Raw genomic sequence first — 51,068 nt, forward strand, 5'->3', positions numbered from 1 at the left:
CTCCCCCCTTTTTCCTCCGTCTTTTCTTCACGCTGATGACGGGAATTTGGACCTTGTCTTGACAAAAAAAATCTTTGTCCAGTTCGAGGTGAGTAATCGCTGTTCTGATGTCCAGAAGCTCTTTTCGGTCATAAGAGATGGTAGCAGCAACATTATATACATAATGAGTTACAAACAATGCGAAAAAACAAACAAAATAGCACATTTGGTCAGGAGCCCTTAAAACTGCAGCCCTCCCCTCCGGGGCCCCAGCTATTCCGCTTAACGCTTGATCTGATTGAATCTAGGACTAATTGTGACACATAAAGGGATCATCCAACATCTCCCCCAGCAGGGCCAAAGGTCATAGCGCAGTAGGTGCTGATCCAATAGAAGGAAATGTCTCTGATGTCTGCCTGACTCTCATAAACCCCATGGAGACCAATTATCTAATTCACACTGAGCAGGCTGCTTTATTCTCAGGCATTTCTATCAAAGTGGGACAAATGCCATGTCACTAACTGGAATAACCTAAACCTGCTGTGGTCTCTTCTGAATTTCTCATGAATGTTCCATCAAACTACAAAAGAGATGTGATTAGAATGACTTAGTGATGAGGTGATCAACTCATGACCTGGTTAAGTAAATGAAAGCTACACTGTTTGAAAAAAGGGTTCCAAAAGGGTTCTTTAGCCATCCCCATAGGAGAAAACTTTTTGGTTCCATGTAGAACCCATTTTGGTTCCAGGTAGAAACCTTTCGGGTTCCATGTAGAACCCTCTGTGGAAAGGGTTCTACCTGGAACCAAAAGGGTTCTACCTGGAAGCAAGAAGGGTTCTTCAAAGGGTTCTCCTATGGGGACAGCCAAAGAACCCTCTAGATAGCACCTTTTTTCTAAGAGTGTATGCTTCAGGTAAGAGTATGAAAGGTAAAGAAATACATCTGTAAGACTTTATCTGACAGTACAGAAACTACCAAGCATAGACAGTATTAACATAATACAATAATATGATAACCAACCAATTTTCATATCCATTCATTCAAAAAGATACTACATTCTTTAAATTCTTAATTCATCACTTCACTGATATTTTTTTTCAAATAATTCCATATAATGTACCACGCAACATTGTAATTCATATTCCCCAGCATAAGCACTAAACAAAAAGGAAAGAAATTAGAGTCCAGAGTATTTGCTTATCAAAAAGTTCAACAATTTGAAGGTACATTTTTCCTCTCAAAGAATAATGAATTGATAGTTATGCTGAGAGAATTGAGGCATATATAGATTAATACACAGCATATGTCTATACATTATCCATACATCCCACATACATAGAACTGCAGTTGGCCAACAATGAACGGTTTTCCTCTCAGTCAATCAATATGGCCACCAGTCCAGTAGCAGCTTATTACCCTGAAACCACCAGTCCAGTAGCAGCTTATTACCCTGAAACCACCAGTCCAGTAGCAGCTTATTACCCTGAAACCACCAGTCCAGTAGCAGCTTATTACCCTGAAACCACCAGTCCAGTAGCAGCTTATTACCCTGAAACCACCAGTCCAGTAGCAGCTTATTACCCTGAAACCACCAGTCCAGTAGCAGCTTATTACCCTGAAACCACCAGTCCAGTAGCAGCTTATTACCCTGAAACCACCAGTCCAGTAGCAGCTTATTACCCTGAAACCACCAGTCCAGTAGTAGCTTATTACCCTGAAACCACCAGTCCAGTAGCAGCTTATTACCCTGAAACCACCAGTCCAGTAGTAGCTTATTACCCTGAAACCACCAGTCCAGTAGCAGCTTATTACCCTGAAACCGCCAGTCCAGTAGCAGCTTATTACCCTGAAACCACCAGTCCAGTAGTAGCTTATTACCCTGAAACCACCAGTCCAGTAGCAGCTTATTACCCTGAAACCACCAGTCCAGTAGCAGCTTATTACCCTGAAACCACCAGTCCAGTAGCAGCTTATTACCCTGAAACCGCCAGTCCAGTAGCAGCTTATTACCCTGAAACCGCCAGTCCAGTAGCAGCTTATTACCCTGAAACCACCAGTCCAGTAGCAGCTTATTACCCTGAAACCGCCAGTCCAGTAGCAGCTTATTACCCTGAAACCACCAGTCCAGTAGCAGCTTATTACCCTGAAACCGCCAGTCCAGTAGCAGCTTATTACCCTGAAACCGCCAGTCCAGTAGCAGCTTATTACCCTGAAACCACCAGTCCAGTAGCAGCTTATTACCCTGAAACCACCAGTCCAGTAGTAGCTTATTACCCTGAAACCGCCAGTCCAGTAGCAGCTTATTACCCTGAAACCGCCAGTCCAGTAGTAGCTTATTACCCTGAAACCACCAGTCCAGTAGGAGCTTATTACCCTGAAACCACCAGTCCAGTAGCAGCTTATTACCCTGAAACCACCAGTCCAGTAGTAGCTTATTACCCTGAAACCGCCAGTCCAGTAGCAGCTTATTACCCTGAAACCGCCAGTCCAGTAGTAGCTTATTACCCTGAAACCACCAGTCCAGTAGCAGCTTATTACCCTGAAACCGCCAGTCCAGTAGTAGCTTATTACCCTGAAACCGCCAGTCCAGTAGTAGCTTATTACCCTGAAACCGCCAGTCCAGTAGCAGCTTATTACCCTGAAACCGCCAGTCCAGTAGCAGCTTATTACCCTGAAACCGCCAGTCCAGTAGCAGCTTATTACCCTGAAACCGCCAGTCCTGTAGTAGCTTATTACCCTGAAACCACCAGTCCAGTAGCAGCTTATTACCCTGAAACCGCCAGTCCAGTAGCAGCTTATTACCCTGAAACCGCCAGTCCAGTAGCAGCTTATTACCCTGAAACCGCCAGTCCAGTAGCAGCTTATTACCCTGAAACCGCCAGTCCAGTAGCAGCTTATTACCCTGAAACCGCCAGTCCAGTAGCAGCTTATTACCCTGAAACCGCCAGTCCAGTAGCAGCTTATTACCCTGAAACTGCGCAATACATTTATGTGATTATGAAAATCACTGCAAAAATGTATCCTGCATTAGCTAAACATATGCATGATGGAGAGCCAAATTGGAGATCCACCCACTTCCATAGTATGATGTTTGAGGAGCTTTTCTGAAGAACATTCTTAATTAAGTGGCGAAGAGGAGGGGGTGAGACCTCACAATGTGTACGTGCGTATGTGCACAGTAGGAAACGTGGGCCATATCGGATGACACGTGGCGCTGTGCAGAGACCATAAGAGTGTCCAGAATTCTAAGCAGTATTCTTCCATTGATCCCTGGTGCTCAGTTACAGCGGGTGATGTCTCTCTCAGACCTGTCTGGCAGGGGGGAAAGAGGAGAGAAGGAGAGGAGACCCACTCCTCATCACAACGATAATTACTTAGGTATTACTCAGTGTGTGTGTGTGTGTGTGTTTGTGTATGATAAATAGTCTGGTCCCTCCAGCACTGTGATTAGACCCAGTGGACTATGCCCACAGCCACATGAGAACAGTATTACCATAGGTGTTAAAGGTCAGTGAAACCATGTGACCCACACAGCATCTTACATCAAAACACACTGACTAAGACCAGGATATGAAAACATCATAGTTGCATAATTGTATGGGATTTTTCTCTCTTCTATCCTTTTTTGGAAGACTTTTAGACACTGGTTGTTGTTGAAGAACAGCTTGTCCAAATATTATTTTAATGCTGAATAATAGTGGAAAGGCATATGAATGTAATGTTTGAAACCCACTTTTTGTTCTCGACTCAGACGGTGGCACCAGGTGTTTCATCACAAGACAAGGGACATGGTATTTTCACAGCAATTAATGCAGAAAGCGTCCGGTTCTCCCCATTTCAAAAGGAATGTTTTCCTCATCAAATGGAGATATCTCCAAGACATGATAATATCATTGAAATAGGATAATTGCTTCTGTTTCCTTCTGAGGTGACTAACTTTGTGAGTGAGTGTGTGTGTGCGTGCGTTCCAGGTGTGTTTTTTCTAGGAGTCCTCATACCTTGCCCCTATTTGACCCTCTTCTGAAACCTCTCTCCCACTCCTTCCTTTCTCTTCCCTTTCTTCTTTATGTCACCATCCTCCCTTTGATCCTCTTCTTAAATTCATTCCTCCACTTCCATGCCTCTCATCTGACCTGGCTCTGAGGTCATGATGGATCATGTTTCTCATGTGTGCATTTCTGGATGTATAGACATTAGCGTCTTACAGGATCATAATTCATTTCCTATGTCTTTCATTGTATTACTCTCCCCAGTTTGTCCTTGGAGTGATGTTAACATGTCCATGTTCAAGGACCGTGTGGTATCTGAATCACCTCCATTTTTGTATAATAACAGTAAATCAAATCTTGGTGGGTCAGTTGTCACCTTGCATGAGTGGGTTTGTTGCCAAATGCCAGAAAGTGAGCCTATTCAGAGCTGAGTCATTGTTTGTGATGTTTGTTTAACGTCTTGGTCGTATCATCCGTGCAAATTGGAAAGGACCAACAGTAAGGTGTGTATTTAACTTCTTTATTCAATTATTCAAGTAAACCCTCCTCTTACCTCTTCCACAACCTTGTTAGATGAAGGTTACAGATATTGAATTGATACACATGTGTAATCTGTAAATTGATACACGTGTAATCTGTAAATTGATACACTTGTAATCTGTAAATTGATACACGTGTAATCTGTAAATTGATACACATGTGTAATCTGTAAATTGATACACATGTGTAATCTGTAAATTGATACATGTGTAATCTGTAAATTGATACACGTGTAATCTTTAAATTGATACACATGTGTAATCTGTAAATTGATACACATGTGTAATCTGTAAATTGATACACGTGTAATCTGTAAATTGATACACGTGTAATCTGTAAATTGATACACGTGTAATCTGTAAATTGATACACATGTGTAATCTGTAAATTGATACACATGTGTAATCTGTAAATTGATACATGTGTAATCTGGAAATTGATACACGTGTAATTTGTAAATTGATACACATGTGTAATCTGTAAATTGATACACATGTGTAATCTGTAAATTGATACACAATGTCAACTCTGTTGGGGAGTACAGTATGGCATAGATGCACTTTTGCTATCAATGACAAAGCCAAGGTAAGTTGTAGTCGGAGAAATACGGTCATGCCTATCATGTATTCACTTTATGTGGATAGAGAAGTTAGTTTCTGTTCTAGTTGACATTTCTGCAGATTGTGTTGATGATTATGTAATAATCATAGAAATAGAACTAGTAGAATGGCACCCCACTCAACTCAATGTGCCATGATGAGTGAACTAGCATCCAGGAAGTAAAGGATGTTTGGTGCATCCAATAGGAAGAGATGAACACCTGATCCAAATGACAGCTGCTCCATGGCTTACATCTCCAGTGAAATTGATTCATTGTTGACACAACGTCTATGAATATTCATATACTGTAGTCCATGTACACACACCAAATTACATTTCCTGGAATTCCGTCCAATCATCACATGAAAAAAGACCTTGACCAAGTCTGCACATGTGATAAAAACTTTGGCAGAACCTTACTATAGGACGTTTGCTAAAATAGTGTTCAAACCGTATTTGACATCTGGTCACATCCTGACAGCAGTTCCTGATTGAATAAACATTGACTGAGTCTCTACAGTACATGTGATGACGTATACGCGTCACCACAATCATTACATAAAGCTGTACCATGATTGTTACATTGCTACCTCTAACCATAACCATATTCTTCCTGACACCTAAAGAGAACATGAAGACGCTCAAACTCTCAAACCCTATCTCAGACTATCAGATAGATCATCTTGAGTGTTGGAACCTGTCTGTTTAGAGTGGTGTGTTGTTGAGGCTCCGTACTGATTGAGTTGTCTCTGTGCTGTGTCTGTGTCTGTGTGCCATGATGCTGGCCTCATCATCTGTGTGTCGCCGAGGCAAGTGTGCGGAAACATGGGGATAGATGGAATGTCATGCCTCCTCAATGAGGTGTCACTCACAACGCTGACTCTATTCTCTCCGCTGCCTCTTCACATTAGCCTTCTGATTAGCAGCAGGAAGATACACTCTGCCCCCTGTCTCCTCTCCTCTCTCTGTGACGGGGTCAGTGTGTGTGTATGCGTGTGTGTTCATTCAGGGTGAGAAATTCTTCCTGTCTCTGTTTGGCCCAGCTTCTCTGCTGCTCTATCTGTGGCACAAACATGGTGACCTCACTGCAGCTTTGTTCTTTTGATCAGGGGGTCAGAGTATGTGTGCCGCCTATGCAGAGCCCACAGTTCCCTGCATTACTTTCTAATTAACTCTGTCCTTGGTGCTGAATCTGTGATGTAAATTCTCTGTACAGCACTGAATGCGGAGCTATCCACGGTGCTGAACTCTATACTGTCTATATATGGACACACTTGGGGTTACTTCAGGATAGTGAGATGTCATTACCTTGCCGCTTCTCAGAATCTGTATAACGACTGTCAGTGTCTCTTAGTCTGACACCTACACTCCTAGGAAAAAAAGGTGATATTTAGAATCTTAAATGGTTCTTTGGCTGTCCCCACAGGGAAACCCTTTGAAGAACCATTTTTGTTCCAGATAGAACCCTTTTGGGTTAAATATAGAACCCTTTCCACAGAGGGTTCTACATGGAACCAAAAATAGTTATCCTATCAAGACAGACAAAGGGCCCTTTTGGAACCCTTTAATCTAAGAGTGTAGTACAGTATAATATCTAAATGCTTCAGTGTAAATGTGGCCTTGCACTCCTCCATGAAGCCCTCATCTGACCTGCTATATTATACAGCTGATCTGAGATAGGGTCGCTGTGGGTCTCCTACTAGCCACAAGACTATGTTATCCCGCTAAACTAAAGCTTAGGCAGCCTAGCCCAGGGGAGCTAACACAAGTCATTGGGTCTCACGTAAAGTTTACTCATCATGAGTGTGATTCACCGGACCACCTCTGTTACAGCGTGCAGAAACACTGTGGACTGGAGGAAAAGGAGGGCTGTCAGAGGAATTAATGTCAGCTAAGTAAAACGTGAGTTTTTCTCCCTTCCTGAACAGATGGCGTCTGTAATGAAATCGCCTCCGCTCCTCAGAGTTTTGACCGTCTGTGCTGAGAAAGGCCTTTGATAGTGTGAATACTACACTTTTAGGTTGAGAAATGTTCTCATCTGGGCTTGGATGTTTCCCTGCAGAGTATTCCTGAGAAAGTATTGTTAGTGAAGAGATGTTTGTTGAGAACATGGGATGACCCACTGTTCCCTAGAAACCATGCTTTCACAAATCAACCTCCATTAAGATTGCCATCTCAATTCCTATCTCTTTAAACAAGGGAACCTTGGGATTTGCTTAGTTATTCTCAGTGGGGGAAAATGTGGTTGTTCATTGAACTTTAAACCAATCATGCTTTTTAAACCTTACTATAAATATTCAAAAATGGGTTTCGTGTAGTAGAGGTTAACAAGGCATGAAACTAGGTAATTGATGTGTATACTGGAATTAAGGGAATAGTTGTGTATAATTTCTTTCTGATTTGCAAAAACAACCAACAAGTGATTTTAAGTATTGTCTGGATCAGTGTATTGATTTTTACGTCTTAGTACTGTCATTCCTTTAAATCCTTTAAGTAGATGTTGTACATTCTGTCTCAAGATGGCTGACGCCGTGTATCACCCCAGAGAGAGCATCTCTTGGCACTCTTACTTACTTGTATCAATGCCAGGCACCAACAAATCAATGTCAATATCAATGCCTTCATTAGAATCACCTCTTACCTCTGAACATTTCTCTCTACATCTCAAAGAGAGAGAGAGAGAGAAAATGAGTAGAACAAGAGGAAAAGGGAGAGAGAGAGAGAGAGCGTAATGAGAGAGCAAGAGCAAGAGAGAGAGAGAGAGAAAGGAGAAGAGAGAGAGTGAGACCAGTTATCCAACATGTAAGGTAAAAATAACTGAAAGAATCGCAACTCCACCGAGGAATCCTGTTGAATTAATTTACTTTTAATAATTAATAGATCTTTCACCTATTAATTCTGTTGAAGGGTGTTACTGCTCAGAAGGGGATGAGAAGAGGCTGAACTATGATCATTGCTCAGTCTGAAAGAAGTAATGCATGCAGGGAATTCAGAAATAGAGAAGTGGCAGAGCGAGTGAGAGAGTGAGAGTGAGAGATGGGGGGAGGGGGGAGAGCGAGAGTGAGAGGGGGAGAAAGAAAGATTTCCTTACATCAAAAATGTAGACATGTAAATGTACCAGGCTGAGTTGAGGAAAAAAGCTCATCTGAAAATAAACTAAAAGCATAGTATAGTATAGCAGTAGTTCCCTTATTAACCATTTCAGACAGCAACTCCATAAATGACTTGTATTCTCCACAGCTAAGCTAAACAGTAGGTCTGCCTCTTGTATTTGTGATAAAGTATAAAACATGACACGTCACCTGCACTGTTGGATTGGGACAAAGACAGAAGAAAACAACATAACACACAAACAACAACAACAAAACACCTAATGCATACAATACATTGGAGCAGGCGAAGCAGATGTAATATAAGGCACGACAGCTTTGTGTATTTAGGATTTCAACACACATCTGTAAACAAATTCAACGCTTGGGCAGAGGGGTTGCTTGTTCACACTCAACATTGCATGAAAAGGGAACATCATTCATCTTGAATGGAAATGCGTGGACAGCGTTCTAGAATAGAGGTTGAGCCGTGTTGCAGAGTGACAGTAACAAGCGCGTGAGGACCAGGAGTGGGTGTACAGTATGACGACAACTGCCGTGAACTTTACATAGTGACAACAGACGATGCTGTCTTCACTAGTGTCTACCCTAAATCCAGTGGATTTAATTGTCATTTTTTGTGTCAATAATCTACACAAAATACTATGTAATATTTATATACATATTTATTTTATAAAAAAATAAAAAATCATAACTAAAATATAGTCGTTGCATAAGTATTCAGACCCTTTGTTTAGGCAAGCATAAATTAGTTCAGAAGTAACATTGGGCTTAACAAATCACATAATAAGTTCTACTAACCCTTTAATTACTAACACTTCCTCTGTCCCCGATACATAAAAAAGTATTGAATTTCATGCACAGATTCAACTACAAAGACCAGGGAGCTTTTTTTCAAAAGCTTCATAAAGAAGTGGCAATGATTGGTAGATGGGTAAAAATAACAAATCAGACATTGAATATCTATTTAAGCATGGTCAAGTTAATAATTATCCTGTGGATGATGTATTAAACCACCCAGACACATCAAAGATACAGTCGTCCTTCTGAACTGAGCAGCAGGACAGGATCACTGATGTGGTCTTCCTGTCCGGGTTGGCGCCCCCCCTTGGGTTGTGCTGTGGGGGAGATCTTCGTGGGCTATACTCAGCCTTGTCTCAGGATGGTAAGTTGGTGGTTGAAGATATCCCTCTAGTGGTGTGGGGGCTGTGCTTTGGCAAAGTGGGTGGGGTTATATCCTGCCTGTTTGGCCCTGTCCGTGGGTATCGTTGGACGGGGCCACAGTGTCTCCCGACCCCTCCTGTCTCAGCCTCCAGTATTTATGCTGCAATAGTTTATGTGTCGGGGGGCTAGAGTCAGTCTGTTATATCTAGAGTATTTATCCTGTCTATCTGGTGTCCTGTGTGAATTTAAGTATTCTCTCTCTAATTCTCTCTCTCTAATTCTTTCTTTCTTTCTCTCTCGGAGGACCTGAGCCCTAGGACCATGCCTCAGGACTACCTGGCCTGATGACTCCTTGCTGTCCCCAGTCCACCTGATCATGCTGCTGCTCCATTTTCAACTGTTCTGCCTGTGGCTATGGAATCCTGACCTGTTCACCGGACGTGCTACCTGTCCCAGACCTGCTGTTTTCAACTCTCTAGAGACAGCAGAAGCGGTAGAGATACTCTGAATGATCAGTAATGAAAAGCCAACTGACATTTACTCCTGAGGTGCTGACCTGTTGCACCCTCTACAACCACTGTGGTTATTATTATTTGACCCTGCTGGTCATCTATGAACATTTGAGCATCTTGGCCATGTTCTGTTATAATCTGTATCCGGCACAGCCAGAAGAGGACTGGCCACCCCTCATAGCCTGGTTCCTCTCTAGGTTTCTTCCTAGGTTCTGGCCTTTCTAGGGAGTTTTTCCTAGCCACCGTGCTTCTACACCTGCATTGCTTGCTGTTTGGGGTTTTAGGCTGGGTTTCTGTACAGCACTCTGTGACATCAGCTGATGTAAGAAGGGCTTTATAAATACATTTGATTGATTTGATTGAATGAAACTGCTCAGAGATGTTACCATGAGGCCCGTGGTGATTTTAAAACAGCTACAGAGTTCAGTGGCTGTGAAGAAAACTGAGGACGGATCAACAACATTGTAGTGACTCCACAATAATGACCTAAAAGATAGTGAAAAGAAGAATACAAATATACAGAATAAATATTCCAAAACATGCATCTTATGCAACAAGGCACTAAAGTAACAGTGCAAACAAAACACAGCAAAGGAATACACTTTCTGGCCTATATGCAAAGCCTTTTGTTTGGAGCAAATCCAACACAACACATCACTGAGTAACTTCCTCCTTATTTTCTAGCATAGTAGTGGCTGCATCATGTTAAGGGTATGTTTGACATCAGCAAATCCTGGGGAGTTTTTCTGGATAAAAAATACGGGATGGAGATAAGCACAGGCAAAATCCTAGAGGAATTCCTAGAGAGGAATTCACCTTTCAGCAGGACAATAACCGACAACACAAGGACAAATCTACACTGGAGTTGCTTACCTTAAAGAGAGTGAATGTTCCTGAGTGGCCATGTTTGAAAATCTATGGCAAGACTTGAAAATTGCTCTCTAGCCATGATCCCCAACATCTTGCACAATCTCGGTCTGAAAAGATCTTCTAGACTTAACTAAGAAGACACAGCTGTAGTCGATGCCACAGGTGTTACTAACGTGTATTGACTCAGGAAGATGAATACTTATGCAACAAGTATATTTTAGTTATTTATTTATATTAATGAAAAAAAATTGAATGTTTCTTCCGCTTTGACAGAGTATTTTTCTGTAGATTAAAAAAAGACATCTAAATCAATTTTAATTCCACTTTTTAACACAATAAAAAGTGACTTCGGCGATGTAATCTACAAAATAGCTTCCATTACTCTACTCAGCAAACTGAATGCAGTCTATCACAGTGCCATCCGTTTTGTTACCAAATCACCTTATACCACCCACCACTGCGACCTGTATGCTCTAGTCGGCTGGCCCTCGCTACATATTCGTCGCCAGACCTACTGGCTCCAGGTCATCCATAAGTCTATGCTAGGTAAAGCTCTACCTTATCTCAGTTCACTGGTCACGATAACAATACCTACCCATAGCACACGTTCCAGCAGGTATATCTCACTGATCATCCCCATCCCCATTGGCCGCTTTTCCATTCAGTTCTCTGCTGCCAGTGACTGGAACGAATTGCAAAAATCGCTGAAGTTGGAGACTTTTATTTCCCTCGCCAACTTTAAACATCAGCTACCTGAGCAGCTAACCGATCACTGCAGCTGTACATAGTCCATCTGTAAATTGCCCACCCAATCTACCTACCTCATCCCCATACTGTTTTTATTTTATTTACTTTTCTGCTCTTTTGCATACCAGTATTTGTACTTGCACATCATCATATGCTCATTTATCACTCCAGTGTTAATCTGCTAAATTGTAATTATTCGCTCCTATGGCCTGTTTATTGCCTACCTCCTCATGCCTTTTGCACACACTGTATATAGACTTTCTTTTTTCTACTGTGTCATTGACTTGTTTATTGTGTTATTGCCGTGTTTATTGTTTACTCCATGTGTTGTTGTCTGTGTCACACTGCTTTGCTTTATCTTGGCCAGGTCGTAGTTGTAAATGAGAACTTGTTCTCAACTAGCCTACCTGGTTAAATAAAGGTGAAATAAAAAATTAAATAAAAAGAAGTCCAAGGGGTCTGAGTAGTTTCGCAAGGCATTGTAGATATGTAGTGTGTTTGCAGTACAACGTAGATGGTACTCAACATGTTCAAGCTGTTCTTAGCCAATACTTGATTAATTGTGTCTAGGATCTTGATAATAATACGATTATTTAAATTATCACATTGTTCATGACCATATTTTTTGATAATATTAATGTTTTATCTTTTTTGTCGTATTTAGTTGTTTAACAATTGCTGATGAAATGATTAAATACATCTTCCGCATAAAAGGCTTTAGAAATAAGAAGAAAAACTCCTTCAAATGCACTTGAACTCCATGGTGCATTGTGGATAGTGCGTCGTGCTTCAGTGTGTATTAATTAATTCTTTTTTTTTGAAGAGCAAAAGCGAGAGAAAGAGAGAGCAAGAGAGAGAAGCAGCTCTTTAGCCTACATGTTCGTTAAACACTAGTGCAGAATGACAAAGAGGAGGTAGAAAAGGAGAAAGAGCGAAAGAACGAGGGAATTAGAGGAAGAGAGAGAGCTCTTCAGCCTACATCCCTTGTTCTGTCAATAACACTTTTATAGTGAGTCACTGATGACCCTAACACCCTATGGTCCTCCAAGTCAACCTCTCACACACTCCTCTTTCTAAGGTTACACAAACTATTAACATTTCAGCCGTTTCTTTAAAGACATTTAACAATTATCCAAGGTCGGCAGAGTTGTCAAGTAAAAGTGACGCAAAGCTTTCTTTTCAAAGCACTGTGAAAAGTCTTGAATCCCCAAATGAATGCCTGTGTTTTGGAAGCAAGTGTCCTTGTGTCATCCTTCAAAGATTGTGAGTGAATTTGCACATTACTTTTGGAGTTTAGAATGAGTTATGAAAGGAGTCTTTAGAAACAAGTTGAAGGACTGTCTTCACAGAAATAGAATTACCAAACTGATTATAGGTCTTGTTGAATTCACCATGGTTACACACTTGAGTCACTCTTGTAATGACGTTGTATTGTAGTAGTACTAACTTAAGACCTCATCACACTTCGGGCATCCAATATCATTTTGTTTGCTATTGGAATCCCAAAATATACTGTAATTGTTGTACAGTGCCTTGAAAAAGTATTCATCCCCCTTGGCGTTTTTCCTATTTTGTTGCATTTCAACCTGTAATTTAAATGAACTTCTATTTGGATTTCATGTAATGGACATACACAAAATAGTCCAAATTGGTGAAGTGAAATGAAAAAAATAACTTGTTTAAAAAAATTCTAAAAAAATTACAAACTGAAAAGTGGTGCGTGCATATGTATTCACCCCCTTTGCTATGAAGCCCCTAAATAAGATCTGGTGCAACCAATTACCTTCAGAAGTCGCATAATTAGTCAAATAAAGTTCACCTGTGTGCAATCTAAGTGTCACATGATCTGTCACATGATCTCAGTATATATACACCTGTTCTGAAAGGCCCCAGAGTCTGCAAAACCACTAAGCAAGGGGTACCACCAAGCAAGCGGCACCATGAAGACCAAGGAGCTCTCCAAACAAGTCAGGGACAAAGTTGTGGAAATGTACAGATCAGGGTTGGGTTATAAAAAAAATATCAGAAACTTTGAACATCCCACGGAGCACCATTTAAATCCATTATTAAAAAATTTTAAGAATATGGCACCACAACAAACCTGCCAAGAGAGGGCCGCCCACCAAAACTCATGGACCAGGCAAGCAGGGCATTAATCAGAGAGGCAACAAAGAGACCAAAGATAACCCTGAAGGAGCTGCAAAGCTCCACAGCGGAGATTGGAGTATCTGTCCATAGGACCACTTTAAGCCGTACACTCCACAGAGCTGGGCTTTACGGAAGAGTTGCCAGAAAAAAGCCATTGCTTAAAGAAAAAAATGAGCAAACATGTTTGGTGTTTGCCAAAAGGCACGTGGGAGACTCCCCAAAAATATGGAAGAAGGTGCTCTGGTCAAATGAGACTAAAATTGAGCTTTTTGGCCATCAAGGAAAACACTATGTCTGGTGCAAACCCAACACCTCTCATCACCACAGTGAAGCATGGTGGTGGCAGCATCATGCTGTGGGGATGTTTTTCATCGGCAGGGACTGGGAAACTGGTCAGAATTGAAGGAATGATGGGGCGGGGGTGGGGTTGTGAATGCTTGCACCCTATGCATGCTCAAGTTTTCTATTTTTGTCATTTTTCTTGTTTGTTTCACAATAAAAACATTTAGCATTTTCAAAGTGGTAGGCATGTTGTGTAAATCTAATGATACAAAAAAAAAAAAATCTATTTTAATTCCAGGTTGAATACTTTCGCAAGCCACTGTAATAAAATCAGAAGGTAATGGTTAAGATGGGAAACTGGGGACGTCATTTACAAGAAAAAACCTAGCAAAATAAACTGAAGGAGCAATCTGTAATCTGTATTGTGGATTGCGCAACAACTGTGCTGCTCCTGATTATGGTAAATTAAAAAGTTAACCTTATAGTGATGCTTAACGCTCCCTCAAAGAGACTATTTCCATTGAGAAACATGGTGTCATAACCATAACTCAATACTTTCCCATCTCCTTTTGTCATGATAAGTTGTTTACTTGGCCTGGGTGTTGTTTGTTGTCCCCTGTTCATGAATTATTCACTGTGTAAACAAGTGTGTCTCTGGGCCCCTTCAGATAACACACACACATGCACATCCATTATGAGCCGTCCTCCCCTCAGCAGCCTCCACTGGTGAAAACAGAAGGACAGCATGCATAGCAGGAGGCACTGACCTATTTAGTCATTATTTCAGGTACCCTGGCTAATTTCAGGCTGTGTGTGTATGGAGACTTTCTACACTAACAGTATGGAACATCACTAAGAACATCTATCGTGAAACTAAGGAACATTTAATTGACTGTAATAAATCAATGCTGTCTCTATTGCTTCCTTCCTTATGGATGATGTTCCAAAATAGAGACAACCTCCTTCCTTACAGACAGATCTATCACTTCTTCACCTCAAAGCTGCAACCTATTTTACACTGAACAAAAATATAAATGCAACATGTAAAATGTTGGTCCCATGTTTCATCAGGTGAAAAAAAAGAAGCATATTTCTCTCAAATTTGGGGCACAAATATGTTTACATCCCTGTTTGTGAGCATATCTACTTTTCCAAGATAATCCATCCACCTGACAGGTATGGCATATCAAGAAGCTGATTAAAAAGCATGATCATCATTACATAAGTGCACCTTGTGCTGGGGACAATAAAAGGTTCCTCTAAAATGTGCAGTTTTGTCACACAACACAATGCCACAGATGTTTCATGTTTTGAGGGAGTTTGTGTAATTGCCATGCTGACTGCAGGAATGTCCACAGGAGCTGGTGCCAGAGAATTACATTTTCATTTCTCTACAATAAGCCGCCTCCAACGTCGTGTTTGAGAATTTGGCAGTACGTCCAACTGGCCTTTTCTGGTGTCATCGTTGTGAACAGAGTGTCCCATGGTGGCGGTGGGGTTATGGTATGGGCAGGCATAAGCTACAGACAATTAACACAATTGCATTTTATGAATGGCAATTTGAATGCCCAGAGATACCGTGGCAAGATCCTGAGGCCCATTGTCGTGCCATTTATCCGCCTCCATCACCTCATGTTTCAGCATGATAATGCACAGCCCCATGTCACAAGGATCTGTACACAATTCCTGGAAGCTGAAAATGTCCCAGTTCTTCCATGGTCTGCATACTCCCCAGACATGTCACCCATTGAGCAGGTTTGGGATGCTCTGGATCGACGTGTACGTCAGCATGTTCCAGTTCCCGCCAATATCCAGCAACAGCCATTGAAGAGGAGTGGGACAACAATACACAGGCCACAATCAACAGCCTGATCAACTCCATGCGAAGGAAATGTGTCGCGCTGCATGAGGCAAATCGTAGTCACACCAGATACTGACTAGTTTGCTGATCAATGCCCCTACTTTTTTAAAGGTATCTGTGACCAACAGATGCATATCTGTATTCCCAGTCAGGTGAAATCCATAAATTAGGGCCTAATGAATTAATTTCATTTGACTGATTTCCTCATATGAACTGTAAATCAGTAAATTCTTAGCAAATGTTTGCATGTTGCATTTATATTTTTGTTCAGTTTAGATCTGAAAGGGTGTCCCTGCAGATAGATATACCGACTTGTATCACAGGTTTCGACGTCAATCCACGTCTGAGGATGTCAGGAGAGGACATTGAAACCGGTCACTACGGGCAACAGTGAGTGCTGTTACCTTCAATTAGGTTTGGGTTCTGCTAGGGAGTTGTGGATTGGTGAAACCATCTGCCTCTGATTCCAAAGGTTACAAGTTGGAATCCAGTGACACAAAGTTGTTTTTGTGATTTTTGTTTTAAGCCTATCCTAAATCTTAACCCTTACCTTAACCATTCAGAGATAATGCCTAAACTTAACCTCAAACACTTTTACGTTTGAGAAACATGGATGAACATCTACAGAGCATTCGGAAAGTATTCAGACCCCACAACTCTTTTTTACATTTTGTTACGTTACTGCCTTCTTCTATCTACACAAACACAGACAGTACTCCATAATGACAAAGCGACAACGAGAAATACCATATTTACATAAGAAATCACACCCTTTGCTATGAGACTTGATATTGAGCTCAGGTGCATCCTGTTTCCATTGATCACCCTGAAATGTTTCTACAACTTTATTGGAGTCCACCTGTGGTCATTTCAATTGATCTGACATGATTTGGAAAGGCACACACCTGTCTATACAAGGTCCCACAGTTGAAAGTGCATGTCAGAGCAAAAACCAAGCCATGAGGTCAAATGAATTGTCCGTAGAGCTCTGAGACAAGATTATGTCGAGGCACAGATCTGGGGAAGGGTACCAAAAATATTCTACAGCACTGAAGGTCCCCAAGAACACAGGGGCCTCCATCATTCTTAAATGGAAGAAGTTTGGAACCACCAAGACTTTTCTAGAGCTGGCCGAACGGCCAAACTGAGCAATTGGGGGAGAAGGGCCTTGGTCAGGGAGGTGATCAAGAACCCGATGGTCACACTGACAGACATCCAGAGTTCCTCTGTGGAGATGGGAGAACCTTCCAGAAGGACAACCATCTCTGCAGCACTTCACCAATCAGGCCTCTATGGTAGAGTGGCCAGATAGAAGCCACTCCTCAGTAAAAGGCACATGACAGCCGCTTGGAGTTTGCCAAAAGGCACCTAAAGACTCTGAGACAATGAGAAACAAGATTCTCTGGTCTGATGAAACAAAGATTTGGCCTGACTGCCAAGTGTCACATCTGGAGGAAACCTTGCACCATCCCTACGGTGAAGCATGGTGGTGGCAGCATTATGCTGTAGGGATGTTTTTCAGCGGCAGGAACTGGGAGACTAGTCAGGATTGATGGAAGGATGAACAGAGCAAAGTACAGAGAGATCCTTGATGAAAACCTGCTCCAGAGTGCTCAGGACCTTAGACTGGGGCGAAGGTTCACTTTCCAACAAGACAACAACCCTAAACACACAGCCAACACAATGCAGGAGTGGCTTCGGGACAAGTCTCTGAATGTCCTTGAGTGGCCCAGCCAGAGTCCGGACTTGAACCCGAGCTAACATCTCTGGAGAGACCTGAAAATAGCTGTGCAGCGACGCTCCCCATCCAACCTGACAGAGATTGAGAGGATCTGCAGAGTAGAGTGGGAGAAACTCCCCAAATACAGGTGTGCCAAGCTTGTAGCGTCATACCCAAGAAGACTCGAGGCTGTAATCGCTGCCGAAGGTGATTCAACAAAGTTGTGAGTAAAGGGTCTGAATACTTATGTAAATGTGATATTTCTTTTTTTTTTATATAAATTTGCAAAAAAAATAAAAATGTTTTCATTTTGTCATTATGAGATATTATGTGTAGATTGACGAGGGGAAAAAGTAATGTAATCCCTTTTAGAATAAGGCTGTAACGTAACAAAAAAAAAGGTCAAGGGGTCTGAATACTTCCCGAATGCACTGTAATTCTGATGTGAGACTTAGAGCTAGTTGGTCACTTTACTTCCTGTCTAGCTCTCATGTGGATAGATAGCTTCTATCACGGTGGTAGATTAGACACACCATACTAATGGAGGCTATTGGGGAAACTGTATGAGATACAGTACATAAATGGACTAAGAACTGGCAATCCATCTAGAAGAGGACACATTTCTCTTTTTGACTCAGGGGCTGGGGTTCCAACAAACTCGGATAAACAAGCTGTGCATTGCGATGTACTTTTAAAGGGGATATCCACATCAATCTCCAAGCACAGGCTGTTGATCTGTGTTGGCTTGAATCCTGGCCAGTCTCCTATTTAACATATTTGATCCAAGTCTGTTTTTGATCCAGTCTCCCTCCACCACTGCCATTTAACTCCAGTATCATGATGCTTCTAAACTATGGGATCATGATGCAGGAGCATCCTTGTTTGTCTGTGCTTGGTATCTATTGTTCTCATTAAGATGTTAGTATTACCACATTGACCGGAATTGACCACTACAAGCGGCGAGTGGGGATAAAGGGAACATTCCATCCTTTACATTCAGCTCACATGAAGACAGCAAATAAAGCTGTACTGGGGCCATTGATTTCTGTCTCTTTATTCTAAGATCCTCTCCTCCCTCTTTTCTCCTCTCTACAGTAGAAGCAGCAGCAGTGTGTCTGAAAAGTGAACAAAGACCAAGGCTGGTTTATCACTCTTTTCCTCCTCTCCCAGTGCTCACAGACAAACAGAGAGAGAGAGAGAAGAGATGGAGATTACCCGATACGCCGCTCCTCTCACCTCCTAATCCCCTGGCTTGTCAGAACTGCTCAGAGCCAGGTGACATGTCCTTCTGCTGTCTGGTTCCGTACCGATCTATCCCCCACTCCCTCAGTGTGTCAATCTTGTTAAAGTAGAGCGCTACTCTTAAATGGTGTGCGTGTGTATGTGTGTGTCGCATTGTGTGTGTGTGTGTGTGTGTGTGTATGTGTGTGTGTGTCACTGCGTTTCCTCAGAAGGGTGTGATCTTTAAGAGGTTTTGATACCTATAGTTGAAGTCAGAAGTTTACATACACTTAGGTTGGAGTCATTAAAACTCATTTTTCAACCACTCCACACATTTCTTGTTAACAAACTATAGTTTTGGCAAGTCGGTTAGGACATCAACTTTGTGCATGACAAGTAATTTTTCCAGTAATTGATATACAGACAGATTATTTCACTGTATCACAATTCCAGTGGGTCAGAAGTTAACATACACTAAATTGACTGTGCCTTTAAACAGCTTGGAAAATTCCAGAAAATTATGTCAATGCTTTAGAAGCTTCTGATGGGCTAATTGACATAATTTGAGTCAATTGGAGTGGTACCTGTGGATGTATTTCAAGGCCTACCTTCAAACTCAGTGCCTCTTTGCTTGAGATCATGGGAAAATCAAAAGAAAACAGCCAAGACCTAAACAAGTCTGGTTCATCCTTGGGAGCAATTTCCAAATGCCTGAAGGTACCACGTTCATCTGTACAAACAATAGTACGCAAGTATAAACACCATGGGACCACGTAGCTGTCATACCACTCAGGAAGGAGATGACTTCTGTCTCCTAGAGATGAACGTACTTTGGTGCGAAAAGTGCAAATCAATCCCAGAACAACAGCAAAGGATCTTGTGAAGATGCTGGAGGAAACAGGTACAAAAGTATTTATATTCACAGTAAAATTATTTCTATATCGACATAACCTGAAAGGCCGCTCAGCAAAGTAGAAGCCACTGCTCCAAAACGCCATAAAAAAGGCAGACTACGGTTTGTAACTGCACATGGGGACAAAGATCATACTTTTTGGAGAAATGTCCTCTGGTCTGATGAAACAAAAATAGAACTGTTTGGCCATAATGACCATCGTTATGTTTGGAGGAAAAATGGGGAGGCTTGGAAGCCGAAGAACACCACGGGGGTGGCAGCATCATGTTGTGGGGGTGCTTTGCTGCAGGAGGGACTGGTGCACTTCACAAAACAGGTCTTCCAAATGGACAATGACCCCAAGCATACTTCCAAAGTTGTGGCAAAATGGCTTAAGGACAACAAAGTCAAGGTGTGGCCATCCCTAAGCCCTGACCTCAATCCTATAGAAAAGTTGAGGGCAGAACTGAAAAAGCGTGTGCGAGCAAGGAGGCCTACAAACCTGACTCGGTTACACCAGCTCTGTCAGGAGGAATGGGCCAAAATTCACACAACTTATTGTGGGAAGCTTGTGAAAGGCTACCCAAAACGTTTGACCAAAGTTAAACAATTTAAAGGCAATGCTACCAAATACTAATTGAGTGTATGTAAACTTCTGACCCACTGGGAATGTGATGAAAGAAATAAAAGCTAAAATAAATCATTCTCTCTTCTATTATTCTGACATTTCACATTCTTAAAATAAAGTGGTGATCCTAACTGACCTAAGACAGGGAATTGTTACTAGGATTAAATATGAGTTTAAATGAAAAACTGAGTTTAAATGTATTTGGCCAAGGTGTATGTAAACTTCCAACTTCAACTGTACTGTGTGAGCACAAGGTGCAAATAACTAAACAATTTACCCTCAAATGAAGCAATGAGGGAACGTTTTGTGCTTCAGGTGTGTGAGACGGTACAGCCGTACACTACAGACCAGAGGGCCATCAATGTGTAAGACTGAGCACATCATACTGTAATATGAAAACCAAGTTTAAAGGGCTGACCAATCAATATACTAAATGAAAAACAGGATGGAATATCAGATGGAATATTATACATAAAGCAAAACAATATTCTAGCAACAAAACAACATTGTATCTATTCCATTGTATCTATTCTAGTCCCAGACTGACACCGGAAGATACTACAGGCTCAGTCCTATTGCAATTTGTTCAAGCAATACATGAATGATCCATTAGGTAACAGCAGGCTGTGTCCACTGTCCATCTTGTTGACAACAGCCGTTCATTCTGTCATGTACCATTCAGTGTCTGCCTGACGCAATGTACACTGTATATTTGTTTATCCAAAAAAGAATTGTGAAGTGCAATGCCATACAAATTGCTCTTCATTGTAGAATAAATAGTGTGAGCTTTTGAGCAATATCACATTTGTTGATGCACAATGACTTATGTCACATTGCCTTCACTCCCTTTATCTTGGTTCCCAGCGTTCGGTGCTACGCGAGGGAGACATGTTCATATTTCCACACGACCGACAATGAAACAAACACACACAAACAAAGACAGAGACATAATTCCCTGACAATGGATCAGATTATGCAGGGGGAATGAACAGAGCTGGCGTTATTGATTCAACAGTTTGATTATTCTTCGCATCTTTGGAGAGGAAAGATGCATCATTTCTCTGTGCTAGTGTCTTTGTCTTCGTCTCTATATCGAGACATGAGCGCTGCTTCACGCTCCAGCGAGAAGTTTCCCATGAAGCTAATTACTGACAGTGGCTGCATCCAAAATGGCCCCCTATTCCATATACAGCACATTCGGAAAGTATTCAGACCCTTCGGAAAGTATTCAGACCCCCCCCCGGAAAGTATTCAGACCCATTTTAGAGTAAGGCTGTTGTCCTCCTGTTGCCAACCCCTGGTCTAAAGTGTCTTCCTCCTCATCGCCTTTCCTTCATCTACACTAATGAATTGGACAAATCTGTGGGGTGTCCACTGTGTGAAATGAAACGTCTCTCTGAATAAGTGACTAAATGAAACTAACCTGTCTGTAAAAATACAGGTTAAATGAAAAAATGTAGTAAATTAAGGAGAGGAGACAAGGAAAGAGAGCCACTTTAAACTATTGAGATGCACCACCTCCCTCTCTGTTCAGTATGGGAGTATCCCGTCTACTTCTTCACTTCTTGAATACGTCCCCCTGGATGTCAAGCTGTCTGTTGGGCTTGGTGGACTCCAGCATCAGGTCATACAGCTGTCCCACCTGCTCGTCCTGGAACAGTTTGAGATCCCCCTCCGACAACATTTAGACACAGTTGTTTAGACTCTCCCGGTAGTCTTAAACAGAAAAGAGAGAGACAGAAAGAGAAGGAACATTTAGACACAGTTCTTCATGTCAGTGTAGTTCTACACAGAGGAGAAATAAAAAGATAATTAACACAATGACATTCCTGATGGGGATCAATTAAGTGTTCATCTCTCTATCTACACTAGTGGTTCCTGGTTACTGTACCCCTAATCACATGCTCAAATTACCCCTGATGTGCAAATGTTCAATTGGCTTAGGTCTTCCTAAGTACCCCGTGTGGCTAGGCCAGGTACACCCAGAGAACCACTGCTTTAGACATATCAAAGAACTCACCTTTCCATTCCCCTTCATTGAATCCATTACTCTGGCAAACCTATGCCTTTTTCAATAGTCAATTCCATTGAATTAATAAGAAAATACAGTGGCTTGCAAAAGTATTCACCCCCTTGACATTTTTTCCTATTTTGTTGCCTAACAACCTGGAATTAAAATCGATTTTTTGGGGGGGGGGGCTTTGTATCATTTGATTTACACAACATGCCTACCACTTTGAAAAAGCAAAATATTTTTATTGTGAAACAAGCAAGAAATAAGACAAAAAAAACGGAAAACTTGAGCATGCATAACTATTCACCCCCCTATGTATGTCTCTATAAGCTTGGCACATCCAGCCACTGGGATTTTTGCCCATTCTTCAAGGCAAAACTGCTCCAACTCCTTCAAGTTGATGGGTTCTGCTGGTGTACAGCAATCTTTAAGTCATACCAAAGATTCTCAATTGGATTGAGTTCTGGGCTTTGACTAGGCCATTCCAAGACATTTCAATGTTTCCCTTTAAACCACTCGAGTGTTGCTTTAGCAGTATGCTTAGGGTCATTGTCCTGCTGGAAGGTGAACGTCCCAGTCTCTGGAAGACTGAAAGAGGTTTCCCATTCATCATTCCTTCAATTCCGACCAGTTTCCCAGTCCCTGCCGAGGAAAAACATCCCCACAGCATGATGCTGCCACTACAATGCTTCACTGTGGGGATGGTGTTCTCAGGGTGATGAGAGGTGTTGGGTTTGCACCAGACATAGCGTTTTCCTTGATGGCCAAAAAGCTACATTTTAGTCTCATCTGACCAGAGCACCTTCTTCCATATGTTTGGGGAGTCTCCCACATGCCTTTTGGCGAACACCAAACGTGTTTGCTTCTTTTTTTTTCTTTAAGCAATGGCTTTTTTCTGGCCACTCTTCCATAAAACCCAGCTCTGTGGAGTGTACGGCTTAAAGTGGTCCTATGGACAGATACTCCAATCTCCGCTGTGGAGCTTTGCAGCTCCTTCAGGGTTATCTTTGGTCTCTTTGTTGCCTCTCTGATTAATGCCCTCCTTGCCTGGTCCATGAGTTTTGGTGGGCGGCCCTCTCTTGGCAGGTTTGTTGTGGTGCCATATTCTTTCCATTTTTTAATAATGGATTTAAATGGTGCTCCGAGGGATGTTCAAAGTTTCTGATACTTCTCCACAACTTTGTCCCTGACTTGTTTGGAGAGCTCCTTGGTCTTCATGGTGCCGCTTGCTTGGTGGTACCCCTTGCTTAGTGGTTTTGCAGACTCTGGGGCCTTTCAGAACAGGTGTATATATACTGAGATCATGTGACAGATCATGTGACACTTAGATTGCACACAGGTGAACTTTATTTGACTAATTCTGTGACTTCTGAAAGTAATTGGTTGCACCAGATCTTATTTAGGGGCTTCATAGCAAAGGGGGTGAATACATATGCACGCACCACTTTTCAGTTTTTAATTTTTTATAATTTTTTGAAACAAGTTATTTTTTTCATTTCACTTCACCAATTTGGACTATTTTGTGTATGTCCATTACATGAAATCCAAATAGAAGTTCATTTAAATGACAGGTTGTAATGCAACAAAATAGGAACAACGCCAAGGGGGATGAATACTTTTTCAAGGCACTGTACAACAATTACAGTATATTTTGGGATCCCAATGGCAAACAAAATGATATTGGATGCCCGAAGTGTGATGAGGTCTTAAGTTAGTACTACTACAATACAACGTCATTACAAGAGTGACTCAAGTGTGTAACCATAGTGAATTCAACAAGACCTATAATCAGTTTGGTAATTCTATTTCTGTGAAGACAGTCCTTCAACTTGTTTCTAAAGACTCCTTTCATAACTCATTCTAAACTCCAAAAGTAATGTGCAAATTCACTCACAATCTTTGAAGGATGACACAAGGACACTTGCTTCCAAAACACAGGCATTCATTTGGGGATTCAAGGCTTTTCACAGTGCTTTGAAAAGAATGCCTTGCGTGACAGATCATGTGACACTTAAATAAAGCCCACCTGTGTGCAATCTAACTAATTATGTGACATCTGATGGTAATTGGTTGCACCAGATCTTATTTAGGGGCTTCATAGCAAAGGGGGTGAATTCATATGCACGCACCACTTCTCCATTTTTGTTTTATAATTTTTAAGTTATTTTTGTAATTTCACTTAACCAATTTTGACTTTTTTGTGTATGTCCATTACATGAAATCCAAATAAAAGTCAATTTAAATTACAGGTTGTAATGCAACAAAATAGGAATAACGCCAAGGGGGATGAATACTTTTGCAAGGCACTGTGCACAGATATACATGTATTCATACATAGCCTATCACATCAATATGGAAAGCACAGATCTCCAGTCAAATCATTGGCCTGCTGTTCCACCCTCACTGGGGAAAATATGATATGCATGAATCAATCCATTCTATAGCATGAATCTATTAAATAGCACCCTGTAAGGTTGATTGGGTATAAGGGGGTCCCGTGGAGTCTTTCCTAATTCTTATCTCGGAATTCCTGAACCTATCATGGGATTTGACACGGACACTACAGGGGTCACTGGCAGAAGATCTGAGCTCATTTAAAGGGCTAATAGAGGTCATTTCCCACACCAGACCTGCAACGCAGCCAGTCAGACCTGGTCAGAAATGGAGATTGACCTGCAATGGAGTGCAGGTCATACATAGAGATTGCTGCATCGAAGAAGCAATTTAAAGAGTATTTGCAGAGAGTTGTCTTTCAGAACTGTTCACTGCTAGCAGCAAATACTTTTACAATTCAAAGATGTCATCCAATATGCCAGTCTGTCACACTACATTGTACAATATCAGGCAAGGCAAGAGTCTTGGGCTGAGGCTGACTATAAGAGATATGGGGGACGGGAATCCATTTTTATTGCCTAAAATGTCAACCCTTCAGAGTACGCTCTCTCACTTCCAGCTCTCTAAGCACACATTACTGCATAAAGAGGACCAAACCCTTAACTAATACAGTGCAGTAAGTGCACTCTGCAGAGTGATCACATTTGTGCAGGTCAAGCTGATCAATATAAGCGGTTGATCACTATAACCGTGAAGTGCACTGTATGGCAAATACAGGTAACAGAACAGTCATCGATTCCATTTCAATGATTCAATTTGTAAGTCGCTCTGGATAAGAGCGTCTGCTAAATGACTTAAATGTCAATGTAATTCCTTTTCCCTTGTATCCTCCTTGCTATGATACTGGGACAGATGACGTCCATCAAGCTAGCATCATCTCCGCTGGACAATGTCCAAGACAACATCAGGAAACAGTGTGTCATTTGACTCTGGCCAGACAGACCCGCCAAATCTGTCAAGACCACTTCTGAATCACAACTTCAAGGAGATAAAGAGCAAACACAACATCAGTTTTCATTGAAACAAAAAAGGAAATAAAAATCCCTGTCTGGAGTTGTAACAAATGTTACGACCTCGCATCGAGCCATTCACAAAAACATCGTAAGGTTTTGGAAGTGGCTCAATTTAAAGAAATAACAGGCCATTTGTCTAAAAAACGTTCTCCTGTCATGTATATAATGGAATTATTTTGACTGTTGGCCAAGCGGTCATATTTCTTGGAGACAGAGGAGAGCAGTCGTGTGCTGAAGTCACTAGTAAGAACACTTTGGGGTTGTCGTGGAGACCCGAGACCGACATTTCAATGTCATATTTATACTCTCACTTTTTTTAAGGCTGTCATGCAGAAATATCTTTCTCAAGGTTACAGTACAACTTTATTTGTGCATTGGTAAGATACATTTGTTGGAAATTCAGTATAAATCTGATCTATCGATTCTACTTTCTCATGGTACATTTTGAACGCATCACTTAAATAAACCTATTTTCTCTAGTCTGACAGGATTTGCTACCAAAGGAATTTGGGTAAAGTATTCCCTAGTCTTGTTAGGGAAGCTTTGGTTAGTTCTGCCCTTACACTTGGGAGTTGGATATGCAAAATATGGTACTTTGAGGTCAAGACCTCCCTCTGACTCTCAACATGACTCAAACAGATGGTCGGCTGCCAATCAACTAATGACACACACACCTCTCTCTCACTCTCTCTCTCTCTCTTGGAGCGGCGCCTTAGACAGCGTTTTCCACCACCATCAACAAAACACAAAATTATGGAATTTCTCATGGAAGAATGGTGCCGCATCCCTCCAACAGTGTCCCAGACACTTGTATAATCTATGCCAAGGTGCATTGAAGCTGTTCAACGCCCTATTAAGACACTATGTTGGTGTTTCCTTTATTTTGGCAGTTACCTGTAGAATGTTTATTCAAATGATGTTAACTGATGTGGCTCACGCAACATTTTCATGCAACATTTTGTAATGTCAGTTGAGTTGAATCAACAAATCACAGCACATATTGATGGGTACAATTCCTACTTTGCTCCTCACAATGGCTGCCAGTCCACCCATAATCCCATCAGTAACCACATTTCCATCTATAGTTTTATGCGAGTAAAGTCATATCTTCTTAAAAAAAAAAAATAATCACGACAGCTCTGATGGAAACAGGAAGTTTCGGTTAAATTTGATAAATGCCAACAGATCATTTATTTATTCGACATGGTGGGATCTTTTTGTGTCGGTAAAATAAATTATGCGGGAAATGGTAGTGGAAACGCCTTTCTGCACAAATATTTATATAATAACCATATCGAAGTAAATTTGGAGTCACGCGATGATATGGTGTGTGGTCATCTCACTATGACTTGGGAAACCTACAGTAGTTTATTAGGCTACAGATTAAATAAATGATGATACATTTCAAAGGGTGGTGAAAGTGCACGGTGATGGGCTTGATGCTGCTTTCTAATAAATATTGAGGGTCTTATTTTGGTGACATCATGATTGATCCTTGACGGCCGTTTGACAAATACAAAAGATCTCGCTCTTTTGTCCATAATAATAATAATCTCACCATGTGGGTTATACCTGCGCTCTAGCCACACTACTCCAGCACTGTTGGCTAGAGTACACGTGCAAATAGCAGAGCGGGCACACTCGCTACATAACACAAACATATTGGTGACAAAACCATGTGATGGAAAACCAATTAACTTGTCTTTTTAATTTGGTAAATGGGAATTTAACCGCATAAGGTATTTTTATGTGCACTACGTCATCATACATATCATTTTAACCGCAACAAGTCAATTTGATTGAAACATCTCTGGTGGGAAAATGGACATATTGTTTTTATGCAGATTTTAGAATATTCGCATGAAAATCTGTCGCCAATTGGATGGAAACATGGCTACTGACTATGCTGTGTGCCTAAGTGAAAAGTCACAGAAAGAAGAGAACATCTTTGGTGAAGTGCTGATTCATTTTTATAAACCCACCCCACAGCACAGGCATAGAAGCTGGTCTAATTTACCGGAAAGTCTCCTAAAGTGTAACTTTGTCCTCGTGTTTCTTGGCTATGTACATTATTTTGTTCACAGGCTAGGTTATTTTTCAATGCTAGTTTGAGTTTGCTGCAGCTGTTAGCAAAAATTCAATGGAAATTCAGTACCACTTAAAGACATGCAGGTTTCACTGTTACCACGGCAACCTCCAGCCCTGAAAGGGGCAGCTGAACATTGTCGCAACTAAATTACTTTAATATTTGAGGGTACATTGTGGAATACGGCAAAATCATTGTATTATTGAACTTTTTGTCATTTTTTATCATTAAAACACTCTTCCTTCATTGAGGCCCTTATAAAAAAAAATTGCTCCTTATAAAAAATGTGCTCCTTATAAAAAAAAAAAGAATCAGAGTACATTCCAAACCACTCTGATATAGCCTAGGCCAGGGATCATCAACTAGATTCAGCCCGGGACAATTTTTTAATGGAGCGGATGGTCGGGGGACAGAACATAATTACAAATCATTTGTAGACTGCAAATTGACCGCCAGAAGCCCAAACGGATATCATTTTTGATGGAAACATAATAATTTAAAACCTTGCATGCATTTGTATATGACCATGTGTCTTTCTATTATGCATGGCAATACCTGGGAACAAATTTCTTAAATAAAAACCACAGAGCTAATTTCCTGGTGTTTTTACAAAAAAAATTCCACACACATTATTATATGTATATTTTTTGGGCTCAGACAACTTGGGGTGACAGATAAAATCACCCGCGGGCAAAAAATCACCAGCTGGGGAACACTGGCCTAGGCCTAAAGATAAGCATAAGCCGTTTCTACAGATTATTTTAAACATTTTATTTCACCAAGGTTATTATCATATCAGAAAAATGTTATTTCGCAAGAGCATCTGGACCAAGACAACAGCAAGTAAAGGAGAGACTTGTATGGAGCCAGGAGAGAATAAAAATAAGAATAGAATAGTAAGCAGCAGCTCCATCCCCCATGGATGCCTATTCAACGTCAGTCAGGGCCACTGCCGTGGTCAAAGACAAAAGGACTACATTCTCTCTGCTCTGGCATCCAGCTGCCATCCCATCACTACTTCATTAGACTCATTACTGCTGGTGGATGGATTCCCTTCCTCTCTAATTCATCATTACACTAAAAAAACACTCTATAGGTTGCTCACATACAGCCATAGTAATACAAACTGGGACATATCTGGGTTCAGTTTACCGCCATATCATGTGAAGCATATTGAGCACTTGGTAGAAAAACAAGGCTACATCAATCCTATCATTTATGATTAATTCATGAATAAGGAGATCAAATCAAATTGTATTTGTCACATGCGAATACAACAGGTGTAGACCTTACAGTGAAATGATTATTTCCAAGCCCTTAACCAACAATGCAGGTAAAAAAATACCTACAAAAAATAAGAGTAAGAAATAAAAGTAACAAATAATTAAAGAGCAGAGGCAAAATAACAATAGCGAGGCTATATACAGGGGGTACCGGTTAGTCGAGGTAATTGAGGTAATATGTACATGTAGGTAGAGTTATTAAAGTGACTATGCATAGATAATAACAGACAGTAGCAGCAGTGTAAAAGGGGGGGCAGCAATGCAAATAGTCTGGGTAGCCATTTGAGAAGACGTTCAGGAGTCTTATGGGGGTAGAAGCTGTTTAGAAGCCTCCTGGACATAGAGTTGGCGCTCCGGTACCGCTTGCCATGAGGTAGCAGAGAGAACAGTCTATGACTAGGGTGGCTGGACTCTTTGACAATTTTAGGGCCTTCCTCTGACACCGCCTGGTATATAAGTCCTGGATGGCAGGAAGCCGTACGCACTACTCTCTGTAGTGCCTAGCGGTCGGAGGCCGAGCAGTTGCCATACCAGGCAGTGATGCAACCAGTCAGGATGATCTCGATGGTGCAGCTGTAGAACCTTTACATAATACATTTAAAAAATATACATATATTTCACCTTTATTTAACCAGGTAGGCCAGTTGAGAACAAGTTCTCATTTACAACTGCGACCTGGCCAAGATAAAGCAAAGCAGTGTGACACAAATAACACAGAGTTACACATGGGATAAACAAACATACAGTCAATAATACAATAGAAAAGTCTATATACAGTGTGTGCAAATGTAGTAAGATTAGGGAGGTAAGGCAATAAATAGGCCATAGTGGTGAAATAATTACAATTTAGCAATTAAACACTGGAGTGACAGATGTGCAGAAGATGAATGTGCAAGTAGAGATACTGGGGTGCAAAGGAGCAAAAAAAAAAATAACAATATGGGGATGAGGTAGTTGGGTGGGCTATTTACAGATGGGCTGTGTACAGGTGCAATGATCGGCAAGCTGCTCTGACAGCTGATGCTTAAAGTTAGTGAGGGTGATATAAGACCCCAGCTTCAGTGATTTTTGCAATTCGTTCCAGTCATTGGCAGCAGAGAACTGTAAGGAAAGGCGGCCAAAGGGGGAGTTGGCTTTGGGGATGACCTGTGAAATATACCTGCTGGAGCGCGTGCTACGGGTGGGTGCTGCTATGGTGACCAGTGAGCTGAGATAAGGCGGAGCTTTACCTGGCAAAGACTTATAGATGACCTGGAGCCAGTGGGTTTGGTGACGAATATGAAGCAAGTGCCAGCCAACGAGAGCATACAGGTCACAGTGGTGAGTAGTATATGGGGCTTTGGTGACAAAATGGATGGCACTGTGATAGACTACATCCAATTTGCTGAGTAGTGTGTTGGAGGCTATTTTGTAAATGACAACGCCGAAGTCAAGGATCGGTAGGACAGTCAGTTTTACGAGGGTATGTTTTGCAGCATGTGTGAAGGATGCTGTGTTGCGATATAGGAAGCCTATTCTAGATTTAATTTTGTATTGGAGATGCTTAATGTGAGTCTGAAAGGAGAGTTTACAGTCTAACCAGACACCTAGGTATTTGTAGTTGTCCACATATTCTAAGTCAGAACCGTCTAGAGTAGTGATGCTAGACGGGCGGGCGGGTGCGGGCAGCGAGCATTTGAAGAGCATGCATTTAGTTTTATTTGCATTTAAGAGCAGTTGGAGGCCACAGAAGGAGTGTTGTATGGCATTGAAGCTCGTCTGGAGGTTAGTTAACACAGTGTCCAAAGAAGGGCCAGAAGTATACAGAATGGTGTCGTTTGCGTAGAGGTGGATCAGAGAATCACCAGCAGCAAGAGCGACATCATTGATGTAATACAGAGAAAAGAGTCGGCCCAAGAATTGAACCCTGTGGCACCCCCATAGAGACTGCCAGAGGTCCGGCCAACAGGCCCTCCGATTTGACACTGAACTCTATCTGAGAAGTAGTTGGTGAACCAGGCGAGGCAGTCATTTGAGAAACCAAGGCTGTTGAGTGTGCTGATATGAATGCGGTGATTGACAGAGTCGAAAGCCTACATAATCATTCTTGGTTGGATAAATAAAACATAAATGGTTTGATAAATGAATCCTTGGAAGCTATGTGAAGTCATTTTACTAGCAGAATCCAAAAAGGCCCATATCGAATGGCAGAATAAGTAGTCTAGTCTCACTCCAGATACAGGACTGAGTGCCACTGTCAGACAGCACCATCTGTGTTACACTCCATTAATTTATCAGTAAATTAAGTTAGAAATTGTGCTACTAATGCACATGACGCCAAAAACACGTATCGTAAAAGTAATGATGTTTTTGCTGTCTGTGTGTATCTAACAACATCATGCTTTATGACCGTTGTTGAGAACCAACATCTTAAGAGGACTTTTGAACCACCTCAGAGACATCACAAAGGAGGCTTGGCAGATCAAATGCGTCAGAGCCTCTGGTGTGCGTACAGATGGCAGATTGGTAGGGGGAAAGTTGCTCTGATGATTCTCATCACTTAACTTGTCATGCTCCACTCAATGAAGACTGAGTGAACTTGGGGACCCGTGTGTGAGTTTCAAATGTTCCATTTGAATAGTGTAGTTTTCATCTTTGGTTGACTTGATATCTTATCTATGCTGTTGAAATTTGTGGTATTTCTCTGTGAGGAAAAGCAGAGAATATGTATAACTTCAATTTATGAATTGAAAATGTTCCTTCATTTTCAACAAATGTTTGTAATGTCATTAACCAAACTTGAATTTGGGTTTGTATACCTATTAAGCCAACCAAAATATAAGTTTAGACATATTTAAAAATATACTGCTGTAATTTTTGTTTTATTTTTATGACTTTACTTAGAATTGTTTTGGTCAAATATGTGAAAAGCATGGGTTGCTGTCATACCTTGTACATAAACTGCTTACAGATAAGAAAACCAATATATACTTTTGTAATTTGGGTGAACTATAACTAACATTGAGGGGAAGGGGTGATTCTTAAAAAAAAGAGTCACCTAATAGCAAGAACAGCACCATCTAGTGGTAAGAACCTGGTAATATCAGGATGTAGCATGAGACATAAACCTAACAACAATTAATAATTTCTATGATCAGGGAAAAAAATCCATCACCAAATTCATTGAGAATACATTACATATGATGAAGAGACAATACTCCAAGCCGCAGCTCCATACTATTTGTAAGACATGGAGAACTATGGGCACAATGTAATGTAAGCGTCGCAGAGCCCGGTTGAGGTGTTTAGGATCAATGCATATCCGTAGCTTGTCTGGTTTCTTGACGATAACCATATTACTTATCCAGTCTGTAGGCTCGGTGACGAATATGATGTGGCCATCTGCTTCGTATTTGTCAAGCTGATCCTTTGTAGCTGCTTTCATGGCCACTGGTACATTGCGGGGTGCACACTGGACAGGCTGGATTGCTGCGTCCAACTCAAAGTGGACTTCGCCGGGAACTGACTCGACCGGTGCGTTGAAGACATCATGGTACTTGCTTAGGAGTGTCTCCTTGCTCAGGGGCCCAGCCTGGACATTGTCTATAATGTTAAGACCAGCTGGGATGGTGAAGTTAATAAGCCCAAGGCGCTCACATGTAGAACCTGAAAGTAATGGCTGTTGACTAGCCTCAACTATTTCAAACTCAAGGGTGTGTTTCTGGCCACGTAAAACACACTCTGTCACAAACAGGCCTAAAGAGGTCATGAACTGGCCTGAATACAGTTTCAGCTTGGTGCTACTCTGTGTGAGTTTGTCTCTGGGCGCGAGCCTCCTTTTGTCTTTAACCTCTATGGGCCTACTCAACAGCCAGTGGAATCCCGGGGCGCAATATTCAAATACCTTAGAAATGCTATTACTTCAATTTCTCAAACATATGACTATTTTACACCATTTTAAAGACAAGACTCTCGTTAATCTAACCACACTGTCCGATTTCAAAAAGGCTTTACAACGAAAGCAAAACATTAGATTATGTCAGCAGAGTACCCAGCCAGAAATAATCAGACACCCATTTTTCAAGCTAGCATATAATGTCACAAAAACCAAAACCACAGCTAAATGCAGCACTAACCTTTGATGATCTTCATCAGATGACACTCCTAGGACATTATGTTATACAATACATGCATGTTTTGTTCAATCAAGTTCATATTTATATCAAAAACCAGCTTTTTACATTAGCATGTGACTAGCATGTGACTAGCATTCCCACCGAACACTTCCGGTGAATTTACTAAATTACTCACGATAAACGTTCACAAAAAAACATAACAATTATTTTAAGAATTATAGATACAGAACTCCTTTATGCAATCGCGGTGTCCGATTTTAAAATAGCTTTTCGGTGAAAGCACATTTTGCAATATTCTGAGTAGATAGCCCGGCCATCACGGGCTAGCTATTTTGACACCCACCAAGTGTGGTACTCACCAAACTCAGATTTACTATAAGAAAAATTGGATTACCTTTGCTGTTCTTCGTCAGAATGCACTCCCAGGACTTCTACTTCAATAACAAATGTTGGTTTGGTTCCAAATAATCCATAGTTATATCCAAATAGCGGCGTTTTGTTCATGCGTTCAAGACACTATCCGAAGGGTAAAGAAGGGTGACGCGCCCGGCGCGTTTCGTGACAAAAGAATTCAAAATATTCCATTACCGTACTTCGAAGCATGTCAAACGCTGTTTAAAATAAATTTTTATGCGATTTTTCGCGTAAAAAAGCGATAATATTCCAACCAGGAAACCCTGTTTTCGTTCAAAGACGAAAGAATAAAAACATGGTGTCGGCTTGTGCACGCGCCCCCAGTCTCATTGTTCTCAGATCGACCACTATCCAAATGCGCTACTGTTTTTCAGCCATGGCCTGCAAAGTCACCATTCAACGTTCTGGCGCCTTCTGAGAGCCTATGGGAGCGTTAGAAAATGTCACGTTATGCCAGAGATCCCCTGTTTTGGATAGAGATGATCAAGAAGGCCAAGAAATAGTCAGAGAGAGCGCTTCCTGTTTGGAATCTTCTCAGGTTTTGGCCTGCCAAATGAGTTCTGTTATACTCACAGACACCATTCAAACAGTTTTAGAAACTTTAGGGTGTTTTCTATCCAAATCAAACAATTATATGCATATTCTAGTTACTGGGCAGGAGTAGTAACCAGATTAAATCGGGTACGTTTTTTATCCGGCTGTGCAAATACTGCCCCCTATCCCCAACAGGTTTTAAGGCTCATAACATTACATGTGGCCCCTGAATCTAGCTGGCATTGCTGTGGTTTATTATTAAGTAGCAGAGTGACAAACCACTTTTGTCCTTTTGCCCTCACTGCCCCTATGCACTCGCTAGCATATACATCCTCTGTGCTGTTGTTCCCTTCATCTGTGTTTGTTTCAATGGAGTGCACTTTACCCTCCTTTATCTTGCTTTTCATGCAGGCCCTTGCGAAGTGATTAGCTGTACCACAGGATTTGCATATTTTTCCATAGGCTGGGCAGTGTTCTTTTCCTCGTCCATGAGAAATGCCACTATCGGCATGTATTGGGGTTGTCTACTGCAGAGTTGGCTGTAGTATTAGCATTAGCTGTGGCAAAGGGGAATTTCTTTACTGTGTGCCTGAATGTTGCATTGACATTGTCCATATGTTGCCTTTCTAGCTCCATGGACCTTATCCGTATATCAGTAAGCTCTGCTGCACGGCATGTCTCCACTGCCAAGACCAGCGTCAGGTCACGTTCTTTCAGCAAACATCTGCGGGTGCCCTCATCAGTTATGCCAAGCACTATCCTATCTCTGATCAGTTCATCTCTTAAAACACCATATTCACATGTAGCTGCCTTTTCCCTTCGCCTAGTGACAAAGCTGTCAATGGACTCCCCGTCCTCCTGTTTGCAACAACTGAAAACATAACGCTCGTAGATAACGTTCTTTGCTGGTGTAACGCCCTGGCCATAGAGAGGGGTTATTTGTTGTTTATTTTGGTTAGGCCAGGGTGTTACATTGGGTGGGCGTTCTATGTTCCCTTTTCTATGTTTTTGTATTTCTTTGTTTTGGGCCGTGTGTGGCTCCCAATCAGGCACAGCTGAAGTTCGTTGTTGCTGACTGGGAGTCACACATGTTTTTCCTTTGGGTTTTGTGGGTAATTGTTTCTGTTAGTGTTTTGCACCTGACAGGACTGTTTGGCTGTCGGTTTTCTTGTTTTGTTTGTATAGTGTTATTTCTTTATTAAATATTCAATGATGAACACTAACTCCGCTGCACCTTGGTCTACTCTCTCTCACGACAGCCGTTACAGCTGGCTTAATGTTCAAGAGCATCAAGAATAGCTGTAGCGTTACCTTGCTGAGCTGCTGTTAGGTTCAGGTTGTGTTTGTATACGTGTCGGCATTCAGTTCCCATTATAGTCCTCAAAGTGGCAGCCACTACCTCATCGTCCTTTTCCAGAATTCCCATTGCTAGCCCATAGTCCTCCCATTCACCTCTAAACGTATCCCAGTTCGTGCTCCAATCCCCGCTGAGCTTCATAACGGCGGGAGGGGGAATGTTCGCTGCCATGTCTAACCGGTGCTAACAACACTGAAGCTAACTAGCAAACTCACTCTAGCTAAGGCCAATTCCGGCAAAGTTTTACTCAAATAAGCATTTTTTTGGGTAAACCAGACAGGTGACTCTAATTTGCGGAAAGCATGGTTAGTTATCCGACTCTGACACCATGTTTGAATGTTAAATGATGAAACAGAGGCGTTGATGCGAGTAACCAGTCTTGTTCAGTACATTACAATACATCCAGGTATCTCAAGCACACCGGTAAAAACACAAGTTGCAGTAATTAACATTTACCAACAGATGGCATCACTGTACCATCTTACACCCATAACAGTACCCCCTGTATATAGCCTCATTATTGTTATTTTATTGTGTTACTTTTTTATATTTAGTAAATATTTTCTTAAACTGCATTGTTGGTTAACGGTTTGTAAGCATTTCACGCTAAGGTCTACACCTGTTGTATTGGGGCACATGTGACACACAATTTGATTTGATCTTGTGGAAACCCTTCCCAGAAGAGTGGATGCTGTTATAGCAGCAAAGGGGAACCCATTCCATATTAATGCCCATGACTTTTGAGATGTTCGACGAGGTGTCCACATACTTTTGTTGTGTATCTTCATTGTGTGCTGTGCTAAAATCTTGAATCAGAGGTGCAGTCAAGGCTCTGGAATTATGTTAAACACTGCCATCGTTCGGAGATGGTTTGAAAAAGCCTCATGTTCTTCTATAATAAAGTGACCAACCATACCGGTTAAATCTCCCGTCTCCTCAAAGACCGTGGACTTGCAATGACATGCGATTATGTACTGTTGCCAATTTATCCCCCATTCCCCCATGAAGACAGTAACCTCCTTGGACGCCGCCGTTTTGTTCCTTCTGAATTCATCTTTCACATACTGGTCTCCCAGCGCTCTCAAATCCATGGGTAGGAACTAGTGCAACATCAAAATCCTCTTGTACAATGAGCAAACTCTCGATACATGGGAAGGATTACCGAGGTAAAGACAGTTTCAAGTTGGAGATTCGACGGATATTCGTGCTTTCAAACCTCAATAGCTTTCAAACCACTTGAGCCACAGACTCCAAATAAGTGTCATGATGTTGAAAAAATTGCGCACAACATTGCACAGGTCTTATTTTCACGATTTGGACATTAATTCGCTTTCCAAAGCTAATAAACATGTGAGCAGCATTTTGTATTCCAAGTTGAATTAGTTAGGGAGCGTAAACAAAGTACAAACTTTTTTTACGTTCAAATTTCAATAGCTCCTTGGCCATGTGACCTACTGACTTCATACAAGGCTCAGAATGTCCACTCAGTACCCTTCTATATTGCACACCCTTTAGTTTGTCAATTTTCATCTCACAAGAGTTTACATGAATTTTTCAAAATGTAAAGTTTCAATAGCTCCTTGGTCGTGTGACCTAGTGACTTCAAACAAGGTTCAGAATGTCCACTGACTACCCTTCTATATTGCACACCCTTTAGTTTGTCCATTTTCATCTCATATGGTTTTACATGAATTTTTACAAATGTAGAATTTCAATAGCTCCTTGGTCATCTGACCTCAAACAAGGTTCAGAATGTCCACTTCATATTGCACACTCTGTTTGCCTACTTTCATCTCATGCTATTAGACTTAAATCTGTAAGCTTTGCAGGCCTTCATTTTACATGTGTGTTAACATTTTTATTTTTAAGTTAACAAGTCCTCGCAATAACTATCTTTCACATGGACACTGAAAAGATCCGCAAATGGCTGTATGTGATATGGATCAAGGACAGGAGAGGTGTTCAAACAGAGGTGCTTAAAGGAAGGCGCACAGGTAGGCCTCATGAAAAACAATGTTTCATATGCAGTAATAGGCAGTGATTTGTTAGTCACAGTGAGCTTGATAATGTGAAAGAATCCTTTTCATAGCATCACTTTCATATACTGTACATTAAGACAAATCCTTCTATGTTGAGTAATAGAACACAGTTTACATAACCTGATAATGACTTCATATTTGAGTGCAATCACAACAAGCCACCTGCAGACAACTTACAAAATGCAATATTGCATTTGAGGGTTCGTTTTTCTGATGAAAATAGTTATTTGATGCATGGCCTACTATTTCTAACTGGGAAAATAAATTCCTATGTCTTTTGTGAGTAAAATCCTTTTTCCAAAATTGATTTAGGTATTTTTTTTTGAAAGAGGTATGAGGGTTGTGATATGGGTCATTTAATAGTAAAATCATTTAAGGGATCAATACGTTTCTATATTGCTTCCCCAGTATCTGCATGAACCATCAGGCCAAGTGTTTTTGGTTGACCCAGCTGGACAGAAATTCAGGTCTTAGTTATTCCATTGTACTGGATCTAATACATATTAGCATGTTACATACATTCATAAGTGTAATGCTTTTTTATGACATACTGTGAAAAACTCTCTTGGCTGCTGGCTCTGTCACTTTCAGACATGCGCAGAACAGACTTGAACCACAGGGGTTCTCTGTAAAGAGAGAGTAATCCAAAAGGCACAGACACACCCCTTGACTTTCAATTGGCACCGTTGACCTGTATGTATTCTCTCCTGATTGGCTCTGTGATGCACAGTCTGGCAGTCTGACTAAAGTGCCAGAGGTATGAGGAGAGACATCCTCCTTTGTATTTATGGGAACAAATATTTCCTAACACTTTGGATCCTATTCTTGGACAGTTATAAGACACAAACAATTTTTTGTTACTAATTACTGTCCATGAGTAACCTCAACCTTGTGGGTCTATGGGTGTTTGGGCCACTGACTAGTCTCTCATGCCCCTAGGAATGGGGACACAGGGCAATAGTTTTTCATCTAAACCAGCCCTTTTTTACTGGAGTACACTAACCCCTAATTGGGGCTCTTTTCTTGACACATAGTAGCAGTTTACCAGATAAGAAGTCAAAAAGATCAAAAAGTAGATTGTTGTAAGGGTGTATTACGTCCTGTGCTGGCCCCATTGCCATATCCATTCTGGATTCTGAGTGGTAAAATCACAGCTGAAAAATGCCTCTATGTACGTGTATACATTTTCCCCCAAGACAGAACTGCCAAAGGGGGTGGAGTTGCAATCTACTGCAGAGACAGCCTGCAGAGTTCTGTCATGCTATCCAGGTCTGTGCCCAAACAGTTCGAGCTTCTACTTTTAAAAATCCACCTTTCCAGAAATAAGTCTCTCACTGTTGCTGTTTGTTACAGACCCCCCTCAGACCCCAGCTGCGCCCTGGACACCATGTGTGAAATAATTGCCCCCCATTTATCTTCAGAGTTTGTACTGTTAGGTGACCTAAACTGGGATATGCTTAACACCCCGGCTGTCCTACAATCTAAACTAGATGCCCTCAATTATGGAACCTACCAGGTACAACCCCAAATCCATAAACTCGGGCACCCTCATAGATATCATCCTGACCAACCTGCCCTCTAAATACACCTCTGCTGTCTTCAACCAGGATCTCAGCAATCACTGCCTCATCGCCTGCGTCTGTAATGGGTCAGCGGTCAAACGACCACCCCTCATCACTGTCAAATGCTCCCTGAAACATTTCAGCGAGCAAGCCTTTCAGTGGGTTTGGCGACGAGTATGAAGCAAAGGCCAGCCAACAAGAGCGTACAGGTCGCAGTGGTGGGTTGTATATGGGGCTTTGGTGACAAAACGGATGGCACTGTGATAGACTGCATCCAGTTTTAATTGGTGAACTTGCTATATGGCTGATGTGGTTCATGATTTGGGCGTGTTACATACAGGGTTGGGTAGGTTACTTTCTAAATGTAATCTGTTACAGTTATTAGTTACCTGTCCAAAATTGTAATCAGTAACATAACTTTTGGTTTACCCAAACTCAGTAACGTAATTTGATTACATTTAGATTGCTTTACCCTTAAGAGGCATTAGAAGAATAAAAAACGCTTGTTACCAATTGAACAACATCTATTGCAGGATAAATCAATGTAAAAGTTTACATAGCTGTCACGGTTGTCGTAGGAATGAGCGGACCAAAGTGCAGCGTGTGTTGTTCCACATTTTATTTATACTGTGAAACTTTACAATACATAAATAAACTGAATAAACAAAACAACAAACCGTGACTCAGAGGTGAAACATACACTACTCAAAAATGTAATCTCCCACAAACCCAGGTGGAAAAAAAACCCTACTTAAGTATGATCTCCAATTAGAGACAACAAGGACCAGCTGCCTCTAATTGGAGATCATCCCAAACAAAACAACATAGAAATACAAAACTAGAACATGAACATAGAAATACAAAACTAGAACATGAACATAGAAATAGAAAACATAGAAAAATACCCCCTGTCACGCCCTGACCTACTCTACCATAGAAAATAACATCTTACTACGGTCAGGACGTGACAATAGCTGTCCATATATGGATGTAAAATTTTACTTTATGGGTTGGTTATGTAAGCTTCTTCTAACCCATTGCTTTCTACTACATGTAATAACTCGATTAAATTACATCTTTACATTAAAAACTGAGTCTATCAGAATTCCAGTCATTCCAATAAATGTTATACCCCTTGATCTTCAAGAGTAGGACTTGGAAATATGGAAGTATAAATTAGCCAAATTATTTTACCTGAGCATGTCACGCCTGCTCCCGCTCTTCCCTCGAGGGCCAGGCTGCCCTGCATTACACATTCCTGCCAGCATCATTTACGCACACCTGCCTTCCCTCATCCCGCGCTTCAGCTATATTGGACTCACTATTGGACTCACTTATTTGTCATATGTCCGTGTTTCCTGTGTGCTGACGCTGTTCCTGTCTTGTTCTCGTATAAATGTCTGACTCCCCATACCTGCTTCTCCAGTCCGGCGTCAGTCCTTACAGAGCATAACCCAAAAACTAAGGATTTATTAGCCAGCCCTAGTCTGTTGTTTATGATTTTGTTGTCATGGAGGACTGATTGGGCTCACTGATTCGAGTTGAAAAATAAATGCTACGCTCATGGAATGGCATGCTTTGAGCACTACTGAAAAGTGCTATTTACATGTGAAAAATGAATGCCATATGTGCATTTGCTATTGCCACATTTTGCCTTGGTGACAGCTTTGCACACTCTTGGCATTCTCTCAACCAGCTTCACCTTGAATTATTTTCCAATAGTCTTGAAGGAGTTCCCACATATGCTGAGCACTTGTTGACTGCTTTTCCTTCACTCTGTGGTCCAACTCATCCCAAACCATCTCAATTGGGTTGAGGTCGGGTGATTGTGGAGGCCAGGTCATCTGATGCAGCACTCCTTGTTCAAATAGCCCTTACACAGCCTGGAGGTGTGTTAACTCATTGTCCTGTTGAAAACAAATGATTGTCCCACTAAGCACAAACCAGATGGGATGGCGTATCGCTGTGGAATGCTGTGGTAGCCATGCTGGTTAAGTGTGCCTTGAATTCTAAATAAATCACTGACAGTGTCACCAGCAAAGCACCTCCACAACATCACACTTCCTCCTCCATGCTTCACGGTGGGAACCTCACATGCAGAGAACATCCGTTCGCCTACTCTGCGTCTCACATAGATAGACACGGCAGTTGGAACAAAAAATCTCAAATTTGGACTCATCAGACCAAAGGATAGATTTCCACCGGTCTAATGTTCATTGCTCTGGTTTCTTGGCCCAAGCAAGTCTCTTCTTATTATTGGTGTCCTTTAGTAGTGGTTTCTTTGCAGAAATTCGACCATGAAGGCCTGATTCATGCAGTCTCCTCTGAACAGTTGATGTTGAGATGTGTCTGTTACTTGAACTCTGTGAAGCATTTATTTGGCCTTCAATTTCTGAGGCTGGTAACTAATGAAAGTATCCTCTACAGCAGAGGTAACTCTGAGTCTTCCGTTCCTGTGGTGGTCCTCATGAGAGCCAGTTTCATCACAGCACTTGATGGTTTTTGCGACTGCACTTAAGGAATTGTATTGACTGATCTTCATGTCTTAAAATAATGATGGTCGGTCATTTCTCTTTGCTTATTTGAGAAGTTCTTGCCATAATATGGATTTGGTCTTTTACCAATTAGGGCTATCTTCTGTATCACCCCTATCTTTTCACAACACAATTGATTGGCTCAAACGCATTAAGAAGGAAAGAAATTCCACAAATTATCTTTTAACAAGGCACACCTGTTTATTGAAATACATTCCAGGTGACTACCTCATGAAGCTGGTTGAGAGAATGCCAAGAGTGTGCAAAGCTGTCATCAAGGCAAAGGGTGACTACTTTGAAGAATCTCAAATAGTACATATATTTTGATTTGTTTAACACTTTTTTGGTTACTACATGATTCCATATGTGTTATTTCTACTATGTAGAAAACAGTAAAAATAAAGAAAAACCCTAGAATGAGTAGGTGTGTCCAAACTTTTGACTGGTACTATATATATATATATACAAGTCCAAAAATGTATGTAGCAGCTACAGATTGCCTTTTAAGTCTATCAAATTTAGATTGAGCAATAAAAGCTTCACTTTTATACCATAGGCTGGGATCTGCACTATGCAGCTGTTGCAAGAGCACATTTTTCATTGGCTGTCCACTGGTTTCAAAAACAATGATTGATAGGCAGTTTAAACTTCTTAAATTCAACCATTAGTGGATTCAAATTCACATTTAGATTTGTGAACAGCCATCCACAACAACCACAATCCATAAGGTGCAAATAGCTAAATGAGAGATCAGCAGTGTGATTCACATCAATGCACTATGTAGATATCAATAATAAATTATGTCTGTATCGCCGTAGACTACACCACTGCTGTCATCCTTACCTTCAAGCGTTTATTTAAGTTGGATAATCTTTGGATGCCGACAGCAGTCGCACCGTTGGAAGACATAGCTTGGACTGTGGCCTGCAAAAACCTTTTCCTGCACTTTTCCATCAAACACATTTGGTGTCATCATAGTGGTCTCTGATTTATCGTCATACTCGCTCAAGTGGAACAAATTTAAATTCAGTGCTGATTTGAATGTCATTGAGAAAACAAAGAAGTGTCAAATATGTTTTTCTGCAAACACCCTTTCTGAATTCAAAAGTATCTGTAATCTGAATACAATATTTTTGCTGGTAACGTTACAGATTACATTTACAGTTTTTTTGTAATCCCTTACATTTAATGGATTACATGTAATCTGTTACTCCCCAACCCTGGTTACATACTTATCTTCAACATAATAGACATTAATGAGTATAGAGCAAATTAAGAAAAACCACTGGGGTGGTTTAAACTATAGAGTAATATAATATAAATGTGTTTTTTAAATGAAATCCTTTCTAGTGTGGGAACGCCAAGGTCTAGTTAGAGCCCCACAGTGGCGGTGTCATGATACCCGTAAAACCTAGAAGTCATACAGGGAAATGGTTCCAATCGTTTTTCCACCATTCATCTTTCCCATATAGGATTTTAGAAACACTTAAAATAAGGGCTGTGTTTCGTGTAGGCTTACCCTGACGTGACGTTTTGATAACCACGTAGCTCTCTCTCGGACAAGGTGACTTTTGGCAATATATTCGGATCTATTTACTCTCAGATTCGAAAATGCTAATTTGCATAAAAGTAGACATCATGCAAAACTACAAATCCCTGCAGGCTCCTGCACGTCACCTCTAGCTGACACCTTTGTTAACAGGTATTGTGTCAGTTTAAAACTTGCACATGACTGTTCACAGAATTGTATATTTAAAGTATTGTAGCCTATTTATTCATTACTACATTTAGCTAACATTAGATAGTTAATCCAGAGATTCTTACTTTTGCCTCGATTCAGCAGTCTCATCCAGATCATTATGGCTATTGTTGTTCTTTATGATGGCCACATTAGCAGCTACTTAGCGTTTCATTTTTGGGAGGTAAATACAGGTGAATATATTGATAAAAGTCACTTTGTACTAGAGAGATTTACACGGTTATCAAAACGTCACGCCAGGGTAAGCCTGTTTAACCTCTAAGTTTTATGAGTATTATGACTCATACTGTGGTACTCTATAGAAATACAGATGACAGCCTAGCACAAAGTACGCTACTTAAAAGTTAATATACAGTGTATTTGTTTATCTTGAATGATATCTAATGAAAAAGGATTCAACCTGGATTCAAAACCAGGAAAACAGTATAAGAATACTATAAATGCTATAGCTCATTTGATTAACACGGGTTAGTAAAATAAGGATTTAGGCGTATACTGTAGTAGAAAAAATAAATGATTAAAGGTTTTTACAGAAATGTGATTCATGGTACTCATGGTCTATCAGTTAAAGTCAACTGTAATGAGTGCTGACAGTATGGCTCATAGTAATATGATGTTGATGGCTTTCAGCAAGCATGCTGGAAGTGGTTAGAGCATTGGGCCAGTAACTGAAAGGTTTCTAGTTCAAATCCCTGAGCTGACAAGGTAAAAATCTGTTGTCCTGCCCCTGGACAAGGCAGTTAACCCACTGTTCCTAGGTCATCATTGTAAATATGAATTTGTTCTTAACTGACTTGGCTAGTTAAAAAAATGCTAATAATGCAATGTCTTAGTAATTTGAAGCTAAGGTCACATGACAAATATGAGTGTTGACAGCATTTGCTTCCTATTGTTTGATTTTATTACACTTCTAAGTGAACAGAGGGACCGAGCTATCAACTGATATTAAATCATAGGTCACCATTTCTCTCCCTCCCCAGCATATCTGGTATTTGGGTTAAAGATAAGCTTTGCCCTTGACGTTGTGAACTCAAACAGGCTGTAAAAGACATAGCGGAAAAATTGGAACAGAGTTAGGCTATATGAATAATTGAATAGGATACATTTTTGTCAATCTAAGTTGATTCCTAATTAATATTTCTCAATTCGATAGAGTTTAAATAACGGCAGTAAGTTACGACAGTAATTTTAATGGAAAACTGTCCAAAATTAAATTAAGTAGATCCATAGGAATGTTTTTAGTACAAGTGAACCAAAAAAAAGCTGATAAGCTGGCACCAACTTTTACAGGCCCTAGCAGATTTTACTAAACAACAAGTTTCATATTTGGACTATTTGATCTCCCAGTGACAGAAAGTACAGAATGCCGCCATTTGTCAATGCAACAGGTCTGTACAATAAGATTACAAGTGAAAGGAACTCTGGGATTGTTTTATTTTAGCAGGTGCCTATTCCGGTATGATTACAGTTGAAGTCGGAGGTTTACATACACCTTAGCCAAATACATTTAAACTCAGTTTTTCACAATTCCTGACATTTAATCCTTGTAAATATTCCCTGTCTTAGGTCAGTTAGGATCACCACTTTATTTTAAGAATGTGAAATGTCAGAATAATTGTAGAGAGAATGATTTATTTCAGCTTTAATTTCTTACATCACATTCCCAGTGGGTCAGAAGTTTACATACACTCAATTAGTATTTGGTAGCATTGCCTTTAAATTGATTAACTTGGGTCAAACGTTTCGGGTAGCCTTTCACAAGCTTCCTACAATAAGTTGGGTGAATTTTGTCCATTCCTCCTGACAGAGCTGGTGTAACTGAGTCAGGTTTGTAGTCCTCCTTGCTCGCACACGCTTTTTCAGTTCTGCCCACACATTTTCTATAGGATTGAGGTCAGGGCTTTGGGATGGCCACTCCAAACCTTTTACTTTGTTGTCCTTAAGCCATTTTGCCACAACTTTGGAAGTATGTCATTGTCCATTTGGAAGACCCATTTGCGACCAAGCTTGAAATTCCTAACTGATGTCTTGAGATTTTGCTTCAATATATCCACATAATTTTCCTCCCTCATGATGCCATCTATTTTGTGAAGTGCACCAGTCCCTCCTGCAGCAAAGCACCACCACAACATGATGCTGCCACCCCCGTGCTTCACGGTTGGGATGGTGTTCTTCCATTTGCAAGCCTCCCCCTTTTTCCTCCAAACATAACGATGGTCATTATGGCCAAACAGTTCTATTTTTGTTTCATCTGACCAGAGGACATTTCTCCAAAAAGTACGATCTTTGTCCCCATGTGCAGTTGCAAACCGTAGTCTGGCTTTTTTATGGCGGTTTTGGAGCAGTGGCTTCTTCCTTGCAGAGCGGCCTTTCAGGTTATGTCGATATAGGACTCGTTTTATTGTGGATATAGATACTTTTGTACCTGTTTCTTCCAGCATCTTCACAAGGTCCTTTGCTGTTTTTCTGGGATTGATTTGCACTTTTCGCACCAAAGTACTTTCAACTCTAGGAGACAGAACGCGTCTCCTTCCTGAGCGGTATGACAGCTGTGTGGTCCCATGGTGTTTATACTTACGTACTATTGTTTGTACAGATGAATGTGGTACCTTCAGGTGTTTGGAAATTGCACCCAAGGATGAACCAGACTTGTGGAGATCTACACATTTTTTTCTGAGGTCTTGGGTGATTTCTTTTGATTTTCCCATGATGTCAAGCCAAGAGGCACTGAGTTTGAAGGTATGCCTTGAAATACATCCACAGGTACACCTCCAATTGACTCAAATGATGTCAATTAGCCTATCAGGAGCTTCTAAAGCCATGACATAATTTTCTGGAATTTTCCAAGCTGTTGAAAGGCACAGTCAACTTAGTGTATTGAAACTTCTGACGCAATGGAATTGTGATCCAGTGAATTATAAGTGAAATAATCTGTCTGTAAACAATTGTTGGAAATATTACTTGTGTCATGCACAAAGTAGATGTCCTAACGGACTTGTCAAAACTATAGTTTGTTAACAAGAAATTTGTGGAGTGGTTGAAAAATGAGTTTTAATGTAAACTTCCGACTTCAACTGTATATGTAGGGGGAATTCAGAAAAAGTGGGACACACATTCTGAGATAAAAAAAAAAATGACCACCAAGGACAGCGAGTGTTGCTGTTTTATCGAGTGAAAAACAGACTTGTTGGTGTTTATAGAACATTGGTGCTGTTGGATTAGAATGTACGAGAAGAAATGTGTAGCTGAAATAGGCTACTGCCGAGAAATGTTTCCAATTCCAATGATGATGATGATTATAAGTACATGATGTGAATGTGGATTATTGCCACAACACAACTTCGTCTTCAGGGTCACTGGCTCTGTGTCAGACAGATTTACTATGGGTTCTATGGTATGTAATTACACATGTTCTGTAATCAGTATATTTTCACACAGTTCACTGGTTTATTTTGATTTGATTTGTTTTTATGTATGTATTTATTTAATAATTGTGTTACTTTACTATCTACCTCCTGTTGCATTTTATGAAATGTAATCTGACATAATGACCAAAGTTGCATCCCTGAAGATGATTGACAAGTAACACATGTATTTCTTTGTTATTATTGTATATTGATTGTTAATGCTGTAAAGGATTTCCCCCTCAATTATATACAATTCGTTTTTTTGCCTGCCTAGTACATTTATCCATTAGAGTACCATTAAGTCTTTTTACCTTCCTTATATCATTCTTCATTTTCAGGAAGGGTTTTTGGGTTCTTGGAAGCTGCTTTCATTCTGCCACTGTTTGAAATGCCCTGATGGAATGGAGGAAAATATGGAGGTACTTAGCCTCTGGGTAACCTCTCTAAGGTCAGAGGTCACCATAAAGCAGAACCTGGTAACTTAGTATACGGGCCCTTAGCTGTAATCCAGTCAGGGTGACTCCCATGCAAGATGTTCAAATGTATAGCCTACTTTGACCCGATGCAATATTAATCTACGCTACATTGTTTTGACCAGGGTCCAGGAACACTTGCAGAATAAACAGATAATCAAGAGTATTTATGCCTGCCTGCCCTTGAGGAAGTTGGCAGATTGCTATGAACCTTTCAGAAGAACGTGTCTGTCTCCACATATGCATGTGTCTGTCTATTGTTTGTCTGTTTAACCATTAAATATAGAAGTTGTTCGCCTTCTGCTTGGGTTCAACTTTTTTCACACCTTGAGCAAATCCATTATTCCCGACAGCTCCATTATCCACAATCAGAGGAGAATAATACCAATCTTTCAATACATTTTTGTGTGAACAGGTAAGCTAATATATTTATTAAAATATTCAAACGTGTGTTTGTAACTTTAAAAGCAACAATGATTTTGGTTGAGATCCATTATTACAACGCGTTCTTTTTTGAAGACTCCCCGTTGTAAACTGATCTTGAAAGTGATAGCACAATTAATGTTAGTTGTATACCGTATACAGTATATTTGCATGTTTGCATATTATTTTAACAAGTTTGAAGTAACACGTGATTGTTCATCTGCCCAAACTCACTTCTCCTTCATATTTGTATCACTCACAGGGTTTGGTCTGAAGGAGGGGAATGAGGATCAATCTTTCAACTGTATTCTTTGTGTCTGGGCTGTGTATAGGATTTCTGTCTATCCTATACTTTGTTTACTCAGACCCTAGCACTGCAGACCCAGCTGTTTTCTCACTGGGTAACTCCAGTGGAGTTCAGGATGACAGGGGGGTTCCAAGACACATACACTCAAGTAATTGACTTATTACTTATTATTGATAATAAATTACAAATTGCTATAATATTTTTTTTATTACAATGTAATATCATTCAGTTATAAAACATGAATGTAATTGAAACAACTAGGTTATTGGGTCTCTTTCCTCTTAATATGGAGATATACACTGAGAGTACAAAACATTATTAACTCCTGCTCTTTCAATGACAAACTGACTTTGTGAATCTAGGTGAAAGCTATGATCCCTTATACGGTTACATAAAAACTGTAATATCTTATGCTTCATGGAGTCGTGGCTGAACGACGATATTATCAACATACAGCTGGCTGGTTATACATTGTATCGGCAGGATAGAACAGCGGTGTCTGGTAAGACAATGAGCGGGGGGCCTATGCATATATGCAAACAACAGCTGGTGCACGATATCTAAGGAAGTCTCGAGATTTTGCTCCCCTGAGGTAGAGTATCTCATGATAAGCTGTAGACCACACTATCTACCTAGAGAGTTTTCATCTGTATTTTTAGTAGCTGTCTACATACCACCACAGACCGATGCTGGCACTAAGACTGCACTCAATGAGCTGTATTCCGCCGTAAGCAAACAGGAAAACGCTCATCCAGAGGCCGGTGCTCCTTGTGGCCGGGGACTTTAATGCAGGGAAACTTAAATCTGTTTTACCAAATTTCTATCAGCATGTTGAATGTGCAACCAGAGGGAAAAAACTCTAGACCACCTTTACTCCACACACAGAGACGCATACAAAGCTCTCCCTCACTCTCTATTTGGCAAATCTGACCGTAATTCTATCCTCCTGATTCCTGCTTACAAGCTAAAATTAAAGCAGGAAGTACCAATGACTCAATAAAAAAGTGGTCAGACGTAGCAGATGCTGTGCTACAGGACTGTTTTCCTAGCACAGACTGGAATATGTTCCGGGATTCTTCCTATGGCATTGAGAAGTACACCACATCAGTCATTGGCTTCATCAATAAGTGCATCGATGATGTCGTCCCCACAGAGACTGTACGTACAAACCCCAACCAGAAGCCGTGGATTACAGGCAACATCCGCACTGAGCTAAAGGCTAGAGCTGCCGCTTTCAAGGGGGGGGCTCTAACCCGGAAGCTTATAAGAAATCCCGCTATGCCCTCCGACGAACCATCAAACAGGCAAAGTGTCAATACAGGACTAAGATCGAATCGTACTACTCCAGCTCCGAAGCTCGTCAGATGTGACAGGGCTTGCATCCATTACAGACTACAAAGGGAAGCACAGACGAGAGCTGCCCAGTGACACAAGCCTAGAAGACGAGCTAAACTACTTCTATGCTCGCTTTCGAGGCAAATAACACTGAAACATGCATGAGAGCACCAGCTGTTCTAGACGACTGTGTGATCACGCTCTCCGCAGCCAATGTGAGTAAGACCTTTAAAAAAGGTCAACATTCACAAGGCCGCAGGGCCAGACGGATTACCAGGACGTGTACCCCCGAGCATGCCCTGACCAACTGGCAAGTGTCTTCGCTGACATTTTCAACCTCTCCCTGTCCGAGTCTGTAATACCAACATGTTTTATTAAGCAGACCGTCCATAGTCCCTGTGCCCAAGAACACTAAGGTAATCTGCTTAAATTCACATCTGTAGCCATGAAGTGCTTTGAAAGGCTGGTCATGGCTCACATCAACACCATTATCCCAGAAACCCTAGACCCACTCCAATTTGCATACTGCCCTAACAAATCCACAGATGATGCAATCGCTATTGCACTCCACACTGCCCTTTCCCACCTGGACAAAAGGAACACCTATGTGAGAATGCTACTCATTGACTACAGATCAACATTCAACACCATAGTGCCCTCAAAGCTCATCAATAAGCTAAGGACCCTGGGACTAAAGACCTCTCTCTGCAACTGGATCCTGGACTTCCTGACGGGCTGCCCCCAGGTGGTAAGGATAGGTAACAACACATCCACCACGCTGATCCTCAACACAGGGGCACCTCAGGAGTGCGTGCTCAGTCCTCTCCTGTACTCCCTGTTCACCCATGACTGCATGGCCAGGCACGACTCCAACACCATCATTAAGTTTGCCAATGACACAACAGTGGTAGGCCTGATCACCGACAATGACGAGGCAGCCTATAGGGAGGAGGTCAGAGATCTGGCCGTGTGGTGCCAGGACAACAATCTCTCCCTCAACGTGATCAAGACAAAGGACATGATTGTGGACTACAGGAAAAGGAGGACTGAGCACGCCCCCATTCTCATCAATGGGGCTGTAGTGGAGCAGGTTGAGAGCTTCAAGTTCCTTGGTGTCCACATCACCAACAAACTAACATGGTCCAAGCACACTAAGACAGTCGTGAAGAGGGCACAACAAAACCTATTCCCCCTCAGGAGACTGAAAAGATTTGGCATGGGTCCTAAGGTCTCGTGTGGCTCAGTTGGTAGAGCATGGTGTTTGCAACGCCAGGGTTGTGGGTTCAATTCCCACCGATGACCAGTATGGAGTATGGAGAAAAATGTATGAAATGTATGCATTCACTACTGTAAGTTGCTCTGGATAAGAGTGTCTGCTAAATGACTTAAATGTAATCCTCAAAAGGTTGTACAGCTGCACCATTGAGAGCATCCTGACTGGTTGCATCACTGCCTGGTATGTCAACTGCTCAGCATCTGACCGCACGTCACTACAGAGGGTAGTGTGTATGGCCCAGTACATCACTGGGGCCAAGCTTCCTGCAATCCAGGACCTCTATACCAGGTGGTGTCAGAGGAAGGCCCTAAAAGACTCCAGCCACCCCAGTCATAGACTGTTCTCTCTGCTACTGCATGGCTAGTGGTACCGGAGTGCCAAGTCTATGTCCAAGAGGCTTCTAAACAGCTTCTACCCTCAAGCCATAAGACTCCTGAACATCTAATCAAATGGCTACCCAGACTATTTGTGTTGCCCCCC

At 41.2% G+C, this 51,068-nt stretch overlaps 1 pseudogene; it reads right to left on the reverse strand.

The window, feature by feature from the left end:
- Positions 1-21,684: 21,684 nt before the first annotated feature.
- LOC106588655 (succinate dehydrogenase assembly factor 3, mitochondrial-like) lies at positions 21,685-36,633 on the reverse strand (annotated as a pseudogene).
- Positions 36,634-51,068: the final 14,435 nt, after the last annotated feature.

The sequence above is a fragment of the Salmo salar genome, chromosome ssa27 (genome assembly GCF_905237065.1).
Source record: "Salmo salar chromosome ssa27, Ssal_v3.1, whole genome shotgun sequence".
Taxonomy (NCBI): domain Eukaryota; kingdom Metazoa; phylum Chordata; class Actinopteri; order Salmoniformes; family Salmonidae; genus Salmo; species Salmo salar.